This window comes from Oncorhynchus kisutch, linkage group LG26 (genome assembly GCF_002021735.2).
Source record: "Oncorhynchus kisutch isolate 150728-3 linkage group LG26, Okis_V2, whole genome shotgun sequence".
Lineage (NCBI taxonomy): Eukaryota > Metazoa > Chordata > Actinopteri > Salmoniformes > Salmonidae > Oncorhynchus > Oncorhynchus kisutch.
Window position 1 is genome coordinate 49,464,635 of NC_034199.2, and position 72,089 is coordinate 49,536,723.

A 72,089-nucleotide genomic window follows, 5' to 3' on the forward strand; every position below is an offset into this window, starting at 1 on the left:
AGTCATCTAGTCATATAGACATTTAGTCATCTAGTCATCTAGTCATCTAGACATCTAGTCATCTAGTCATCTAGACATTTAGTAATCTAGTCATCTAGTCATCTAGACATTTAGTCATCTAGTCATTTAGTAATCTAGTCATCTAGTCATTTAGTCATCTAGTCATCTAGTCATCTAGACATTTAGTCATCTAGACATTGTCATTTAGTCATCTAGACATTTAGTCATCTAGACATCTAGACATTTAGTCATTTAGTCATTTAGTCATCTAGACATCTAGACATTTAGTCATTTAGTCATCTAGTAATTTAGTCATCTAGACATCTAGACATTTAGTCATCTAGTCATTTAGTAATCTAGTCATCTAGTCATTTAGTCATCTAGTCAGCTAGTCATCTAGACATTTAGTCATCTAGACATTGTCATTTAGTAATCTAGACATCTAGACATTTAGTAATCTAGTCATCTAGACATTTAGTCATCTAGACATCTAGACATTTAGTCATCTAGACATCTAGACATTTAGTCATTTAGTCATCTAGTCATCTAGTCATCTAGACATTTAGTCATCTAGACATTTAGTCATTTAGTAATTTAGTCATCTAGACATCCAGACATTTAGCCATCTAGTCATCTAGACATTTAGTCATCTAGACATCTAGACATTTAGTCATCTAGACATCTAGACATTTAGTCATTTAGTCATTTAGTCATCTAGACATCTAGACATTTAGTCATTTAGTCATCTAGTAATTTAGTCATCTAGACATCTAGACATTTAGTCATCTAGTCATCTAGTCACCTAGTCATCTAGTCATCTAGACATCTAGTCATCCAGTCATCTAGTCATCTAGTCATTTAGTAATCTAGTAATCTAGTCATCTAGTCATCTAGACATCTAGTCATCTAGTCATCTAGTCATCTAGACATCTAGTCATCTAGTCATATAGTCATCTAGTCATCTAGACATGTAGTCATCTAGACATCTAGTCATCTAGTCATCTAGACATCTAGTCATCTAGTCATCTAGTCATCTATTCATCTAGTAATCTAGTCATATAGTCATTTAGTCATCTAGTCATTTAGTCAATTAGTCATCTAGTCATCTAGTCATTTAGTCATCTAGTCATCTAGTCATCTAGTCATTTAGTCATCTAGTCATCTAGTCATCTAGTCATCTAGTCATCTAGACATCTAGTCATCTAGTCATATAGTCATCTAGACATTTAGTCATCTAGACATCTAGACATTTAGTCATCTAGTCATCTAGTCATCTAGTCATCTAGTCATCTAGACATCTAGTCATCTAGTCATCTAGACATCTAGTCATCTAGTTATATAGTCATCCAGTCATCTAGACATCAAGTCATCTAGACATCTAGTCATCCAGTCATCTAGTCATCTAGACATCTAGTCATCTAGACATTTAGTCATCTAGACATCTAGTCATTTAGTCATCTAGTCATCTAGACATTTAGTCATCTAGTCATCTAGTCATCTAGACATCTAGTCATCTATTCATCTAGACATTTAGTCATCTAGTCATCTAGTCATCTAGTCATCTAGTAATTTAGTAATCTAGTCATCCAGTCATCTAGTAATCTAGACATTTAGTCATCTAGTCATCTAGTCATCTAGACATCTAGTCATCTAGTCATGTAGACATTTAGTCATCTAGTCATCTAGTCATCTAGTCATCTAGACATTTAGTCATCTAGTCATTTAGTAATCTAGTCATCTAGTCATTTAGTCATCTAGTCAGCTAGTCATCTAGACATTTAGTCATCTAGACATTGTCATTTAGTCATCTAGACATCTAGACATTTAGTAATCTAGTCATCTAGACATTTAGTCATCTAGACATCTAGACATTTAGTCATCTAGACATCTAGACATTTAGTCATTTAGTCATCTAGTCATCTAGTCATTTAGTCATCTAGTCATCTAGTCATCTAGTCATTTAGTTATTTAGTCATCTAGTCATCTAGTCATCTAGTCATCTAGTCATTTAGTCATTTAGTCATCTAGTCATCTGGTCATTTGGTCATCTAGTCATCTAGTCATCTAGTCATCTAGACATCTAGTCATCTAGTCATCTAGACATATAGACATTTAGTCATTTAGTCATTTAGTCATTTAGTCATTTAGTCATTTAGTCATCTAGAAATCTAGACATTTAGTCATTTAGTCATCTAGTAATTTTGTAATCTAGTCATCTAGACATCTAGACATTTAGTCATCTAGTCATCTAGTCATCTAGTCATCTAGACATCTAGTCATCTAGTCATCGAGTCATTTAGTAATCTAGTCATCTAGTCATCTAGTCATCTAGACATCTAGTCATCTAGTCATCTAGTCATCTAGACATCTAGTCATATAGTCATCTAGTCATCTAGTCATCTAGACATTTAGTCATCTAGACATCTAGTCATCTAGTCATATAGTCATTTAGTCATCTAGTCATCTAGTCATTTAGTCAATTAGTCATCTAGTCATCTAGTCATTTAGTCATCTAGTCATCTAGTCATCTAGTCATCTAGACATCTAGTCATCTAGTCATATAGTCATCCAGTCATCTAGACATCAAGTCATCTAGACATCTAGTCATCCAGACATCTAGTCATCTAGACATCTAGTCATCTAGACATTTAGTCATCTAGACATCTAGTCATCTAGTCATCTAGTCATCTAGTCATTTAGTCATCTAGACATCTAGTCATCTAGACATTAGTCATCTAGACATCTAGTCATCTAGTCATCTAGTCATCTAGACATCTAGTCATCTAGTCATCTAGACATTTAGTAATCTAGTCATCTAGTCATCTAGACATTTAGTCATCTAGTCATTTAGTAATCTAGTCATCTAGTCATTTAGTCATCTAGTCATCTAGTCATCTAGACATTTAGTCATCTAGACATTGTCATTTAGTCATCTAGACATTTAGTCATCTAGACATCTAGACATTTAGTCATTTAGTCATTTAGTCATTTAGTCATCTAGACATCTAGACATTTAGTCATTTAGTCATCTAGTAATTTAGTCATCTAGACATCTAGACATTTAGTCATCTAGTCATTTAGTCATCTAGTCATCTAGTCATTTAGTCATCTAGTCAGCTAGTCATCTAGACATTTAGTCATCTAGACATTGTCATTTAGTCATCTAGACATCTAGACATTTAGTAATCTAGTCATCTAGACATTTAGTCATCTAGACATCTAGACATTTAGTCATCTAGACATCTAGACATTTAGTCATTTAGTCATCTAGTCATCTAGTCATCTAGACATTTAGTCATCTAGACATCTAGACATTTAGTCATCTAGACATCTAGACATTTAGTCATTTAGTCATTTAGTCATCTAGACATCTAGACATTTAGTCATTTAGTCATCTAGTAATTTAGTCATCTAGACATCTAGACATTTAGTCATCTAGTCATCTAGTCATCTAGTCATCTAGTCATCTAGACATCTAGTCATCTAGTCATCTAGTCATTTAGTAATCTAGTAATCTAGTCATCTAGTCATCTAGACATCTAGTCATCTAGTCATCTAGTCATCTAGACATCTAGTCATCTAGTCATATAGTCATCTAGTCATCTAGACATTTAGTCATCTAGACATCTAGTCATCTAGTCATCTAGACATCTAGTCATCTAGTCATCTAGTCATCTATTCATCTAGTAATCTAGTCATATAGTCATTTAGTCATCTAGTCATTTAGTCAATTAGTCATCTAGTCATCTAGTCATTTAGTCATCTAGTCATCTAGTCATCTAGTCATTTAGTAATCTAGTCATCTAGTCATCTAGTCATCTAGTCATCTAGACATCTAGTCATCTAGTCATATAGTCATCTAGTCATCTAGACATTTAGTCATCTAGACATCTAGACATTTAGTCATCTAGTCATCTAGTCATCTAGTCATCTAGTCATCTAGACATCTAGTCATCTAGTCATCTAGACATCTAGTCATCTAGTCATATAGTCATCCAGTGATCTAGACATCAAGTCATCTAGACATCTAGTCATCCAGTCATCTAGTCATCTAGACATCTAGTCATCTAGACATTTAGTCATCTAGACATCTAGTCATCTAGTCATCTAGACATTTAGTCATCTAGACATCTAGTCATCTAGTCATCTAGTCATTTAGTCATCTAGACATCTAGTCATCTAGACATTTAGTCATCTAGACATCTAGTCATCTAGACATTTAGTCATCCAGTCATCTAGTCATCCATCATCTAGTAATCTAGTCATCTAGTCATGTAGTCATCTAACCATCTAGTCATCTAGTCATCTAGACATCTAGTCATCTAGACATTTAGTCATGTAGTCATTTAGTCATCTAATCATCTAGTCATCTAGACATCTAGTCATTTAGTCATCTAGTCATCTAGACATTTAGTCATCTAGTCATCTAGTCATCTAGACATCTAGTCATCTATTCATCTAGACATTTAGTCATCTAGTCATCTATTCATCTAGTCATCTAGTAATTTAGTAATCTAGTCATCCAGTCATCTAGTCATATAGACATTTAGTCATCTAGTCATCTAGTCATCTAGACATCTAGTCATCTAGTCATCTAGACATTTAGTAATCTAGTCATCTAGTCATCTAGACATTTAGTCATCTAGTCATTTAGTAATCTAGTCATCTAGTCATTTAGTCATCTAGTCATCTAGTCATCTAGACATTTAGTCATCTAGACATTGTCATTTAGTCATCTAGACATTTAGTCATCTAGACATCTAGACATTTAGTCATTTAGTCATTTAGTCATCTAGACATCTAGACATTTAGTCATTTAGTCATCTAGTAATTTAGTCATCTAGACATCTAGACATTTAGTCATCTAGTCATTTAGTAATCTAGTCATCTAGTCATTTAGTCATCTAGTCAGCTAGTCATCTAGACATTTAGTCATCTAGACATTGTCATTTAGTAATCTAGACATCTAGACATTTAGTAATCTAGTCATCTAGACATTTAGTCATCTAGACATCTAGACATTTAGTCATCTAGACATCTAGACATTTAGTCATTTAGTCATCTAGTCATCTAGTCATCTAGACATTTAGTCATCTAGACATTTAGTCATTTAGTAATTTAGTCATCTAGACATCCAGACATTTAGCCATCTAGTCATCTAGACATTTAGTCATCTAGACATCTAGACATTTAGTCATCTAGACATCTAGACATTTAGTCATTTAGTCATTTAGTCATCTAGACATCTAGACATTTAGTCATTTAGTCATCTAGTAATTTAGTCATCTAGACATCTAGACATTTAGTCATCTAGTCATCTAGTCACCTAGTCATCTAGTCATCTAGACATCTAGTCATCCAGTCATCTAGTCATCTAGTCATTTAGTAATCTAGTAATCTAGTCATCTAGTCATCTAGACATCTAGTCATCTAGTCATCTAGTCATCTAGACATCTAGTCATCTAGTCATATAGTCATCTAGTCATCTAGACATTTAGTCATCTAGACATCTAGTCATCTAGTCATCTAGACATCTAGTCATCTAGTCATCTAGTCATCTATTCATCTAGTAATCTAGTCATATAGTCATTTAGTCATCTAGTCATTTAGTCAATTAGTCATCTAGTCATCTAGTCATTTAGTCATCTAGTCATCTAGTCATCTAGTCATTTAGTCATCTAGTCATCTAGTCATCTAGTCATCTAGTCATCTAGTCATCTAGACATCTAGTCATCTAGTCATATAGTCATCTAGTCATCTAGACATTTAGTCATCTAGACATCTAGACATTTAGTCATCTAGACATCTAGACATTTAGTCATCTAGTCATCTAGTCATCTAGTCATCTAGACATCTAGTCATCTAGTCATCTAGACATCTAGTCATCTAGTTATATAGTCATCCAGTCATCTAGACATCAAGTCATCTAGACATCTAGTCATCCAGTCATCTAGTCATCTAGACATCTAGTCATCTAGACATTTAGTCATCTAGACATCTAGTCATTTAGTCATCTAGTCATCTAGACATTTAGTCATCTAGTCATCTAGTCATCTAGACATCTAGTCATCTATTCATCTAGACATTTAGTCATCTAGTCATCTAGTCATCTAGTCATCTAGTAATTTAGTAATCTAGTCATCCAGTCATCTAGTAATCTAGACATTTAGTCATCTAGTCATCTAGTCATCTAGACATCTAGTCATCTAGTCATCTAGACATTTAGTCATCTAGTCATCTAGTCATCTAGTCATCTAGACATTTAGTCATCTAGTCATTTAGTAATCTAGTCATCTAGTCATTTAGTCATCTAGTCAGCTAGTCATCTAGACATTTAGTCATCTAGACATTGTCATTTAGTCATCTAGACATCTAGACATTTAGTAATCTAGTCATCTAGACATTTAGTCATCTAGACATCTAGACATTTAGTCATCTAGACATCTAGACATTTAGTCATTTAGTCATCTAGTCATCTAGTCATCTAGTCATTTAGTCATCTAGTCATCTAGTCATCTAGTCATTTAGTTATTTAGTCATCTAGTCATCTAGTCATTTAGTCATCTAGTCATCTAGTCATTTAGTCATTTAGTCATCTAGTCATCTGGCCATTTGGTCATCTAGTCATCTAGTCATCTAGTCATCTAGACATCTAGTCATCTAGTCATCCAGACATATAGACATTTAGTCATTTAGTCATTTAGTCATTTAGTCATTTAGTCATTTAGTCATCTAGAAATCTAGACATTTAGTCATTTAGTCATCTAGTAATTTTGTAATCTAGTCATCTAGACATCTAGACATTTAGTCATCTAGTCATCTAGTCATCTAGTCATCTAGACATCTAGTCATCTAGTCATCGAGTCATTTAGTAATCTAGTCATCTAGTCGTCTAGTCATCTAGACATCTAGTCATCTAGTCATCTAGTCATCTAGACATCTAGTCATATAGTCATCTAGTCATCTAGTCATCTAGACATTTAGTCATCTAGACATCTAGTCATCTAGTCATATAGTCATTTAGTCATCTAGTCATCTAGTCATTTAGTCAATTAGTCATCTAGTCATCTAGTCATTTAGTCATCTAGTCATCTAGTCATCTAGTCATCTAGACATCTAGTCATCTAGTCATATAGTCATCCAGTCATCTAGACATCAAGTCATCTAGACATCTAGTCATCCAGACATCTAGTCATCTAGACATCTAGTCATCTAGACATTTAGTCATCTAGACATCTAGTCATCTAGTCATCTAGTCATCTAGACATTTAGTCATCTAACATCTAGTCATCTAGACATTTAGTCATCCAGTCATCTAGTCATCCATCATCTAGTAATCTAGTCATCTAGTCATGTAGTCATCTAACCATCTAGTAATCTAGTCATCTAGACATTTAGTCATCTAGTCATTTAGTCATCTAATCATCTAGTCATCTAGACATCTAGTCATTTAGTCATCTAGTCATCTAGACATTTAGTCATCTAGTCATCTAGTCATCTAGACATCTAGTCATCTATTCATCTAGACATTTAGTCATCTAGTCATCTAGTCATCTAGTAATTTAGTAATCTAGTCATCCAGTCATGTAGTAATCTAGACATTTAGTCATCTAGTCATCTAGTCATCTAGACATCTAGTCATCTAGTCATCTAGACATTTAGTCATCTAGTCATCTAGACATCTACTCATCTAGACATTTAGTCATCTAGTCATTTAGTAATCTAGTCATCTAGTCATTTAGTCATCTAGTCAGCTAGTCATCTAGACATTTAGTCATCTAGACATTGTCATTTAGTCATCTAGACATCTAGACATTTAGTAATCTAGTCATCCTAGACATTTAGTCATCTAGACATCTAGACATTTAGTCATCTAGACATCTAGACATTTAGTCATTTAGTCATCTAGTCATCTAGTCATCTAGACATTTAGTCATCTAGACATTTAGTCATTTAGTAATTTAGTCATCTAGACATCCAGACATTTAGCCATCTAGTCATCTAGACATTTAGTCATCTAGACATCTAGACATTTAGTCATCTAGACATCTAGACATTTAGTCATTTAGTCATTTAGTCATCTAGACATCTAGACATTTAGTCATTTAGTCATCTAGTAATTTAGTCATCTAGACATCTAGACATTTAGTCATCTAGTCATCTAGTCATCTAGTCATCTAGTCATCTAGACATCTAGTCATCTAGTCATCTAGTCATCTAGTCATCTAGTCATTTAGTAATCTAGTAATCTAGTCATCTAGTCATCTAGACATCTAGTCATCTAGTCATCTAGTCATCTAGACATCTAGTCATCTAGTCATATAGTCATCTAGTCATCTAGACATTTAGTCATCTAGACATCTAGTCATCTAGTCATCTAGACATCTAGTCATCTAGTCATCTAGTCATCTAGTCATCTAGTAATCTAGTCATCTAGTCATTTAGTCATCTAGTCATTTAGTCAATTAGTCATCTAGTCATCTAGTCATTTAGTCATCTAGTCATCTAGTCATCTAGTCATTAGTCATCTAGTCATCTAGTCATCTAGTCATCTAGTCATCTAGACATCTAGTCATCTAGTCATATAGTCATCTAGTCATCTAGACATTTAGTCATCTAGACATCTAGACATTTAGTCATCTAGTCATCTAGTCATCTAGTCATCTAGTCATCTAGACATCTAGTCATCTAGTCATCTAGACATCTAGTCATCTAGTCATATAGTCATCTAGTCATCTAGACATCTAGTCATCTAGACATCTAGTCATCTAGTCATCTAGTCATCTAGACATCTAGTCATCTAGACATTTAGTCATCTAGACATCTAGTCATCTAGTCATCTAGTCATCTAGACATTTAGTCATCTAGACATCTAGTCATCTAGTCATCTAGTCATTTAGTCATCTAGACATCTAGTCATCTAGACATTTAGTCATCTAGACATCTAGTCATCTAGACATTTAGTCATCTAGTCATCTAGTCATCTAGTCATCTAGTAATCTAGTCATCTAGTCATCTAGTCATCTAATCATCTAGTCATCTAGTCATCTAGACATCTAGTCATCTAGACATTTAGTCATCTAGTCATTTAGTCATCTAATCATCTATTCATCTAGACATTTAGTCATCTAGTCATCTAGTCATCTAGTCATCTAGTAATTTAGTCATCTAGTCATCTAGTCATCTAGTCATATAGACATTTAGTCATCTAGTCATCTAGTCATCTAGACATCTAGTAATCTAGTCATCTAGTCATCTAGACATTTAGTCATCTAGTCATTTAGTAATCTAGTCATCTAGTCATTTAGTCATCTAGTCATCTAGTCATCTAGACATTTAGTCATCTAGTCATCTAGTCATCTAGACATTTAGTCATCTAGTCATTTAGTAATCTAGTCATCTAGTCATCCAGTCATCTAGTCATATAGACATTTAGTCATCTAGTCATCTAGTCATCTAGACATCTAGTCATCTAGTCATCTAGACATTTAGTCATCTAGTCATCTAGTCATCTAGACATTTAGTCATCTAGTCATTTAGTAATCTAGTCATCTAGTCATTTAGTCATCTAGTCATCTAGTCATCTAGACATTTAGTCATCTAGACATTGTCATTTAGTCATCTAGACATTTAGTCATCTAGACATCTAGACATTTAGTCATTTAGTCATTTAGTCATTTAGTCATCTAGACATCTAGACATTTAGTCATTTAGTCATCTAGACATTTAGTCATCTAGTCATCTAGTCATCTAGACATCTAGTCATCTATTCATCTAGACATTTAGTCATCTAGTCATCTAGTCATCTAGTCATCTAGTAATTTAGTAATCTAGTCATCCAGTCATCTAGTAATCTAGACATTTAGTCATCTAGTCATCTAGTCATCTAGACATCTAGTCATCTAGTCATCTAGACATTTAGTCATCTAGTCATCTAGACATCTAGTCATCTAGACATTTAGTCATCTAGTCATTAGTCATCTAGTCATCTAGTCATTTAGTCATCTAGTCATCTAGTCATCTAGACATTTAGTCATCTAGACATTGTCATTTAGTCATCTAGACATCTCGACATTTAGTCATCTAGACATCTAGACATTTAGTCATTTAGTCATCTAGTCATCTAGTCATCTAGACATTTAGTCACTAACATTAGTCTTTAGTAATTTAGTCATCTAGTCATCCAGACAGTTAGTCATCTAGTCATCTAGACATTTAGTCATCTAGACATCTAACATGTTAGTCATCTAGACATCTAGACATTTAGTCATTAGTCATTTAGTCATCTAGACATCTAGACATTTAGTCATTTAGTCATCTAGTAATTTAGTCATTAGACATCTAGACATTTAGTCATCTAGTCATCTAGTCATCTAGTCATCTAGTCATCTAGACATCTAGTCATCTAGTCATCTAGTCATCTAGTCATTTAGTATCTAGTAATCTAGTCATCTAGTCATCTAGACATCTAGTCATCTAGTCATCTAGTCATCTAGACATCTAGTCATCTAGTCATATAGTCATCTAGTCATCTAGACATTTAGTCATCTAGACATCTAGTCATCTAGTCATCTAGACATCTAGTCATCTAGTCATCTCTTCATCTAGTAATCTAGTCATATAGTCATTTAGTCATCTAGTCATTTAGTCACTTAGTCATCTAGTCATCTTTAGTCATCTAGTCATCTAGTCATCTAGTCATTTAGTCATCTAGTCATCTAGTCATCTAGTCATCTAGTCATCTAGACATCTAGTCATCTAGTCATATAGTCATCTAGTCATCTAGACTTTAGTCATCTAGACATCTAGACATTAGTCATCTAGTCATCTAGTCATCTAGTCATCTAGTCATCTAGACATCTAGTCATCTAGTCATCTAGACATCTAGTCATCTAGTCATATAGTCATCTAGTCATCTAGACATCAAGTCATCTAGACATCTAGTCATCAGTCATCTAGTCATCTAGACATCTAGTCATCTAGACATTTAGTCATCTAGACATCTAGTCATCTAGTCATCTAGTCATCTAGACATTTAGTCATCTAGTCATCTAGTCATCTAGACATCTAGTCATCTATCATCTAGACATTTAGTCATCTAGTCATCTAGTCATCTAGTCATCTGTATTTAGTCATCTAGTCATCTAGTCATCTATCATCTAGACATTTAGTCATCTAGTCATCTAGTCATCTAGACATCTAGTCATCTAGTCATCTAGACATCTAGTCATCTAGTCATCTAGTCATCTAGACATTTAGTCATCTAGTCATCTATCATCTAGTCATCTAGTCATCTAGTCATCTAGTCATCTAGTCATCTAGACATTTAGTCATCTAGACATTTCATCTAGTCATCTAGTCATCTAGTCATTAGTCATCTAGTCATCTAGACATTTAGTCATCTAGACATCTAGACATCTAGTCATCTAGTCATCTAGACATTTAGTCATTTAGTCATCTAGTCATCTAGTCATCTAGTCATTTAGTCATCTAGTCATCTAGTCATCTAGTCATCTAGTCATTTAGTCATCTAGTCATCTAGTCATTTAGTCATCTAGTCATCTAGTCATCTAGTCATTTAGTCATCTAGTCATCTAGTCATTTAGTCATCTAGTCATCTAGTCATCTAGTCATCTAGACATCTAGTCATCTAGTCATCTAGACATCTAGACATTATCATCTAGTCATTTAGTCATTTAGTCATCTAGTCATCTATCATTTAGTCATCTAGTCATCTAGTCATTTAGTCATCTAGTCATCTAGTCATCTAGACTTTAGTCATCTAGTCATCTAGTCATCTAGTCATCTAGACATCTAGTCATCTAGTCATCTAGTCATTTAGTCATCTATCATCTAGTCATCTAGTCATCTAGACATCTAGTCATCTAGTCATCTAGTCATCTAGACATCTAGTCATCTAGTCATCTAGTCATCTAGTCATCTAGACATTTAGTCATCTAGACATCTAGTCATCTAGTCATCTAGTCATTAGTCATCTAGTCATCTAGTCATTTAGTCATTAGTCATCTAGTCATCTAGTCATTTAGTCATCTAGTCATCTAGTCATCTAGTCATCTAGACATCTAGTCATCTAGTCATATAGTCATCTAGTCATCTAGACATCTAGTCATCTAGTCATCTAGTCATCTAGTCATCTAGTCATCTAGTCATCTAGTCATCTAGTCATTTAGTCATCTAGTCATCTAGTCATCTAGTCATCTAGCATTTAGTCATCTAACATCTAGTCATCTAACATCTAGTCATCTAGTCATCTAGTCATCTATCATCTAGTCATCTAGTCATCTAGTCATTAGTCATCTAGTCATATAATCTAGTCATCTAGACATTTAGTCATCTAGTCATCTATCATCAATCATCTAGTCATCTAGACATCTAGTCATTTAGTCATCTAGTCATCTAGACATTTAGTCATCTAGTCATCTAGTCATCTAGACATCTAGTCATCTAGTCATCTAGACATTTAGTCATCTAGTCATCTAGTCATCTAGTATTTAGTCATCTAGTCATCCAGTCATCTAGAATCTAGACATTAGTCATCTAGTCATCTAGTCATCTAGACATCTAGTCATCTAGTCATCTAGACATTAGTCATCTAGTCATCTAGTCATCTAGTCATCTACATTTAGTCATCTAGTCATTAGTATCTAGTCATCTAGTCATTTAGTCATCTAGTCATCTAGTCATCTAGACATAGTCATCTAGACATTGTCATTTAGTCATCTACATCTAGACATTTAGTAATCTAGTCATCTAGACATTAGTCATCTAGACATCTAGACATTTAGTCATCTAGACATCTAGACATTTAGTCATTTAGTCATCTAGTCATCTAGACATTTAGTCATCTAGACATTTAGTCATTTAGTAATTTAGTCATCTAGACATCCAGACATTTAGCCATCTAGTCATCTAGACATTAGTCATCTAGACATCTAGACATTTAGTCATCTACATCTAGACATTTAGTCATTAGTCATTTAGTCATCTAGACATCTAGACATTAGTCATTTAGTCATCTAGTAATTAGTCATCTAGACATCTAGACATTTAGTCATCTAGTCATCTAGTCATCTAGTCATCTAGACATCTAGTCATCTAGTCATCTAGTCATCTAGTCATTAGTAATCTAGTAATCTAGTCATCTAGTCATCTAGACATCTAGTCATCTAGTCATCTAGTCATCTAGACATCTAGTCATCTAGTCATATAGTCATCTAGTCATCTAGACATTTAGTCATCTAGACATCTAGTCATCTAGTCATCTAGACATCTAGTCATCTAGTCATCTAGTCATCTAGTCATCTAGTAATCTAGTCATATAGTCATTTAGTCATCTAGTCATTTAGTCATTAGTCATCTAGTCATCTAGTCATTTAGTCATCTAGTCATCTAGTCATCTAGTCATTTAGTCATCTAGTCATCTAGTCATCTAGTCATCTAGTCATCTAGACATCTAGTCATCTAGTCATATAGTCATCTAGTCATCTAGACATTTAGTCATCTAGACATCTAGACATTTAGTCATCTAGTCATCTAGTCATCTAGTCATCTAGTCATCTAGACATCTAGTCATCTAGTCATCTAGACATCTAGTCATCTAGTCATATAGTCATCCAGTCATCTAGACATCAGTCATCTAGACATCTAGTCATCCAGTCATCTAGTCATCTAGACATCTAGTCATCTAGACATTAGTCATCTAGACATCTAGTCATCTAGTCATCTAGTCATCTAGACATTTAGTCATCTAGACATCTAGTCATCTAGTCATCTAGTCATTTAGTCATCTAGACATCTAGTCATCTAGACATTAGTCATCTAGTCATCTAGTCATCTAGACATTAGTCATCTAGTCATCTAGTCATCTATCATCTAGTAATCTAGTCATCTAGTCATGTAGTCATCTAGTCATCTAGTCATCTAGTCATCTAGACATCTAGTCATCTAGACATTTAGTCATCTAGTCATTAGTCATCTAGTCATCTAGTCATCTAGACATCTAGTCATTTAGTCATCTAGTCATCTAGACATTTAGTCATCTAGTCATCTAGTCATCTAGACATCTAGTCATCTAGTCATCTAGACATTAGTCATCTAGTCATCTAGTCATCTAGTCATCTAGTCATTTAGTAATCTAGTCATCTAGTCATCTAGTCATCTAGACATTTAGTCATCTAGTCATCTAGTCATCTAGACATTAGTCATCTAGTCATCTAGTCATCTAGACATTTAGTCATCTAGTCATTTAGTCATCTAGTCATCTAGTCATTTAGTCATCTAGTCATCTAGTCATCTAGACATTTAGTCATCTAGTCATCTAGTCATCTAGACATTTAGTCATCTAGTCATTAGTAATCTAGTCATCTAGTCATCTAGTCATCTAGTCATCTAGACATTTAGTCATCTAGTCATCTAGTCATCTAGACATCTAGTCATCTAGTCATCTAGACATTAGTCATCTATCATCTAGTCATCTAGACATTTAGTCATCTAGTCATTTAGAATCTAGTCATCTAGTCATTTAGTCATCTAGTCATCTAGTCATCTAGACATTTAGTCATCTAGACCTAGTCATTTAGTCATCTAGACATTAGTCATCTAGTCATCTAGACATTTAGTCATTTAGTCATTTAGTCATTAGTCATCTAGACATCTAGACATTAGTCATTTAGTCATCTAGTCATCTAGTCATCTAGACATCTAGACATTTAGTCATCTAGTCATTAGTCATCTAGTCATCTAGTCATTATCTCAGTCATCTAGTCATCTAGTCATTTAGTCATCTAGACATTAGTCATTTAGTCATCTAGACATTGTCATTTAGTCATCTAGACATCTAGACATTAGTAATCTAGTCATCTAGACATTTAGTCATCTAGACATCTAGACATTTAGTCATCTAGTCATCTAGTCATTTAGTCATTTAGTCATCTAGTCATCTAGACATTTAGTCATCTAGACATTTAGTCATTTAGTAATTTAGTCATCTAGACATCAGACATTTAGCATCTAGTCATCTAGACATTTAGTCATCTAGTCATCTAGTCATTTAGTCATCTAGACATCTAGACATTTAGTCATTTAGTCATTTAGTCATCTAGACATCTAGACTTTAGTCATTTAGTCATCTAGTAATTTAGTCATCTAGACATCTAGACATTTAGTCATCTAGTCATCTAGTCATCTAGTCATCTAGTCATCTAGACATCTAGTCATCTAGTCATCTAGTCATCTAGTCATTTAGTCATCTAGTCATCTAGTCATCTAGTCATCTAGACATCTAGTCATCTAGTCATCTAGTCATCTAGACATCTAGTCATCTAGTCATCTAGTCATCTAGTCATCTAGACATTTAGTCATCTAGACATCTAGTCATCTAGTCATCTAGTCATCTAGACATTTAGTCATCTAGTCATCTAGTCATCTAGTCATCTAGTCATCTAGTCATCTAGTCATCTAGTCATTTAGTCATCTAGTCATCTAGTCATTTAGTCATCTAGTCATCTAGTCATCTAGTCATCTAGACATCTAGTCATCTAGTCATCTAGTCATCTAGTCATCTAGTCATATAGTCATCTAGTCATCTAGACATCTAGTCATCTAGTCATCTAGTCATTTAGTCATCTAGTCATCTAGTCATTTAGTCATCTAGTCATCTAGTCATCTAGACATTTAGTCATCTAGACATTGTCATTTAGTCATCTAGACATCTAGACATTTAGTCAATCTAGTCATCTAGACATTTAGTCATCTAGACATCTAGACATTTAGTCATCTAGACATCTAGACTTTAGTCATTTAGTCATCTAGTCATCTAGTCATCTAGTCATTTAGTCATCTAGTCATCTAGTCATCTAGTCATTTAGTTATTTAGTCATCTAGTCATCTAGTCATTTAGTCATCTAGTCATCTAGTCATTTAGTCATTTAGTCATCTAGTCATCTAGTCATTTGTCATCTAGTCATCTAGTCATCTAGTCATCTAGACATCTAGTCATCTAGTCATCTAGACATATAGACATTTAGTCATTTAGTCATTAGTCATCTAGAATCTAGACATTTAGTCATTAGTCATCTAGTAATTTTGTAATCTAGTCATCTAGACATCTAGACATTTAGTCATCTAGTCATCTAGTCATCTAGTCATCTAGACATCTAGTCATCTAGTCATCGAGTCATTTAGTAATCTAGTCATCTAGTCATCTAGTCATCTAGACATCTAGTCATCTAGTCATCTAGTCATCTAGACATCTAGTCATATAGTCATCTAGTCATCTAGTCATCTAGACATTTAGTCATCTAGACATCTAGTCATCTAGTCATATAGTCATTTAGTCATCTAGTCATCTAGTCATTTAGTCAATTAGTCATCTAGTCATCTAGTCATTTAGTCATCTAGTCATCTAGTCATCTAGTCATCTAGACATCTAGTCATCTAGTCATATAGTCATCCAGTCATCTAGACATCAAGTCATCTAGACATCTAGTCATCTAGACATCTAGTCATCTAGACATCTAGTCATCTAGACATTTAGTCATCTAGACATCTAGTCATCTAGTCATCTAGTCATCTAGACATTTAGTCATCTAACATCTAGTCATCTAGACATTTAGTCATCAGTCATCTAGTCATCCATCATCTAGTAATCTAGTCATCTAGTCATGTAGTCATCTAACCATCTAGTAATCTAGTCATCTAGACATTTAGTCATCTAGTCATTTAGTCATCTAATCATCTAGTCATCTAGACATCTAGTCATTTAGTCATCTAGTCATCTAGACATTAGTCATCTAGTCATCTAGTCATCTAGACATCTAGTCATCTATTCATCTAGACATTTAGTCATCTAGTCATCTAGTCATCTAGTCATCTAGTAATTAGTATCTAGTCATCCAGTCATCTAGTATCTAGACTTTAGTCATCTAGTCATCTAGTCATCTAGACATCTAGTCATCTAGTCATCTAGACATTTAGTCATCTAGTCATCTAGACATCTAGTCATCTAGACATTTAGTCATCTAGTCATTTAGTAATCTAGTCATCTAGTCATTTAGTCATCTAGTCAGCTAGTCATCTAGACATTTAGTCATCTAGACATTGTCATTTAGTCATCTAGACATCTAGACATTTAGTAATCTAGTCATCTAGACATTTAGTCATCTAGACATCTAGACATTTAGTCATCTAGACATCTAGACATTTAGTCATTTAGTCATCTAGTCATCTAGTCATCTAGACATTTAGTCATCTAGACATTTAGTCATTTAGTCATCTAGACATCCAGACATTTAGCCATCTAGTCATCTAGACATTTAGTCATCTAGACATCTAGACATTTAGTCATCTAGACATCTAGACATTTAGTCATTTAGTCATTTAGTCATCTAGACATCTAGACATTTAGTCATTTAGTCATCTAGTAATTTAGTCATCTAGACATCTAGACATTTAGTCATCTAGTCATCTAGTCATCTAGTCATCTAGTCATCTAGACATCTAGTCATCTAGTCATCTAGTCATCTAGTCATTTAGTAATCTTATCTAGTCATCTAGTCATCTAGACATCTAGTCATCTAGTCATCTAGTCATCTAGTCATCTAGTCATCTAGTCATCTAGTCATCTAGTCATCTAGACATTTAGTCATCTAGACATCTAGTCATCTAGTCATCTAGACATCTAGTCATCTAGTCATCTAGTCATCTATTCATCTAGTCATCTAGTCATCTAGTCATTTAGTCATCTAGTCATTTAGTCATTAGTCATCTAGTCATCTAGTCATTTAGTCATCTAGTCATCTAGTATTCATCTAGTCATCTAGTCATCTAGTCATCTAGTCATCTAGTCATCTAGTCATCTAGACATCTAGTCATCTAGTCATCTAGACATCTAGTCATCTAGTCATGTATATAGTCATCTAGTCATCTAGACATCTAGTCATCTAGACATCTAGTCATCTAGTCATCTAGTCATCTAGACATCTAGTCATCTAGACATTTAGTCATCTAGACATCTAGTCATCTAGTCATCTAGTCATCTAGACATTTAGTCATCTAGACATCTAGTCATCTAGTCATCTAGTCATTTAGTCATCTAGACATCTAGTCATCTAGACATTTAGTCATCTAGACATCTAGTCATCTAGACATTAGTCATCTAGTCATCTAGTCATCTATCATCTAGTAATCTAGTCATCTAGTCATGTAGTCATCTACCATCTAGTCATCTAGTCATCTAGACATCTAGTCATCTAGACATTTAGTCATCTAGTCATTTAGTCATCTAGTCATCTAGTCATCTAGACATCTAGTCATTTAGTCATCTAGTCATCTAGACATTTAGTCATCTAGTCATCTAGTCATCTAGACATCTAGTCATCTATTCATCTAGACATTTAGTCATCTAGTCATCTAGTCATCTAGTCATCTAGAATTTAGTAATCTAGTCATCTAGTCATCTAGTCATCTAGACATTTAGTCATCTAGTTCTAGTCATCTAGACATCTAGTCATCTAGTCATCTAGTCATCTAGACATTTAGTCATCTAGTCATTTAGTAATCTAGTCATCTAGTCATTTAGTCATCTAGTCATCTAGTCATCTAGACATTTAGTCATCTAGACATTGTCATTTAGTCATCTAGACATTTAGTCATCTAGACATCTAGACATTTAGTCATTTAGTCATTTAGTCATTTAGTCATCTAGACATCTAGACATTTAGTCATTTAGTCATCTAGTAATTTAGTCATCTAGTCATCTAGACATCTAGTCATCTAGTCATTTAGTCATCTAGTCATCTAGTCATTTAGTCATCTAGTCAGCTAGTCATCTAGACATTTAGTCATCTAGACATTGTCATTTAGTCATCTAGACATCTAGACATTTAGTATCTAGTCATCTAGACATTTAGTCATCTAGACATCTAGACATTTAGTCATCTAGACATCTAGACATTTAGTCATTTAGTCATCTAGTCATCTAGTCATCTAGACATTAGTCATCTAGACATTTAGTCATTTAGTAATTTAGTCATCTAGACATCCAGACATTTAGCATCTAGTCATCTAGACATTTAGTCATCTAGACATCTAGACATTTAGTCATCTAGACATCTAGACATTTAGTCATTTAGTCATTAGTCATCTAGACATCTAGACATTTAGTCATTTAGTCATCTAGTATTTAGTCATCTAGACATCTAGACATTTAGTCATCTAGTCATCTAGTCATCTAGTCATCTAGTCATCTAGACATCTAGTCATCTAGTCATCTAGTCATTAGTAATCTAGTATCTAGTCATCTAGTCATCTAGACATCTAGTCATCTAGTCATCTAGTCATCTAGACATCTAGTCATCTAGTCATATAGTCATCTAGTCATCTAGACATTTAGTCATCTAGACATCTAGTCATCATCTAGTCATCTAGTCATCTAGTCATCTAGTCATCTATTCATCTAGTAATCTAGTCATCTAGTCATTTAGTCATCTAGTCATTTAGTCAATTAGTCATCTAGTCATCTAGTCATTTAGTCATCTAGTCATCTAGTCATCTAGTCATTTAGTCATCTAGTCATCTAGTCATCTAGTCATCTAGTCATCTAGACATCTAGTCATCTAGTCATATAGTCATCTAGTCATCTAGACATTTAGTCATCTAGACATCTAGACATTTAGTCATCTAGTCATCTAGTCATCTAGTCATCTAGTCATCTAGACATCTAGTCATCTAGTCATCTAGACATCTAGTCATCTAGTCATATAGTCATCTAGTCATCTAGACATCAAGTCATCTAGACATCTAGTCATCTAGTCATCTAGTCATCTAGACATCTAGTCATCTAGACATTTAGTCATCTACATCTAGTCATCTAGTCATCTAGTCATCTAGACATTTAGTCATCTAGACATCTAGTCATCTAGTCATCTAGTCATTTAGTCATCTAGACATCTAGTCATCTAGACATTTAGTCATCTAGTCATCTAGTCATCTAGACATTTAGTCATCTAGTCATCTAGTCATCTATCATCTAGTAATCTAGTCATCTAGTCATTAGTCATCTAACATCTAGTCATCTAGTCATCTAGACATCTAGTCATCTAGACATTTAGTCATCTAGTCATTTAGTCATCTAGTCATCTAGTCATCTAGACATTAGTCATCTAGTCATTTAGTCATCTAGTCATCTAGACATTTAGTCATCTAGTCATCTAGTCATCTAGACATCTAGTCATCTAGTCATCTAGACATTAGTCATCTAGTCATCTAGTCATCTAGTCATCTAGTATTAGTAATCTAGTCATCTAGTCATCTAGTCATCTAGACATTAGTCATCTAGTCATCTAGTCATCTAGACATCTAGTCATCTAGTCATCTAGTCATTTAGTCATCTAGTCATCTAGTCATCTAGACATTTAGTCATCTAGTCATCTAGTCATCTAGTCATCTAGTCATTAGTCATCTAGTCATCTAGACTAGTCATCTAGACATTGTCATTAGTCATCTAGACATTTAGTCATCTAGACATCTAGACATTTAGTCATTTAGTCATTTAGTCATTTAGTCATCTAGACATCTAGACATTTAGTCATTTAGTCATCTAGTAATTTAGTCATCTAGACATCTAGACATTAGTCATCTAGTCATTAGTAATCTAGTCATCTAGTCATTTAGTCATCTAGTCATCTAGTCATCTAGTCATTTAGTCATCTAGACATTGTCATTTAGTCATCTAGACATCTAGACATTTAGTCATCTAGTCATCTAGACATTTAGTCATCTAGTCATAAGACATTTAGTCATCTAGACATCTAGACATTTAGTCATTTAGTCATCTAGTCATCTAGTCATCTAGACATTTAGTCATCTAGACATTTAGTCATCTAGTAATTTAGTCATCTAACATCTAGACATTTAGTCATCTAGTCATCTAGACATTTAGTCATCTAGACATCTAGACATTTAGTCATCTAGTCATCTAGACATTTAGTCATCTAGTCATTTAGTCATCTAGACATCTAGACATTTAGTCATTAGTCATCTAGTAATCTAGTCATCTAGACATCTAGACATTTAGTCATCTAGTCATCTAGTCATCTAGTCATCTAGTCATCTAGACATCTAGTCATCTAGTCATCTAGTCATTTAGTATCTAGTATCTAGTCATCTAGTCATCTAGACATCTAGTCATCTAGTCATTAGTCATCTAGACATCTAGTCATCTAGTCATATAGTCATCTAGTCATCTAGACATTTAGTCATCTAGACATCTAGTCATTTAGTCATCTAGTCATCTAGTCATCTAGTCATCTAGACATCTAGTCATCTAGTCTAGTCATCTAGTCATCTAGTCATTTAGTCATCTAGACATCTAGACATTTAGTCATCTAGTCATCTAGTCATCTAGTCATCTAGTCATCTAGACATCTAGTCATCTAGTCATCTAGACATCTAGTCATCTAGTCATCTAGTCATCTAGTCATCTAGACATCAGTTCATCTAGACATCTAGTCATCTAGTCATCTAGTCATCTAGACATCTAGTCATCTAGACATTTAGTCATCTAGACATCTAGTCATCTAGTCATCTAGTCATCTAGACATAGTCATCTAGACATCTAGTCATCTAGTCATCTAGTCATTAGTCATCTAGACATCTAGTCATCTAGACATTTAGTCATCTAGACATCTAGTCATCTAGACATTTAGTCATCTAGTCATCTAGTCATCCATCATCTAGTAATCTAGTCATCTAGTCATTTAGTCATCTAACCATCTAGTCATCTAGTCATCTAGACATCTAGTCATCTAGACATTTAGTCATCTAGTCATTAGTCATCTAATCATCTAGTCATCTAGACATCTAGTCATCTAGTCATCTAGTCATCTAGACATTTAGTCATCTAGTCATCTAGTCATCTAGACATCTAGTCATCTAGTCATCTAGACATTTAGTCATCTAGTCATCTAGTCATCTAGTCATTTAGTCATCTAGTCATCTAGTCATCTAGTCATATAGACATTTAGTCATCTAGTCATCTAGTCATCTAGACATCTAGTCATCTAGTCATCTAGTCATTTAGTCATCTAGTCATCTAGTCATCTTCTTTATCATCTAGTCATCTAGTCATCTAGACATTTAGTCATCTAGACATTAGTCATTTAGTCATCTAGACATCTAGACATTTAGTCATCTAGTCATCTAGTCATCTAGTCATCTAGTCATCTAGACATTTAGTCATCTAGACATCTAGTCATTTAGTCATCTAGTCATCTAGTCATCTAGTCATTTAGTCATCTAGACATTAGTCATTAAGTCATTTAGTCATCTAGACATCTAGTCATTTAGTCATCTAGTCATCTAGACATTTAGTCATCTAGACATCTAGACATTTAGTCATCTAGTCATCTAGACATTTAGTCATTTAGTCATTAGTCATCTAGTCATCTAGTCATCTAGACATTCTCATTAGTCATCTAGTAATTTAGTCATCTAGTCATCTAGACATTTAGTCATCTAGTCATCTAGTCATCTAGTCATCTAGACATCTAGATCTAGTCATCTAGTCATCTAGTCATCTAGTCATCTAGACATTTAGTCATCTAGACATCTAGTCATCTAGTCATCTAGACATCTAGTCATCTAGTCATCTAGTCATCTAGTCATCTAGTAATCTAGTCATATAGTCATTTAGTCATCTAGTCATCTAGTCATTTAGTCATCTTAGTCATCTAGTCATCTAGTCATTTAGTCATTTAGTCATCTAGTCATCTAGTCATTTAGTCATCTAGTCATCTAGTCATCTAGTCATCTAGTCATCTAGTCATCTAGTCATCTAGTCATCTAGACATCTAGTCATCTAGTCATCTAGTCATCTAGTCATCTAGACATTTAGTCATCTAGTCATCTAGACATTTAGTCATCTAGTCATCTAGTCATCTAGTCATCTAGTCATCTAGTCATTAGTCATCTAGACATCTAGTCATCTAGTCATCTAGACATTTAGTCATCTAGTCATCTAGACATTTAGTCATCTAGTCATCTAGTCATCTAGTCTTTAGTCATCTAGTCATCTAGTCATTTAGTCATTTAGTCATCTAGTCATCTAGTCATTTAGTCATCTAGTCATTTAGTCATCTAGTCATCTAGTCATTTAGTCATTTAGTCATCTAGTCATCTAGTCATTTAGTCATCTAGTCATCTAGTCATCTAGTCATCTAGACATCTAGTCATCTAGTCATCTAGACATCTAGTCATCTAGTCATCTAGTCATTTAGTCATCTAGTCATCTAGACATCTAGACATTAGTCATTAGTCATCTAGTCATTTAGTCATCTAGTCATCTAGACATCTAGTCATTTAGTCATCTAGTCATCTAGTCATCTAGTCATCTAGACATCTAGTCATCTAGTCATCTAGTCATCTAGTCATTTAGTCATCTAGTTCTAGTCATCTAGTCATCTAGACATCTAGTCATCTAGTCATCTAGTCATCTAGACATCTAGTCATATAGTCATCTAGTCATCTAGTCATCTAGACATTTAGTCATCTAGACATCTAGTCATCTAGTCATCTAGTCATCTAGTCATCTAGTCATCTAGTCATTTAGTCATCTAGTCATCTAGTCATTTAGTCATTAGTCATCTAGTCATCTAGTCATTTAGTCATCTAGTCATCTAGTCATCTAGTCATCTAGTCATCTAGTCATCTAGTCATCTAGTCATCTAGTCATCTAGTCATCTAGTCATCTAGTCATCTAGTCATCTAGTCATATAGTCATCTATCATCTAGACATCTAGTCATCTAGACATCTAGTCATCTAGTCATCTAGTCATCTAGACATCTAGTCATCTAGACATTTAGTCATCTAGTCATCTAGTCATCTAGTCATCTAGTCATCTAGACATTTAGTCATCTAGACATTTCTAGTCATCTAGTCATCTAGTCATTTAGTCATCTAGACATCTAGTCATCTAGTCATTTAGTCATCTAGTCATCTAGTCATCTAGACATTTAGTCATCTAGTCATCTAGTCATCTAGTCATCTAGTCATCTAGTCATCTAGTCATCTAGTCATCTAGTCATTAGTCATCTAGTCATCTAGACATCTAGTCATCTAGACATTTAGTCATCTAGTCATTAGTCATCTAGTCATCTAGTCATCTAGACATCTAGTCATTTAGTCATCTAGTCATCTAGACATTTAGTCATCTAGTCATCTAGTCATCTAGACATCTAGTCATCTAGTCATCTAGACATTAGTCATCTAGTCATCTAGTCATCTAGTCATTTAGTCATCTAGTCATCTAGTCATCTAGTCATCTAGACATTTAGTCATCTAGTCATCTAGTCATCTAGACATCTAGTCATCTAGTCATCTAGACATTTAGTCATCTAGTCATCTAGTCATCTAGTCATCTAGACATTTAGTCATCTAGTCATCTAGTCATCTAGTCATCTAGTCATTTAGTCATCTAGTCATCTAGTCATCTAGTCATCTAGACATCTAGTCATCTAGTCATCTAGTCATCTAGTCATCTAGTCATCTAGTCATCTAGTCATCTAGTCATCTAGACATTAGTCATCTAGACATCTAGTCATCTAGTCATCTAGACATCTAGTCATCTAGTCATCTAGTCATCTAGTCATCTAGTCATCTAGTCATCTAGTCATTTAGTCATCTAGTCATCTAGTCATTAGTCATCTAGTCATCTAGTCATTTAGTCATCTAGTCATCTAGTCATCTAGTCATTTAGTCATCTAGTCATCTAGTCATCTAGTCATCTAGTCATCTAGACATCTAGTCATCTAGTCATCTAGTCATCTAGTCATCTAGACATTTAGTCATCTAGACAAGACATTAGTCATCTAGTCATCTAGTCATCTAGTCATCTAGTCATCTAACATCTAGTCATCTAGTCATCTAGTCATCTAGTCATCTAGTCATATAGTCATCTAGTCATCTAGACATCAAGTCATCTAGACATCTAGTCATCCAGTCATCTAATCTAGTCATCTAGACATCTAGTCATCTAGACATTTAGTCATCTAGACATCTAGTCATCTAGTCATCTAGTCATCTAGACATTTAGTCATCTAGACATCTAGTCATCTAGTCATTTAGTCATCTAGTCATCTAGTCATCTCACATTTAGTCATCTAGACATCTAGTCATCTAGACATTAGTCATCTAGTCATCTAGTCATCTATCATCTAGTCATCTAGTCATCTAGTCATTAGTCATCTACCATCTAGTCATCTAGTCATCTAGACATCTAGTCATCTAGACATTTAGTCATCTAGTCATTTAGTCATCTAGTCATCTAGTCATCTAGTCATCTAGTCATTAGTCATCTAGTCATCTAGACATTAGTCATCTAGTCATCTAGTCATCTAGACATCTAGTCATCTAGTCATCTAGACATTTAGTCATCTAGTCATCTAGTCATCTAGTCATCTAGTATTTAGTAATCTAGTCATCTAGTCATCTAGTCATCTAACATTTAGTCATCTAGTCATCTAGACATCTAGTCATCTAGTCATCTAGACATTTAGTCATCTAGTCATCTAGTCATCTAGTCATCTAGACATTTAGTCATCTAGTCATCTAGTCATCTAGTCATCTAGTCATTTAGTCATCTAGTCATCTAGTCATCTAGACATTTAGTCATCTAGACATTAGTCATTAGTCATCTAGTCATCTAGTCATTTAGTCATCTAGTCATCTAGACATTTAGTCATCTAGTCATTAGTCATTTAGTCATCTAGTCATCTAGTCATCTAGACATTTAGTCATCTAGACATTTAGTCATCTAGTCTTTAGTCATCTAGACATCTACATTTAGCCATCTAGTCATCTAGACATTTAGTCATCTAGACATCTAGTCATTAGTCATTAGTCATTTAGTCATCTAGTCATCTAGACATTTAGTCATCTAGTCATCTAGTCATTTAGTCATCTAGACATCTAGACATTTAGTCATCTAGTCATCTAGTCATCTAGTCATCTAGTCATCTAGACATCTAGTCATCTAGTCATCTAGTCATCTAGTCATTTAGTAATCTAGTCATCTAGTCATCTAGTCATCTAGTCATCTAGACATCTAGTCATCTAGTCATCTAGTCATCTAGTCATCTAGTCATCTAGTCATCTATCATCTAGTCATCTAGTCATCTAGTCATTTAGTCATCTAGTCATCTAGTCATTTAGTCATCTAGTCATCTAGTCATCTAGTCATTTAGTCATCTAGTCATCTAGTCATCTAGTCATCTAGACATCTAGTCATCTAGTCATCTAGTCATCTAGTCATCTAGACATTTAGTCATCTAGACATCTAGTCATTTAGTCATCTAGTCATCTAGTCATCTAGTCATCTAGTCATTAGTCATCTAGACATCTAGTGATCTAGTCATCTAGACATTTAGTCATCTAATCATCTAGACATTTAGTCATCTAGTCATCTAGTCATCTAGTCATTTAGTCATCTAGTCATCTAGTCATCTAGTCATTTAGTCATTTAGTCATCTAGTCATCTAGTCATTTAGTCATCTAGTCATTTAGTCATCTAGTCATCTAGTCATTTAGTCATTTAGTCATTTAGTCATCTAGTCATCTAGTCATTTGGTCATCTAGTCATCTAGTCATCTAGTCATCTAGACATCTAGTCATCTAGTCATCTAGACATTAGACATTTAGTCATTTAGTCATTTAGTCATTTAGTCATTAGTCATCTAGACATCTAGACATTTAGTCATTTAGTCATCTAGTAATTTAGTAATCTAGTCATCTAGACATCTAGACATTTAGTCATCTAGTCATCTAGTCATCTAGTCATCTAGACATCTAGTCATCTAGTCATCTAGTCATCGAGTCATTTAGTAATCTAGTCATCTAGTCATCTAGTCATAGACATCTAGTCATCTAGTCATCTAGTCATCTAGACATCTAGTCATATAGTCATCTAGTCATCTAGTCATCTAGACATTTAGTCATCTAGACATCTAGTCATCTAGTCATCTAGTCATCTAGTAATCTAGTCATATAGTCATTAGTCATCTAGTCATTTAGTCATTAGTCATCTAGTCATCTAGTCATTAGTCATCTAGTCATCTAGTCATCTAGTCATCTAGTCATCTAGTCATCTAGTCATCTAGACATCTAGTCATCTAGTCATCTAGACATCTAGTCATCTAGTCATATAGTCATCCAGTCATAGACATCAAGTCATCTAGACATCTAGTCATCTTCATCTAGTCATCTAGACATCTAGTCATCTAGACATTTAGTCATCCAGTCATCTAGTCATCCATCATCTAGTAATCTAGTCATCTAGTCATTAGTCATCTAACCATCTAGTCATCTAGTCATCTAGACATCTAGTCATCTAGACATTTAGTCATCTAGTCATTTAGTCATCTAATCATCTAGTCATCTAGACATCTAGTCATTTAGTCATCTAGTCATCTAGACATTTAGTCATCTAGTCATCTAGTCATCTAGACATCTAGTCATCTTTCATCTAGACATTTAGTCATCTAGTCATCTAGTCATCTAGTCATCTAGTCATCTAGTATTTAGTATCTAGTCATCCAGTCATCTAGTAATCTAGACATTTAGTCATCTAGTCATCTAGTCATCTAGACATCTAGTCATCTAGTCATCTAGACATTTAGTCATCTAGTCATCTAGTCATCTAGTCATCTAGACATTTAGTCATCTAGTCATTTAGTCATCTAGTCATCTAGTCATCTAGACATTTAGTCATCTAGACATTGTCATTTAGTCATCTAGACATCTAGACATTTAGTAATCTAGTCATCTAGACATTTAGTCAATCTAGACATCTAGACATTTAGTCATCTAGACATCTAGACATTAGTCATTTAGTCATCTAGTCATCTAGACATTTAGTCGTCTAGACATTTAGTCATTTAGTAATTTAGTCATCTAGACATCCAGACATTTAGCCATCTAGTCATCTAGACATTTAGTCATCTAGACATCTAGACATTTAAATCAAATTCAAATCAAATCAAATTTATTTATATAGCCCTTCGTACATCAGCTGATATCTCAAAGTGCTGTACAGAAACCCAGCCCTAAAACCCCAAACAGCAAGCAATGCAGGTGGGAGAAGCACGGTGGCTAGGAAAAACTCCCTAGAAAGGCCAATACCTAGGAAGAAACCTAGAGAGGAACCAGGCTATGTGGGGTGGCCAGTCCTCTTCTGGCTGTGCCGGGTGGAGATTTATAACAGAAACATGGTCAAGATGTTCAATGTTCATAAATGACCAGCATGGTCGAATAATAATAAGGCAGAACAGTTGAAACTAGAGCAGCAGCACAGTCAGGTGGAAGTTGAAACTGGAGCAGCAGCATGGCCAGGTTAGACTGGGGACAGCAAGGAGTCATCATGTCAGGTAGTCCTGGGGCATGGTCCTAGGCGCTCAGGTCAGTTGAAACTGGAACAGCAGCATGGCCAGGTGGACTGGGGACAGCAAGGAGTCATCATGTCAGGTAGTCCTGGGGCATGGTCCTAGGGCTCAGGTCCTCCGAGAGAGAGAAAGAAAGAGAGAAGGAGAGAATTAGAGAACGCACCACTAGATTCACACAGGACACCGAATAGGACAGGAGAAGTACTCCAGATATAACAAACTGACCCCAGCCCCCCGACACATAAACTACTGCCAGCATAAATACTGGAGGCTGAGACAGGAGGGGTCAGGAGACACTGTGGCCCCATCCGAGGGCCATTTAGTCATCTAGACATCTAGACATTAGTCATTTAGTCATTTAGTCATCTAGACATCTAGACATTTAGTCATTTAGTCATTCTAGTAATTTAGTCATCTAGACATCTAGACATTTAGTCATCTAGTCATCTAGTCATCTAGTCATCTAGACATCTAGTCATCTAGTCATCTAGTCATCTAGTCATTTAGTAATCTAGTAATCTAGTCATCTAGTCATCTAGACATCTAGTCATCTAGTCATCTAGTCATCTAGACATCTAGTCATCTAGTCATATAGTCATCTAGTCATCTAGACATTTAGTCATCTAGACATCTAGTCATCTAGACATCTAGTCATCTAGTCATCTAGTCATCTATTCATCTAGTAATCTAGTCATATAGTCATTTAGTCATCTAGTCATTTAGTCAATTAGTCATCTAGTCATCTAGTCATTTAGTCATCTAGTCATCTAGTCATCTAGTCATTAGTCATCTAGTCATCTAGTCATCTAGTCATCTAGTCATCTAGACATCTAGTCATCTAGTCATATAGTCATCTAGTCATCTAGACATTTAGTCATCTAGACATCTAGACATTTAGTCTCTAGTCATCTAGTCATCTAGTCATCTAGTCATCTAGTCATCTAGTCATTTAGTCATCTAGACATCTAGTGATCTAGTCATCTAGACATTTAGTCATCTAGTCATCTAGACATTTAGTCATCTAGTCATCTAGTCATCTAGTCATTTAGTCATCTAGTAATCTAGTCATCTAGTCATGTAGTCATCTAACCATCTAGTCATTAGTCATCTAGACATCTAGTCATCTAGACATTTAGTCATCTAGTCATTTAGTCATCTAATCATCTAGTCATCTAGACATCTAGTCATTTAGTCATCTAGTCATCTAGACATTTAGTCATCTAGTCATCTAGTCATCTAGTCATCTAGACATCTAGTCATCTATCATCTAGACATTTAGTCATCTAGTCATCTAGTCATCTAGTAATTTAGTAATCTAGTCATCCAGTCATCTAGTAATCTAGACATTTAGTCATCTAGTCATCTAGTCATCTAGACATCTAGTCATCTAGTCATCTAGACATGTAGTCATCTAGTCATCTAGTCATCTAGTCATCTAGACATTTAGTCATCTAGTCATTTAGTAATCTAGTCATCTAGTCATTTACTCATCTAGTCATCTAGTCATCTAGACATTTAGTCATCTAGACATTGTCATTTAGTCATCTAGACATCTAGACATTTAGTAATCTAGTCATCTAGACATTTAGTCATCTAGACATCTAGACATTTAGTCATCTAGACATCTAGACATTTAGTCATTTAGTCATCTAGTCATCTAGTCATCTAGACATTTAGTCGTCTAGACATTTAGTCATTTAGTCATTTAGTCATCTAGACATCCAGACATTTAGCCATCTAGTCATCTAGACATTTAGTCATCTAGACATCTAGACATTTAGTCATCTAGACATCTAGACATTTAGTCATTTAGTCATTTAGTCATTTAGTCATCTAGACATCTAGACATTTAGTCATTTAGTCATCTAGTAATTTAGTCATCTAGACATCTAGACATTTAGTAATCTAGTCATCTAGTCATCTAGTCATCTAGACATCTAGTCATCTAGTCATCTAGTTCATCTAGTCATCTAGACATCTAGTCATCTAGACATTTAGTTCATCTAGACATCTAGTCATCTAGTCATCTAGACATCTAGTCATCTAGTCATCTAGGTCATCTATTCATCTAGTAATCTAGTCATATAGTCATTTAGTCATCTAGTCATTTAGTCAATTAGTCATTCTAGTCATCTAGTCATTTAGTCATCTAGTCATCTAGTCATCTAGTCATTTAGTCATCTAGTCATCTAGTCATCTAGTCATCTAGTCATCTAGACATCTAGGCATCTAGTCATATAGGTCATCTAGTCATCTAGACATTTAGTCATCTAGACATCTAGACATTTAGTCATCTAGTCATCTAGTCATCTAGTCATCTAGTCATTCTAGTCATTTAGTCATCTAGACATCTAGTGATCTAGTCATCTAGACATTTAGTCATCTAGTCATCTAGACATTTAGTCATCTAGTCATCTAGTCATCTAGTCATTTAGTCATCTAGTCATCTAGTCATTTAGTTATTTAGTCATCTAGTCATCTAGTCATTTAGTCATCTAGTCATTTAGTCATCTAGTCATCTAGTCATTTAGTCATTTAGTCATCTAGTCATCTGGTCATTTGGTCATCTAGTCATCTAGTCATCTAGTCATCTAGACATCTAGTCATCTAGTCATCTAGTCATTTAGTCATCTAGTCATCTAGTCATCTAGACATCTAGTCATATAGTCATCTAGACATCTAATCATCTAGTCATCTAGACATCTAGTCATCTAGTCATCTAGTCATCTAGTCATCTAGACATCTAGTCATATAGTCATTTAGTCATCTAGTCATATAGTCATCTAGTCATCTAGACATCTAGACATTTAGTCATCTAGACATCTAGTCATCTAGTCATCTAGTCATCTAGTCATCTAGACATCTAGTCATATAGTCATTTAGTCATCTAGTCATTTAGTCATCTAGTCATCTAGTCATTTAGTCATCTAGTCATCTAGTCATTTAGTCATTTAGTCATCTAGTCATCTGGTCATCTAGTCATCTAGACATCTAGTCATCTAGTCATCTAGACATTTAGTCATCTAGTCATCTAGACATGTAGTCATCTAGTCATCTAGTCATTTAGTCATATAGTCATCTAGTCATTTAGTCATTTAGTCATCTAGTCATCTAGTCATTTAGTCGTCTAGTCATCTAGTCATTTAGTCATTTAGTCATCTAGTCATCTAGTAATTTAGTCATCTAGTCATCTAGTCTTCTAGTCATCTAGTCATCTAGTCATCTAGACATCTGTTTCATCTAGTCATCTAGTCATCTAGTCATTTAGTCATCTAGTCATCTAGAGATCAAGTCATCTAGACATTTAGTCATCCAGTCATCTAGTCATCTAGACATCTAGTCATCTAGACATTTAGTCATCTAGACATCTAGTCATCTAGTCATCTAGTCATTTAGTCATATAGACATCTAGTCATCTAGACATTTAGTAATCTAGTCATTTAGTCATCCAGTCATCTAGTCATCTAGTCATTTAGTCATCTAGACATCTAGTCATCTAGTCATCTAGACATTTAGTCATCTATTCATCTAGTCATCTAGTAATCTAGTCATCTAGTCATCTAGTCATCTAGTCATTTAGTCATCTAGTCATCTAGTCTCTAGTCATCTAGTCATTTAGTTATTTAGTCATCTAGTCATCTAGTCATTTAGTCTCTAGTCATTTAGTCATCTAGTCATCTAGTCATTTAGTCATCTAGTCATCTAGACATTTAGTCATCTAGTCATCTAGACATCTAGTCATCTAGTCATCTAGACATTTAGGTCATCTAGTCATCTAGACATTTATGCATCTAGTCATCTAGTCATTTAGTCATATAGTCATCTAGTCATTTATTCATTTAGTCATCTAGTCATCTAGTCATTTAGTCATCTAGTCATCTAGTCATTAGTCATTTAGTCATCTATCATCTAGTAATTTAGTCATCTAGTCATCTAGTCTTCGAGTCATCTAGTCATCTATTCATCTAGACATCTGTTCATCTAGTCATCTAGTCATCTAGTCATTTAGTCATCTAGTCATCTAGAGATCAAGTCATCTAGACATTTAGTCATCCAGTCATCTAGTCATCTAGACATCTAGTCATCTAGACATTTAGTCATCTAGACATCTAGTCATCTAGTCATCTAGTCATTAGTCATCTAGACATCTAGTCATCTAGACATCTAGTCATCTAGTCATCTAGTCATTTAGTCATATAGACATCTAGTCATCTAGACATTTAGTAATCTAGTCATTTAGTCATCCAGTCATCTAGTCATTTAGTCATCTAGACATCTAGTCATCTAGTCATCTAGACATTTAGTCATCTATTCATCTAGTCATCTAGTAATCTAGTCATCTAGTCATCTAGTCATCTAGTCATTTAGTCATCTAGTCATCTAGTCATCTAGTCATCTAGTCATTTAGTCATCTAGTCATCTAGTCATTTAGTCATCTAGTCATCTAGTCATCTAGTCATCTAGACATCTAGTCATATAGTCATTTAGTCATCTAGTCATATAGTCATCTAGTCATCTAGACATCTAGACATTTAGTCATCTAGACATCTAGTCATCTAGTCATCTAGTCATCTAGTAATCTAGTCATATAGTCATTTAGTCATCTAGTCATCTAGTCAATTAGTCATCTAGTCGTCTAGTCATCTAGACATCTAGTCATCTAGTCATATAGTCATCTAGTCATCTAGTCATCTAGACATTTAGTCATCTAGACATCTAGTCATCTAGTCATCTAGACATTTAGTCATCTAGTCATCTAGACATTTAGTCATCTAGTCATCTAGACATCTAGTCATCTAGTCATCTAGACATTTAGTCATCTAGTCATCTAGACATTTAGTCATCTAGTCATCTAGTCATTTAGTCATCTAGTCATCTAGTCATTAGTCATTTAGTCATCTAGTCATCTAGTCATTTAGTCATTTAGTCATCTAGTCATCTAGTCATTTAGTCATCTAGTCATCTAGTAATTTAGTCATCTAGTCATCTAGTCATCTAGACATCTGTTCATCTAGTCATCTAGTCATCTAGTCATTTAGTCATCTAGTCATCTAGAGATCAAGTCATCTAGACATTTAGTCATCCAGTCATCTAGTCATCTAGACATCTAGTCATCTAGACATTTAGTCATCTAGACATCTAGTCATCTAGTCATCTAGTCATTTAGTCATCTAGACATCTAGTCATCTAGTCATCTAGTCATCTAGTCATCTAGTCATTAGTCATCTAGACATCTAGTCATCTAGACATTTAGTACATCTAGTCATTTAGTCATCCAGTCATCTAGTCATCTAGTCATTTAGTCATCTAGACATCTAGTCATCTAGTCATCTAGACATTTAGTCATCTATTCATCTAGTCATCTAGTAATCTAGTCATCTAGTCATCTAGTCATCTAGACATTTAGTCATCTAGTCATCTAGTCATCTAGTCATCTAGACATCTAGTCATCTAGTCATCTAGACATCTAGTCATCTAGTCATCTAGACATTTAGTCATCTAGTCATCTAGTCATCTAGACATCTAGTCATCTAGACATCTAGTCATCTAGACATCTAGTAATCTAGTCATCTAGACATCTAGTCATCTAGTCATCTAGACATTTAGTCATCTAGTCATCTAGTCATCTAGTCATCTAGTAATTTAGTCATCTAGACATCTAGTCATCTAGTCATCTAGACATTAGTCATCTAGACATCTAGTCATCTAGTCATCTAGTCATCTAGTCATCTAGACATCTAGTCATCTAGTCATCTAGTCATCTAGTCATTTAGTCATCTAGTCATCTAGAGATCTAGTCATCTAGACATTTAGTCATCTAGTCATCTAGTCATCTAGACATCTAGTCATCTAGACATTTAGTCATCTAGTCATCTAGTCATCTAGTCATCTAGTCATTTAGTCATCTAGACATCTAGTCATCTAGTCATTAGTCATTTAGTCATCTAGTCATCTAGTCATCTAGTCATCTAGTCATCTAGTCATCTAGTCATCTAGTCATATAGTCATCTAGTCATCTAGTCATCTAGTCATCTAGACATCTAGTCATCTAGTCATCTAGACATCTAGTCATCTAGTCATCTAGTCATCTAGTCATCTAGTCATCTAGTCATCTAGTCATCTAGTCATCTAGTCATCTAGTCATTAGTCATTAGTCATCTAGTCATCTAGTCATTTAGTCATCTAGTCATCTAGTCATCTAGTCATCTAGTCATCTAGTCATCTAGTCATCTAGTCATCTAGTCATCTAGACATTTAGTCATCTAGTCATCTAGACATCTAGTCATCTAGTCATCTAGTCATCTAGTCATCTAGTCATCTAGTCATCTAGACATCTAGTCATCTAGTCATCTAGACATTTAGTCATCTAGTCATCTAGTCATCTAGTCATCTAGTCATCTAGTCATCTAGACATCTAGTCATCTAGTCATCTAGTCATCTAGTCATCTAGTCATCTAGTCATCTAGACATCTAGTCATCTAGTCATCTAGTCATCTAGTCATCTAGACATCTAGTCATCTAGTCATCTAGTCATCTAGTCATCTAGTCATCTAGTCATCTAGTCATCTAGTCATCTAGTCATTTAGTCATCTAGTCATCTAGAGATCTAGTCATCTAGACATTTAGTCATCTAGTCATCTAGTCATCTAGACATCTAGTCATCTAGACATTTAGTCATCTAGACATCTAGTCATCTAGTCATCTAGTCATTAGTCATCTAGACATCTAGTCATCTAGACATCTAGTCATCTAGTCATCTAGTCATTTAGTCATCTAGTCATCTAGTCATCTAGACATCTAGTCATCTAGTCATCTAGTCATCTAGTCATCTAGTCATTTAGTCATCTAGACATCTAGTCATCTAGTCATCTAGACATCTAGTCATCTAGTCATCTAGTCATCTAGTCATCTAGTCATCTAGTCATCTAGTCATCTAGTCATCTAGTCATCTAGTCATTAGTCATCTAGTCATCTAGTCATCTAGTCATTTAGTCATCTAGTCATCTAGTCATCTAGTCATTTAGTCATCTAGTCATCTAGTCATCTAGTCATCTAGTCATCTAGTCATCTAGTCATCTAGACATCTAGTCATCTAGTCATCTAGTCATCTAGTCATCTAGTCATTTAGTCATCTAGACATCTAGTCATCTAGTCATCTAGACATCTAGTCATCTAGTCATCTAGTCATCTAGTCATCTAGTCATCTAGTCATCTAGTCATCTAGTCATCTAGTCATCTAGTCATCTAGTCATCTAGTCATCTAGTCATCTAGTCATCTAGTCATCTAGTCATCTAGTCATCTAGTCATCTAGTCATCTAGTCATCTAGTCATCTAGACATCTAGTCATCTAGTCATCTAGTCATCTAGTCATCTAGTCATCTAGTCATCTAGTCATCTAGTCATCTAGTCATCTAGTCATCTAGTCATCTAGTCATCTAGTCATCTAGTCATCTAGTCATCTAGACATCTAGTCATCTAGACATCTAGTCATCTAGTCATCTAGTCATCTAGTCATCTAGTCATCTAGTCATTAGTCATCTAGTCATCTAGTCATCTAGTCATCTAGTCATCTAGTCATCTAGACATCTAGTCATCTAGTCATCTAGTCATCTAGTCATCTAGTCATCTAGACATCTAGTCATCTAGACATCTAGTCATCTAGTCATCTAGTCATCTAGTCATCTAGTCATCTAGTCATCTAGTCATCTAGTCATCTAGTCATCTAGTCATCTAGTCATCTAGTCATCTAGTCATCTAGTCATCTAGTCATCTAGTCATCTAGTCATCTAGTCATCTAGTCATCTAGTCATCTAGTCATCTAGTCATCTAGTCATCTAGTCATCTAGTCATCTAGTCATCTAGTCATCTAGTCATCTAGTCATCTAGTCATCTAGTCATCTAGTCATCTAGTCATCTAGTCATCTAGTCATCTAGTCATCTAGTCATCTAGTCATCTAGTCATCTAGTCATCTAGTCATCTAGTCATCTAGTCATCTAGTCATCTAGTCATCTAGTCATCTAGACATTTAGTCATCTATTCATCTAGTCATCTAGTCATCTAGTCATCTAGTCATCTAGTCATCTAGTCATCTAGTCATCTAGTCATTTAGTCATCTAGTCATCTAGTCATCTAGTCATCTAGTCATCTAGTCATCTAGTCATCTAGTCATCTAGTCATCTAGTCATCTAGACATCTAGTCATCTAGTCATCTAGACATTAGTCATCTAGTCATCTAGTCATCTAGTCATCTAGTCATCTAGTCATCTAGTCATCTAGTCATCTAGTCATCTAGTCATCTAGTCATCTAGTCATCTAGTCATCTAGTCATCTAGTCATCTAGTCATCTAGTCATCTAGTCATCTAGTCATCTAGTCATCTAGTCATCTAGTCATCTAGTCATCTAGTCATCTAGTCATCTAGTCATCTAGTCATCTAGTCATCTAGTCATCTAGTCATCTAGTCATCTAGTCATCTAGTCATCTAGTCATCTAGTCATCTAGTCATCTAGTCATCTAGTCATCTAGTCATCTAGTCATCTAGTCATCTAGTCATCTAGTCATCTAGTCATTTAGTCATCTAGTCATCTAGTCATCTAGTCATCTAGTCATCTAGTCATCTAGTCATCTAGTCATCTAGTCATCTAGTCATCTAGTCATCTAGACATCTAGTCATCTAGTCATCTAGTCATCTAGTCATCTAGTCATCTAGTCATCTAGTCATCTAGTCATCTAGTCATCTAGACATCTAGTCATCTAGTCATCTAGTCATCTAGTCATCTAGTCATCTAGTCATCTAGTCATCTAGTCATCTAGTCATCTAGTCATCTAGTCATCTAGTCATCTAGTCATCTAGTCATCTAGTCATCTAGACATCCAGTCATCTAGTCATTTAGTCATTTAGTCATCTAGTCATCTAGTCTTCTAGTCATCTAGTCATCTATTCATCTAGTCATCTAGTCATCTAGTCATCTAGTCATCTAGACATCTAGTCATCTAGTCATCTAGTCATCTAGTCATCTAGTCATCTAGTCATCTAGTCATCTAGTCATCTAGTCATCTAGTCATCTAGTCATCTAGACATCTAGTCATCTAGTCATCTAGTCATCTAGTCATCTAGTCATTTAGTCATCTAGTCATCTAGTCATCTAGTCATCTAGACATCTAGTCATATAGTCATTTAGTCATCTAGTCATATAGTCATCTAGTCATCTAGACATCTAGACATTTAGTCATCTAGACATCTAGTCATCTAGTCATCTAGTCATCTAGTAATCTAGTCATATAGTCATTTAGTCATCTAGTCATCTAGTCAATTAGTCATCTAGTCGTCTAGTCATCTAGTCATCTAGTCATCTAGACATCTAGTCATCTAGACATCTAGTCATCTAGTCATATAGTCATCTAGTCATCTAGTCATCTAGACATTTAGTCATCTAGACATCTAGTCATCTAGTCATCTAGACATTTAGTCATCTAGTCATCTAGACATTTAGTCATCTAGTCATCTAGACATCTAGTCATCTAGTCATCTAGACATTTAGTCATCTAGTCATCTAGACATTTAGTCATTTAGTCATCTAGTCATTTAGTCATATAGTCATCTAGTCATTTAGTCATTTAGTCATCTAGTCATCTAGTCATTTAGTCATTTAGTCATCTAGTCATCTAGTCATTTAGTCATTTAGTCATCTAGTCATCTAGTAATTTAGTCATCTAGTCATCTAGTCATCTAGACATCTGTCATCTAGTCATCTAGTCATCTAGTCATTTAGTCATCTAGTCATCTAGAGATCAAGTCATCTAGACATTTAGTCATCCAGTCATCTAGTCATCTAGACATCTAGTCATCTAGACATTTAGTCATCTAGACATCTAGTCATCTAGTCATCTAGTCATTTAGTCATCTAGACATCTAGTCATCTAGACATCTAGTCATCTAGTCATCTAGTCATTTAGACATCTAGACATCTAGTCATCTAGACATTTAGTAATCTAGTCATTTAGTCATCCAGTCATCTAGTCATCTAGTCATTTAGTCATCTAGACATCTAGTCATCTAGTCATCTAGACATTTAGTCATCTAGTCATCTAGTCATCTAGTCATCTAGTCATCTAGTCATCTAGTCATCTAGACATTTAGTCATCTAGTCATCTAGTCATCTAGTCATCTAGACATCTAGTGATCTACTCATCTAGACATCTAGTCATCTAGTCATCTAGACATTTAGTCATCTAGTCATCTAGTCATCTAGACATCTAGTCATCTAGACATCTAGTCATCTAGACATCTAGTAATCTAGTCATCTAGACATCTAGTCATCTAGTCATCTAGACATTTAGTCATCTAGTCATCTAGTCATCTAGTCATCTAGTAATTTAGTAATCTAGACATCTAGTCATCTAGTCATCTAGACATTTAGTCATCTAGTCATCTAGTCATCTAGTCATCTAGTCATCTAGTCATCTAGACATCTAGTCATCTAGTCATCTAGACATTTAGTCATCTAGACATCTAGTCATCTAGTCATCTAGTCATCTAGTCATCTAGTCATCTAGACATCTGGTCATCTAGTCTTCTAGTCATCTAGTCATTTAGTCATCTAGTCATCTAGACATCTAGTCATCTAGACATTTAGTCATCTAGTCATCTAGTCATCTAGACATCTAGTCATCTAGACATTTAGTCATCTAGTCATCTAGTCATCTAGTCATTTAGTCATCTAGTCATCTAGTCATCTAGTCATCTAGACATCTAGACATCTAGTCATCTAGTCATATAGTCATCTAGTCATCTAGACATTTAGTCATCTAGACATCTAGTCATCTAGTCATCTAGACATCTAGTCATCTAGTCATCTAGTCATCTAGTCATCTAGTATCTAGTCATATAGTCATTTAGTCATCTAGTCATCTAGTCATTTAGTCATTAGTCATCTAGTCATCTAGTCATTTAGTCATCTAGTCATCTAGTCATCTAGTCATTTAGTCATCTAGTCATCTAGTCATCTAGTCATCTAGTCATCTAGACATCTAGTCATCTAGTCATATAGTCATCTAGTCATCTAGACATTTAGTCATCTAGACATCTAGACATTTAGTCATCTAGTCATCTAGTCATCTAGTCATCTAGTCATTTAGTCATCTAGACATCTAGTGATCTAGTCATCTAGACATTTAGTCATCTAGTCATCTAGTCATTTAGTTATTTAGTCATCTAGTCATTTAGTCATCTACTCATCTAGACATCTAGTCATCTAGTCATCTAGTCATCTAGTCATTTAGTCATTTAGTCATCTATTCATCTAGTCATCTAGACATCTAGTCATCTAGTCATCTAGACATCTAGACATCTAGTCATCTAGTCATCTAGTCATCTAGACATCTAGTCATCTAGTCATCTAGACATTTAGTCATCTAGTCATCTAGTCATCTAGTCATCTAGTAATTTAGTCATCTAGACATCTAGTCATCTAGTCATCTAGACATTTAGTCATCTAGACATCTAGTCATCTAGTCATCTAGACATCCAGTCATCTAGTCATTTAGTCATTTAGTCATCTATTCATCTAGTCATCTAGACATCTAGACATTTAGTCATCTAGACATCTAGTCATCTAGTCATCTAGTCATCTAGACATCTAGACATCTAGTCATCTAGTCATCTAGACATTTAGTCATCTATTCATCTAGTCATCTAGTCATCTAGTCATCTAGTCATTTAGTCATCTAGTCATCTAGTCATTTAGTTATTTAGTCATCTAGTCATCTAGTCATTTAGTCATCTAGTCATTTAGTCATCTAGTCATCTAGTCATTTAGTCATCTAGTCATCTAGACATTTAGGCATCTAGTCATCTAGACATCTAGTCATCTAGTCATCTAGACATTTAGTCATCTAGTCATCTAGACATTTAGTCATCTAGTCATCTAGTCATTTAGTCATATAGTCATCTAGTCATTTAGTCATTTAGTCATCTAGTCATCTAGTCATTTAGTCATCTAGTCATCTAGTCATTTAGTCATTTAGTCATCTAGTCATCTAGTCATTTAGTCATCTAGACATCTAGTCATCTAGTCATCTAGACATTTAGTCATCTATTCATCTAGTCATCTAGTAATCTAGTCATCTAGTCATCTAGTCATCTAGTCATTTAGTCATCTAGTCATCTAGTCATCTAGTCATTTAGTTATTTAGTCATCTAGTCATCTAGTCATTTAGTCATCTAGTCATTTAGTCATCTAGTCATCTAGTCATTTAGTCATCTAGTCATCTGGTCATTTGGTCATCTAGTCATCTAGTCATCTAGTCATCTAGACATCTAGTCATCTAGTCATCTAGTCATTTAGTCATCTAGTCATCTAGTCATCTAGTCATCTAGACATCTAGTCATATAGTCATCTAGACATCTAATCATCTAGTCATCTAGACATCTAGTCATCTAGTCATCTAGTCATCTAGTCATTTAGTCATCTAGTCATCTAGTCATCTAGTCATCTAGTCATCTAGTAATCTAGTCATATAGTCATTTAGTCATCTAGTCATCTAGTCAATTAGTCATCTAGTCGTCTAGTCATCTAGTCATCTAGTCATCTAGACATCTAGTCATCTAGACATCTAGTCATCTAGTCATATAGTCATCTAGTCATCTAGTCATCTAGACATTTAGTCATATAGACATCTAGTCATCTAGTCATCTAGACATTTAGTCATCTAGTCATCTAGACATTTAGTCATCTAGTCATCTAGACATCTAGTCATCTAGTCATCTAGACATTTAGTCATCTAGTCATCTAGACATTTAGTCATTTAGTCATCTAGTCATTTAGTCATATAGTCATCTAGTCATTTAGTCATTTAGTCATCTAGTCATCTAGTCATTTAGTCATTTAGTCATCTAGTCATCTAGTCATTTAGTCATTTAGTCATCTAGTCATCTAGTAATTTAGTCATCTAGTCATCTAGTCATCTAGACATCTGTTCATCTAGTCATCTAGTCATCTAGTCATTTAGTCATCTAGTCATCTAGAGATCAAGTCATCTAGACATTTAGTCATCCAGTCATCTAGTCATCTAGACATCTAGTCATCTAGACATTTAGTCATCTAGACATCTAGTCATCTAGTCATCTAGTCATTTAGTCATCTAGACATCTAGTCATCTAGACATCTAGTCATCTAGTCATCTAGTCATTTAGTCATATAGACATCTAGTCATCTAGACATTTAGTAATCTAGTCATTTAGTCATCCAGTCATCTAGTCATCTAGTCATTTAGTCATCTAGACATCTAGTCATCTAGTCATCTAGACATTTAGTCATCTATTCATCTAGTCATCTAGTAATCTAGTCATCTAGTCATCTAGTCATCTAGACATTTAGTCATCTAGTCAACTAGTCATCTGGTCATCTAGACATCTAGTGATCTACTCATCTAGACATCTAGTCATCTAGTCATCTAGTCATCTAGACATCTAGTCATCTAGACATCTAGTCATCTAGACATCTAGTAATCTAGTCATCTAGACATCTAGTCATCTAGTCATCTAGACATTTAGTCATCTAGTCATCTAGTCATCTAGTCATCTAGTAATTTAGTAATCTAGACATCTAGTCATCTAGTCATCTAGACATTTAGTCATCTAGACATCTAGTCATCTAGTCATCTAGTCATCTAGTCATCTAGACATCTGGTCATCTAGTCTTCTAGTCATCTAGTCATTTAGTCATGTAGTCATCTAGAGATCAAGTCATCTAGACATTTAGTCATCCAGTCATCTAGTCATCTAGACATCTAGTCATCTAGACATTTAGTCATCTAGACATCTAGTCATCTAGTCATCTAGTCATTTAGTCATCTAGACATCTAGTCATCTAGTCATCTAGTCATTTAGTAATCTAGTAATCTAGTCATCTAGTCATCTAGACATCTAGACATCTAGTCATCTAGTCATATAGTCATCTAGTCATCTAGACATTTAGTCATCTAGACATCTAGTCATCTAGTCATCTAGTCATCTATTCATCTAGTAATCTAGTCATATAGTCATTTAGTCATCTAGTCATCTAGTCATTTAGTCAATTAGTCATCTAGTCATCTAGTCATTTAGTCATCTAGTCATCTAGTCATCTAGTCATTTAGTCATCTAGTCATCTAGTCATCTAGTCATCTAGACATCTAGTCATCTAGTCATATAGTCATCTAGTCATCTAGACATTTAGTCATCTAGACATCTAGACATTTAGTCATCTAGTCATCTAGTCATCTAGTCATCTAGTCATTTAGTCATCTAGACATCTAGTGATCTAGTCATCTAGACATTTAGTCATCTAGTCATCTAGTCATTTAGTTATTTAGTCATCTAGTCATTTAGTCATCTACTCATCTAGACATCTAGTCATCTAGTCATCTAGTCATCTAGTCATTTAGTCATTTAGTCATCTATTCATCTAGTCATCTAGACATCTAGTCATCTAGTCATCTAGACATCTAGACATCTAGTCATCTAGTCATCTAGTCATCTAGACATCTAGTCATCTAGTCATCTAGACATTTAGTTATCTAGTCATCTAGTCATCTAGTCATCTAGTAATTTAGTCATCTAGACATCTAGTCATCTAGTCATCTAGACATTTAGTCATCTAGACATCTAGTCATCTAGTCATCTAGACATCCAGTCATCTAGTCATTTAGTCATTTAGTCATCTATTCATCTAGTCATCTAGACATCTAGACATTTAGTCATCTAGACATCTAGTCATCTAGTCATCTAGTCATCTAGACATCTAGACATCTAGTCATCTAGTCATCTAGACATTTAGTCATCTATTCATCTAGTCATCTAGTCATCTAGTCATCTAGTCATTTAGTCATCTAGTCATCTAGTCATTTAGTTATTTAGTCATCTAGTCATCTAGTCATTTAGTCATCTAGTCATTTAGTCATCTAGTCATCTAGTCATTTAGTCATCTAGTCATCTAGACATTTAGTCATCTAGTCATCTAGACATCTAGTCATCTAGTCATCTAGACATTTAGTCATCTAGTCATCTAGACATTTAGTCATCTAGTCATCTAGTCATTTAGTCATATAGTCATCTAGTCATTTAGTCATTTAGTCATCTAGTCATCTAGTCATTTAGTCATCTAGTCATCTAGTCATTTAGTCATTTAGTCATCTAGTCATCTAGTCATTTAGTCATCTAGACATCTAGTCATCTAGTCATCTAGACATTTAGTCATCTATTCATCTAGTCATCTAGTAATCTAGTCATCTAGTCATCTAGTCATCTAGTCATTTAGTCATCTAGTCATCTAGTCATCTAGTCATCTAGTCATTTAGTTATTTAGTCATCTAGTCATCTAGTCATTTAGTCATCTAGTCATTTAGTCATCTAGTCATCTAGTCATTTAGTCATTTAGTCATCTAGTCATCTGGTCATTTGGTCATCTAGTCATCTAGTCATCTAGTCATCTAGACATCTAGTCATCTAGTCATCTAGTCAATTAGTCATCTAGTCATCTAGTCATCTAGTCATCTAGACATCTAGTCATATAGTCATCTAGACATCTAATCATCTATTCATCTAGACATCTAGTCATCTAGTCATCTAGTCATCTAGTCATTTAGTCATCTAGTCATCTAGTCATCTAGACATCTAGTCATATAGTCATTTAGTCATCTAGTCATATAGTCATCTAGTCATCTAGACATCTAGACATTTAGTCATCTAGACATCTAGTCATCTAGTCATCTAGTAATCTAGTCATATAGTCATTTAGTCATCTAGTCATCTAGTCAATTAGTCATCTAGTCGTCTAGTCATCTAGTCATCTAGTCATCTAGACATCTAGTCATCTAGACATCTAGTCATCTAGTCATATAGTCATCTAGTCATCTAGTCATCTAGACATTTAGTCATCTAGACATCTAGTCATCTAGTCATCTAGACATTTAGTCATCTAGTCATCTAGACATTTAGTCATCTAGTCATCTAGACATCTAGTCATCTAGTCATCTAGACATTTAGTCATCTAGTCATCTAGACATTTAGTCATCTATTCATCTAGTCATCTAGTAATCTAGTCATCTAGTCATCTAGTCATTTAGTCATCTAGTCATCTAGTCATCTAGTCATTTAGTTATTTAGTCATCTAGTCATCTAGTCATTTAGTCATCTAGTCATTTAGTCATCTAGTCATCTAGTCATTTAGTCATCTAGTCATCTGGTCATTTGGTCATCTAGTCATCTAGTCATCTAGACATCTAGTCATCTAGTCATCTAGTCATTTAGTCATCTAGTCATCTAGTCATCTAGTCATCTAGACATCTAGTCATATAGTCATCTAGACATCTAATCATCTAGTCATCTAGACATCTAGTCATCTAGTCATCTAGTCATCTAGTCATTTAGTCATCTAGTCATATAGTCATCTAGTCATCTAGACATCTAGACATTTAGTCATCTAGACATCTAGTCATCTAGTCATCTAGTCATCTAGTAATCTAGTCATATAGTCATTTAGTCATCTAGTCATCTAGTCAATTAGTCATCTAGTCGTCTAGTCATCTAGTCATCTAGTCATCTAGACATCTAGTCATCTAGTCATCTAGTCATCTAGACATTTAGTCATCTAGACATCTAGTCATCTAGTCATCTAGACATTTAGTCATCTAGTCATCTAGACATTTAGTCATCTAGTCATCTAGACATCTAGTCATCTAGTCATCTAGACATTTAGTCATCTAGTCATCTAGACATTTAGTCATTTAGTCATCTAGTCATTTAGTCATATAGTCATCTAGTCATTTAGTCATTTAGTCATCTAGTCATCTAGTCATTTAGTCATTTAGTCATCTAGTCATCTAGTCATTTAGTCATTTAGTCATCTAGTCATCTACTAATTTAGTCATCTAGTCATCTAGTCATCTAGACATCTGTTCATCTAGTCATCTAGTCATCTAGTCATTTAGTCATCTAGTCATCTAGAGATCAAGTCATCTAGACATTTAGTCATCCAGTCATCTAGTCATCTAGACATCTAGTCATCTAGACATTTAGTCATCTAGACATCTAGTCATCTAGTCATCTAGTCATTTAGTCATCTAGACATCTAGTCATCTAGACATCTAGTCATCTAGTCATCTAGTCATTTAGTCATATAGACATCTAGTCATCTAGACATTTAGTAATCTAGTCATTTAGTCATCCAGTCATCTAGTCATCTAGTCATTTAGTCATCTAGACATCTAGTCATCTAGTCATCTAGACATTTAGTCATCTATTCATCTAGTCATCTAGTAATCTAGTCATCTAGTCATCTAGTCATCTAGACATTTAGTCATCTAGTCAACTAGTCATCTGGTCATCTAGACATCTAGTGATCTACTCATCTAGACATCTAGTCATCTAGTCATCTAGACATTTAGTCATCTAGTCATCTAGTCATCTAGACATCTAGTCATCTAGACATCTAGTCATCTAGACATCTAGTAATCTAGTCATCTAGACATCTAGTCATCTAGTCATCTAGACATTTAGTCATCTAGTCATCTAGTCATCTAGTCATCTAGTAATTTAGTAATCTAGACATCTAGTCATCTAGTCATCTAGACATTTAGTCATCTAGACATCTAGTCATCTAGTCATCTAGTCATCTAGTCATCTAGACATCTGGTCATCTAGTCTTCTAGTCATCTAGTCATTTAGTCATGTAGTCATCTAGAGATCAAGTCATCTAGACATTTAGTCATCCAGTCATCTAGTCATCTAGACATCTAGTCATCTAGACATTTAGTCATCTAGACATCTAGTCATCTAGTCATCTAGTCATTTAGTCATCTAGACATCTAGTCATCTAGTCATCTAGTCATTTAGTAATCTAGTAATCTAGTCATCTAGTCATCTAGACATCTAGACATCTAGTATTCTAGTCATATAGTCATCTAGTCATCTAGACATTTAGTCATCTAGACATCTAGTCATCTAGTCATCTAGACATCTAGTCATCTAGTCATCTAGTCATCTATTCATCTAGTAATCTAGTCATATAGTCATTTAGTCATCTAGTCATCTAGTCATTTAGTCAATTAGTCATCTAGTCATCTAGTCATTTAGTCATCTAGTCATCTAGTCATCTAGTCATTTAGTCATCTAGTCATCTAGTCATCTAGTCATCTAGTCATCTAGACATCTAGTCATCTAGTCATATAGTCATCTAGTCATCTAGACATTTAGTCATCTAGACATCTAGACATTTAGTCATCTAGTCATCTAGTCATCTAGTCATCTAGTCATTTAGTTATTTAGTCATCTAGTCATTTAGTCATCTACTCATCTAGACATCTAGTCATCTAGTCATCTAGTCATTTAGTCATTTAGTCATCTATTCATCTAGTCATCTAGACATCTAGTCATCTAGTCATCTAGACATCTAGACATCTAGTCATCTAGTCATCTAGTCATCTAGACATCTAGTCATCTAGTCATCTAGACATTTAGTCATCTAGTCATCTAGTCATCTAGTCATCTAGTAATTTAGTCATCTAGACATCTAGTCATCTAGACATTTAGTCATCTAGACATCTAGTCATCTAGTCATCTAGACATCCAGTCATCTAGTCATTTAGTCATTTAGTCATCTATTCATCTAGTCATCTAGACATCTAGACATTTAGTCATCTAGACATCTAGTCATCTAGTCATCTAGTCATCTAGACATCTAGACATCTAGTCATCTAGTCATCTAGACATTTAGTCATCTATTCATCTAGTCATCTAGTCATCTAGTCATCTAGTCATTTAGTCATCTAGTCATCTAGTCATTTAGTTATTTAGTCATCTAGTCATCTAGTCATTTAGTCATCTAGTCATTTAGTCATCTAGTCATCTAGTCATTTAGTCATCTAGTCATCTAGACATTTAGTCATCTAGTCATCTAGACATCTAGTCATCTAGACATTTAGTCATCTAGTCATCTAGACATTTAGTCATCTAGTCATCTAGTCATTTAGTCATATAGTCATCTAGTCATTTAGTCATTTAGTCATCTAGTCATCTAGTCATTTAGTCATCTAGTCATCTAGTCATTTAGTCATTTAGTCATCTAGTCATCTAGTCATTTACTCATCTAGACATCTAGTCATCTAGTCATCTAGACATTTAGTCATCTATTCATCTAGTCATCTAGTAATCTAGTCATCTAGTCATCTAGTCATCTAGTCATTTAGTCATCTAGTCATCTAGTCATCTAGTCATTTAGTCATTTAGTCATTTAGTCATCTAGTCATCTAGTCATTAGTCATTAGTCATTTAGTCATCTAGTCATCTAGTCATTTAGTCATCTAGTCATCTGGTCATTTGGTCATCTAGTCATCTAGTCATCTAGTCATCTAGACATCTAGTCATCTAGTCATCTAGTCATTTAGTCATCTAGTCATCTAGTCATCTAGTCATCTAGACATCTAGTCATATAGTCATCTAGACATCTAATCATCTAGTCATCTAGACATCTAGTCATCTAGTCATCTAGTCATTTAGTCATCTAGTCATCTAGTCATCTAGTCATCTAGACATCTAGTCATATAGTCATTTAGTCATCTAGTCATATAGTCATCTAGTCATCTAGACATCTAGACATTTAGTCATCTAGACATCTAGTCATCTAGTCATCTAGTCATCTAGTAATCTAGTCATATAGTCATTTAGTCATCTAGTCATCTAGTCAATTAGTCATCTAGTCGTCTAGTCATCTAGTCATCTAGTCATCTAGACATCTAGTCATCTAGACATCTAGTCATCTAGTCATATAGTCATCTAGTCATCTAGTCATCTAGACATTTAGTCATCTAGACATCTAGTCATCTAGTCATCTAGACATTTAGTCATCTAGTCATCTAGACATTTAGTCATCTAGTCATCTAGACATCTAGTCATCTAGTCATCTAGACATTCAGTCATCTAGTCATCTAGACATTTAGTCATTTAGTCATCTAGTCATTTAGTCATATAGTCATCTAGTCATTTAGTCATTTAGTCATCTAGTCATCTAGTCATTTAGTCATTTAGTCATCTAGTCATCTAGTCATTTAGTCATTTAGTCATCTAGTCATCTAGTAATTTAGTCATCTAGTCATCTAGTCATCTAGACATCTGTTCATCTAGTCATCTAGTCATCTAGTCATTTAGTCATCTAGTCATCTAGAGATCAAGTCATCTAGACATTTAGTCATCCAGTCATCTAGTCATCTAGACATCTAGTCATCTAGACATTTAGTCATCTAGACATCTAGTCATCTAGTCATCTAGTCATTTAGTCATCTAGACATCTAGTCATCTAGACATCTAGTCATCTAGTCATCTAGTCATTTAGTCATATAGACATCTAGTCATCTAGACATTTAGTAATCTAGTCATTTAGTCATCCAGTCATCTAGTCATCTAGTCATTTAGTCATCTAGACATCTAGTCATCTAGTCATCTAGACATTTAGTCATCTATTCATCTAGTCATCTAGTAATCTAGTCATCTAGTCATCTAGTCATCTAGACATTTAGTCATCTAGTCAACTAGTCATCTGGTCATCTAGACATCTAGTGATCTACTCATCTAGACATCTAGTCATCTAGTCATCTAGACATTTAGTCATCTAGTCATCTAGTCATCTAGACATCTAGTCATCTAGACATCTAGTCATCTAGACATCTAGTAATCTAGTCATCTAGACATCTAGTCATCTAGTCATCTAGACATTTAGTCATCTAGTCATCTAGTCATCTAGTCATCTAGTAATTTAGTAATCTAGACATCTAGTCATCTAGTCATCTAGACATTTAGTCATCTAGACATCTAGTCATCTAGTCATCTAGTCATCTAGTCATCTAGACATCTGGTCATCTAGTCTTCTAGTCATCTAGTCATTTAGTCATGTAGTCATCTAGAGATCAAGTCATCTAGACATTTAGTCATCCAGTCATCTAGTCATCTAGACATCTAGTCATCTAGACATTTAGTCATCTAGACATCTAGTCATCTAGTCATCTAGTCATTTAGTCATCTAGACATCTAGTCATCTAGTCATCTAGTCATTTAGTAATCTAGTAATCTAGTCATCTAGTCATCTAGACATCTAGACATCTAGTCATCTAGTCATATAGTCATCTAGTCATCTAGACATTTAGTCATCTAGACATCTAGTCATCTAGTCATCTAGACATCTAGTCATCTAGTCATCTAGTCATCTATTCATCTAGTAATCTAGTCATATAGTCATTTAGTCATCTAGTCATCTAGTCATTTAGTCAATTAGTCATCTAGTCATCTAGTCATTAGTCATCTAGTCATCTAGTCATCTAGTCATTTAGTCATCTAGTCATCTAGTCATCTAGTCATCTAGTCATCTAGACATCTAGTCATCTAGTCATATAGTCATCTAGTCATCTAGACATTTAGTCATCTAGACATCTAGACATTTAGTCATCTAGTCATCTAGTCATCTAGTCATCTAGTCATTTAGTCATCTAGACATCTAGTGATCTAGTCATCTAGACATTTAGTCATCTAGTCATCTAGTCATTTAGTTATTTAGTCATCTAGTCATTTAGTCATCTACTCATCTAGACATCTAGTCATCTAGTCATCTAGTCATCTAGTCATTTAGTCATTTAGTCATCTATTCATCTAGTCATCTAGACATCTAGTCATCTAGTCATCTAGACATCTAGACATCTAGTCATCTAGTCATCTAGTCATCTAGACATCTAGTCATCTAGTCATCTAGACATTTAGTCATCTAGTCATCTAGTCATCTAGTCATCTAGTAATTTAGTCATCTAGACATCTAGTCATCTAGTCATCTAGACATTTAGTCATCTAGACATCTAGTCATCTAGTCATCTAGACATCCAGTCATCTAGTCATTTAGTCATTTAGTCATCTATTCATCTAGTCATCTAGACATCTAGACATTTAGTCATCTAGACATCTAGTCATCTAGTCATCTAGTCATCTAGACATCTAGACATCTAGTCATCTAGTCATCTAGACATTTAGTCATCTATTCATCTAGTCATCTAGTCATCTAGTCATCTAGTCATTTAGTCATCTAGTCATCTAGTCATCTAGTCATTTAGTTATTTAGTCATCTAGTCATCTAGTCATTTAGTCATCTAGTCATTTAGTCATCTAGTCATCTAGTCATTTAGTCATCTAGTCATCTAGACATTTAGTCATCTAGTCATCTAGACATCTAGTCATCTAGACATTTAGTCATCTAGTCATCTAGACATTTAGTCATCTAGTCATCTAGTCATTTAGTCATATAGTCATCTAGTCATTTAGTCATTTAGTCATCTAGTCATCTAGTCATTTAGTCATCTAGTCATCTAGTCATTTAGTCATTTAGTCATCTAGTCATCTAGTCATTTAGTCATCTAGACATCTAGTCATCTAGTCATCTAGACATTTAGTCATCTATTCATCTAGTCATCTAGTAATCTAGTCATCTAGTCATCTAGTCATCTAGTCATTTAGTCATCTAGTCATCTAGTCATCTAGTCATTTAGTTATTTAGTCATCTAGTAATCTAGTCATTTAGTCATCTAGTCATTCAGTCATCTAGTCATCTAGTCATTTAGTCATCTGGTCATTTGGTCATCTAGTCATCTAGTCATCTAGTCATCTAGACATCTAGTCATCTAGTCATCTAGTCATTTAGTCATCTAGTCATCTAGTCATCTAGTCATCTAGACATCTAGTCATATAGTCATCTAGACATCTAATCATCTAGTCATCTAGACATCTAGTCATCTAGTCATCTAGTCATCTAGTCATTTAGTCATCTAGTCATCTAGTCATCTAGTCATCTAGACATCTAGTCATATAGTCATTTAGTCATCTAGTCATATAGTCATCTAGTCATCTAGACATCTAGACATTTAGTCATCTAGACATCTAGTCATCTAGTCATCTAGTAATCTAGTCATATAGTCATTTAGTCATCTAGTCATCTAGTCAATTAGTCATCTAGTCGTCTAGTCATCTAGTCATCTAGTCATCTAGACATCTAGTCATCTAGACATCTAGTCATCTAGTCATATAGTCATCTAGTCATCTAGTCATCTAGACATTTAGTCATCTAGACATCTAGTCATCTAGTCATCTAGACATTTAGTCATCTAGTCATCTACACATTTAGTCATCTAGTTATCTAGACATCTAGTCATCTAGTCATCTAGACATTTAGTCATCTAGTCATCTAGACATTTAGTCATCTAGTCATCTAGTCATTTAGTCATATGGTCATCTAGTCATTTAGTCATTTAGTCATCTAGTCATCTAGTCATTTAGTCATTTAGTCATCTAGTCATCTAGTCATTTAGTCATTTAGTCATCTAGTCATCTAGTAATTTAGTCATCTAGTCATCTAGTCATCTAGACATCTGTTCATCTAGTCATCTAGTCATCTAGTCATTTAGTCATCTAGTCATCTAGAGATCAAGTCATCTAGACATTTAGTCATCCAGTCATCTAGTCATCTAGACATCTAGTCATCTAGACATTTAGTCATCTAGACATCTAGTCATCTAGTCATCTAGTCATTTAGTCATCTAGACATCTAGTCATCTAGACATCTAGTCATCTAGTCATCTAGTCATTTAGTCATATAGACATCTAGTCATCTAGACATTTAGTAATCTAGTCATGTAGTCATCCAGTCATCTAGTCATCTAGTCATTTAGTCATCTAGACATCTAGTCATCTAGTCATCTAGACATTTAGTCATCTATTCATCTAGTCATCTAGTAATCTAGTCATCTAGTCATCTAGTCATCTAGACATTTAGTCATCTAGTCAACTAGTCATCTGGTCATCTAGACATCTAGTGATCTACTCATCTAGACATCTAGTCATCTAGTCATCTAGACATTTAGTCATCTAGTCATCTAGTCATCTAGACATCTAGTCATCTAGACATCTAGTCATCTAGACATCTAGTAATCTAGTCATCTAGACATCTAGTCATCTAGTCATCTAGACATTTAGTCATCTAGTCATCTAGTCATCTAGTCATCTAGTAATTTAGTAATCTAGACATCTAGTCATCTAGTCATCTAGACATTTAGTCATCTAGACATCTAGTCATCTAGTCATCTAGTCATCTAGTCATCTAGACATCTGGTCATCTAGTCTTCTAGTCATCTAGTCATTTAGTCATGTAGTCATCTAGAGATCAAGTCATCTAGACATTTAGTCATCCAGTCATCTAGTCATCTAGACATCTAGTCATCTAGACATTTAGTCATCTAGACATCTAGTCATCTAGTCATCTAGTCATTTAGTCATCTAGACATCTAGTCATCTAGTCATCTAGTCATTTAGTAATCTAGTAATCTAGTCATCTAGTCATCTAGACATCTAGACATCTAGTCATCTAGTCATATAGTCATCTAGTCATCTAGACATTTAGTCATCTAGACATCTAGTCATCTAGTCATCTAGACATCTAGTCATCTAGTCATCTAGTCATCTATTCATCTAGTAATCTAGTCATATAGTCATTTAGTCATCTAGTCATCTAGTCATTTAGTCAATTAGTCATCTAGTCATCTAGTCATTTAGTCATCTAGTCATCTAGTCATCTAGTCATTTAGTCATCTAGTCATCTAGTCATCTAGTCATCTAGTCATCTAGACATCTAGTCATCTAGTCATATAGTCATCTAGTCATCTAGACATTTAGTCATCTAGACATCTAGACATTTAGTCATCTAGTCATCTAGTCATCTAGTCATCTAGTCATTTAGTCATCTAGACATCTAGTGATCTAGTCATCTAGACATTTAGTCATCTAGTCATCTAGTCATCTAGTCATCTAGACATCTAGTGATCTAGTCATCTAGTCATCTAGTCATCTAGTCATCTAGTCATTTAGTCATTTAGTCATCTATTCATCTAGTCATCTAGACATCTAGTCATCTAGTCATCTAGACATCTAGACATCTAGTCATCTAGTCATCTAGTCATCTAGACATCTAGTCATCTAGTCATCTAGACATTTAGTCATCTAGTCATCTAGTCATCTAGTCATCTAGTAATTTCTTCATCTAGACATCTAGTCATCTAGTCATCTAGACATTTAGTCATCTAGACATCTAGTCATCTAGTCATCTAGACATCCAGTCATCTAGTCATCTAGACATCTAGTCATCTAGACATTTAGTCATCTAGACATCTAGACATTTAGTCATCTAGTCATCTAGTAATTTAGTAATCTAGACATCTAGTCATCTAGTCATCTAGACATTTAGTCATCTAGACATCTAGTCATCTAGTCATCTAGTCATCTAGTCATCTAGACATCTAGTCATCTAGTCATCTAGTCATTTAGTCATCTAGACATCTAGTGATCTAGTCATCTAGACATTTAGTCATCTTGTCATCTAGTCATCTAGTCATCTAGACATCTAGTGATCTAGTCATCTAGTCATCTAGTCATCTAGTCATTTAGTCATTTAGTCATCTATTCATCTAGTCATCTAGACATCTAGTCATCTAGTCATCTAGACATCTAGACATCTAGTCATCTAGACATCTAGACATCTAGTCATCTAGTCATCTAGTCATCTAGTCGTTTAGTCATTTAGTCATCTATTCATCTAGTCATCTAGACATCTAGTCATCTAGTCATCTAGTCATCTAGACATCTAGACATCTAGTCATCTAGTCATCTAGTCATCTAGTCATATAGTCATCTAGTCATCTAGTCATCTAGACATCTAGACATCTAGTCATCTAGACATTTAGTCATCTAGTCATCTAGTCATTTAGTCATTTAGTCATTTAGTCATCTAGTCATCTAATCATCTAGACATCTAGACATTTAGTCATCTAGACATCTTGTCATTTAGTCATTTAGTCATCTAGACATCTAGTCATCTAGACATCTAGTCATCCAGTCATCTAGTAATTTAGTAATCTAGTCATCCAGTCATCTAGTCATTTAGTCATCTAGTCATCTAGACATTTAGTCATCTAGTCATCTAGTCATCTAGTCATCCAGTCATCTAGTCATTTAGTAATCTAGTCATCCAGTCATCTAGTCATTTAGTCATCTAGTCATCTAGTCATTTAGTCATCTAGACATTTAGTCATCTAGTCATCTAGTCATCTAGTAATTTAGTCATCTAGACATCTAGTCATCTAGTCATCTAGACATTTAGTCATCTAGACATCTAGTCATCTAGTAATTTAGTCATCTAGAAATCTAGTCATCTTGTCATCTAGTCATTTAGTCATTTAGTCATTTAGTCATCTATTCATCTAGTCATCTAGTCATCTAGTCATCTAGACATCTAGACATCTAGTCATCTAGACATTTAGTCATCTAGACATCTTGTCATTTAGTCATTTAGTCATCTAGACATCTAGTCATCTAGACATCTAGTCATCTAGTCATCTAGACATCTAGTCATCTAGACATCTAGTCATCTAGACATTTAGTCATCTAGTCATTTAGTCATCTAATCATCTAGTCATCTAGACATCTAGTCATTTAGTCATCTAGTCATCTAGGCATCTAGACATTTAGTCATCTAGTCATCTAGTCATCTAGACATCTAGTCATCTAGACATTTAGTCATCTAGTCATCTAGTCATCCAGTCATCTAGTAATTTAGTAATCTAGTCATCCAGTCATCTAGTCATTTAGTCATCTGGTCATCTAGTCATCTAGACATCTAGTCATCTAGTCATCTAGACATTTAGTCATCTAGTCATCTAGTCATCTAGTCATCCAGTCATCTAGTCATCTAGACATCTAGTCATCTAGTCATCCAGTCATCTAGTAATTTAGTAATCTAGTCATCCAGTCATCTAGTCATTTAGTCATCTAGTCATCTAGTCATCTAGACATTTAGTCATATAGTCATCTAGTCATCTAGACATCTAGTCATCTAGACATTTAGTCATCTAGTCATCTAGTCATCTAGTCATCCAGTCATCTAGTCATCTAGTCATCTAGACATCTAGACATTTAGTCATCTAGTCATCTAGTCATCTAGACATTTAGTCATCTAGTCAACTAGTCATCTAGTCATCTAGTCATCTAGACATTTAGTCATCTAGTCATCTAGTCATCTAGTCATCTAGACATCTAGTCATCTAGTAATTTAGTCATCTAGACATCTAGTCATCTAGTCATCTAGACATTTAGTCATCTAGACATCTAGTCATCTAGTCATCTAGACATCTAGTCATCTAGTCATCTAGTCATTTAGTCATTTAGTCATTTAGTCATCTATTCATCTAGTCATCTAGACATCTAGACATTTAGTCATCTAGACATCTAGTCATCTAGTCATCTAGTAATTTAGTCATCTAGACATCTAGTCATCTAGACATCTAGTCATCTATTCATCTAGACATTTAGTCATCTAGTCATCTAGACATTTAGTCAGCTAGTCATCCGGTCATCTAGACATTTAGTCATCTACTCATCTAGTCATCTAGTCATCTAGTCATCTAGTCATTTAGTCATTTAGTCATCTATTCATCTAGTCATCTAGACATCTAGTCATTTAGTCATCTATTCATCTAGTCATCTAGACATCTAGTCATCTAGTCATCTAGACATCTAGACATCTAGTCATCTAGTCATCTAGTCATATAGTCATCTAGTCATCTAGTCATCTAGACATCTAGACATCTAGTCATCTAGACATTTAGTCATCTAGTCATCTAGTCATCTAGTCATTTAGTCATTTAGTCATTTAGTCATCTAGTCATCTAGTCATCTAGACATCTAGTCATCTAGACATTTAGTCATCTAGACATCTTGTCATTTAGTCATTTAGTCATCTAGACATCTAGTCATCTAGTCATCTAGACATTTAGTCATCTAGACATCTAGTCATCTAGTCATCTAGACATCTAGTCATCTAGTCATCTAGTCATTTAGTCATTTAGTCATCTATTCATCTAGTCATCTAGACATCTAGTCATCTAGTCATCTAGACATCTAGACATTTAGTCATCTAGACATCTAGTCATCTAGTCATCTAGTCATCTAGTCATCTAGACATTTAGTCATCTAGTCATCTAGTCATCTAGTCATCTAGTAATTTAGTCATCTAGACATCTAGTCATCTAGACATCTAGACATTTAGTCATCTAGACATCTAGTCGTTTAGTCATTTAGTCATCTAGTCATCTAGTAATTTAGTCATCTAGAAATCTAGTCATCTAGTCATCTAGTCATTTAGTCATTTAGTCATCTATTCATCTAGTCATCTAGTAATTTAGTCATCTAGACATCTAGTCATCTAGTCATCTAGACATTTAGTCATCTAGACATCTAGTCATCTAGTCATCTAGTCATCTAGTCATCTAGACATTTAGTCATCTAGACATCTAGTCATCTAGTCATCTAGACATCTAGTCATCTAGACATTTAGTCATCTAGTCATCTAGTCATCTAGACATCTAGTCATCTAGTCATCTAGACATTTAGTCATCTAGTCATCTAGTCATCTAGTCATCCAGTCATCTAGTAATTTAGTCATCTAGTCATCCAGTCATCTAGTCATTTAGTCATCTAGTTATCTAGTCATCTAGACATTTAGTCATCTAGTCATCTAGTCATCTAGACATCTAGTCATCTAGTCATCTAGACATTTAGTCATCTAGTCATCTAGTCATCTAGTCATCCAGTCATCTAGTCATCTAGACATCTAGTCATCTAGTCATCCAGTCATCTAGTAATTTAGTAATCTAGTCATCCAGTCATCTAGTCATTTAGTCATCTAGTTATCTAGTCATCTAGACATCTAGTCATCCAATCATCTAGACATCAAGTCATCTAGACATCTAGTCATCCAGTCATCTGGTCATCTAGACATCTGGTCATCTAGACATTTAGTCATCTAGACATCTAGTCATCTAGGCATCTAGACATTTAGTCATCTAGTCATCTAGTCATCTAGACATCTAGTCATCTAGTCATCTAGACATTTAGTCATCTAGTCTTCTAGTCATCTAGTCATCTAGACATTTAGTCATCTAGTCAACTAGTCATCTAGTCATCTAGTCATCTAGACATCTAGTCATCTAGACATCTAGTCATCTAGTCATCTAGTCATCTAGTCATCTAGACATTTAGTCATCTAGTCATCTAGTCATCTAGTAATTTAGTCATCTAGACATCTAGTCATCTAGACATCTAGTCATCTAGTCATCTAGTCATCTAGACATTTAGTCATCTAGACATTTAGTCAGCTAGTCATCCGGTCATCTAGACATTTAGTCATCTACTCATCTAGACATCTAGTCATCTAGTCATCTAGTCATTTAGTCATTTAGTCATCTATTCATCTAGTCATCTAGACATCTAGTCATCTAGTCATCTAGACATTTAGTCATCTAGACATCTAGTCATCTAGACATCTAGTCATCTAGACATTTAGTCATCTAGTCATCTAGTCATCTAGTCATCTAGACATTTAGTCATCTAGTCAACTAGTCATCTAGTCATTTAGTCATCTAGACATCTAGTCATCCACTCATCTAGACATTTAGTCATCTATTCATCTAGGAATCTAGTCATCTAGACATCTAGTCATCTAGTCATCTAGACATTTAGTCATCTAGTCATCTAGTCATCTAGTCATCTAGACATCTAGTCATCTAGTCATCTAGTCATTTAGTCATCTAGACATCTAGTGATCTAGTCATCTAGACATTTAGTCATCTTGTCATCTAGTCATCTAGTCATCTAGACATCTAGTGATCTAGTCATCTAGTCATCTAGTCATCTAGTCATTTAGTCATTTAGTCATCTATTCATCTAGTCATCTAGACATCTAGTCATCTAGTCATCTAGACATCTAGACATCTAGTCATCTAGACATCTAGACATCTAGTCATCTAGTCATCTAGTCATCTAGTCGTTTAGTCATTTAGTCATCTATTCATCTAGTCATTTAGACATCTAGTCATCTAGTCATCTAGTCATCTAGACATCTAGACATCTAGTCATCTAGTCATCTAGTCATCTAGTCATATAGTCATCTAGTCATCTAGTCATCTAGACATCTAGACATCTAGTCATCTAGACATTTAGTCATCTAGTCATCTAGTCATTTAGTCATTTAGTCATTTAGTCATCTAGTCATCTAATCATCTAGACATCTAGACATTTAGTCATCTAGACATCTTGTCATTTAGTCATTTAGTCATCTAGACATCTAGTCATCTAGACATCTAGTCATCCAGTCATCTAGTAATTTAGTAATCTAGTCATCCAGTCATCTAGTCATTTAGTCATCTAGTCATCTAGACATTTAGTCATCTAGTCATCTAGTCATCTAGTCATCCAGTCATCTAGTCATTTAGTAATCTAGTCATCCAGTCATCTAGTCATTTAGTCATCTAGTCATCTAGTCATTTAGTCATCTAGACATTTAGTCATCTAGTCATCTAGTCATCTAGTAATTTAGTCATCTAGACATCTAGTCATCTAGTCATCTAGACATTTAGTCATCTAGACATCTAGTCATCTAGTAATTTAGTCATCTAGAAATCTAGTCATCTTGTCATCTAGTCATTTAGTCATTTAGTCATTTAGTCATCTATTCATCTAGTCATCTAGTCATCTAGTCATCTAGACATCTAGACATCTAGTCATCTAGACATTTAGTCATCTAGACATCTTGTCATTTAGTCATTTAGTCATCTAGACATCTAGTCATCTAGACATCTAGTCATCTAGTCATCTAGACATCTAGTCATCTAGACATCTAGTCATCTAGACATTTAGTCATCTAGTCATTTAGTCATCTAATCATCTAGTCATCTAGACATCTAGTCATTTAGTCATCTAGTCATCTAGGCATCTAGACATTTAGTCATCTAGTCATCTAGTCATCTAGACATCTAGTCATCTAGACATTTAGTCATCTAGTCATCTAGTCATCCAGTCATCTAGTAATTTAGTAATCTAGTCATCCAGTCATCTAGTCATTTAGTCATCTGGTCATCTAGTCATCTAGACATCTAGTCATCTAGTCATCTAGACATTTAGTCATCTAGTCATCTAGTCATCTAGTCATCCAGTCATCTAGTCATCTAGACATCTAGTCATCTAGTCATCCAGTCATCTAGTAATTTAGTAATCTAGTCATCCAGTCATCTAGTCATTTAGTCATCTAGTCATCTAGTCATCTAGACATTTAGTCATATAGTCATCTAGTCATCTAGACATCTAGTCATCTAGACATTTAGTCATCTAGTCATCTAGTCATCTAGTCATCCAGTCATCTAGTCATCTAGTCATCTAGACATCTAGACATTTAGTCATCTAGTCATCTAGTCATCTAGACATTTAGTCATCTAGTCAACTAGTCATCTAGTCATCTAGTCATCTAGACATTTAGTCATCTAGTCATCTAGTCATCTAGTCATCTAGACATCTAGTCATCTAGTAATTTAGTCATCTAGACATCTAGTCATCTAGTCATCTAGACATTTAGTCATCTAGACATCTAGTCATCTAGTCATCTAGACATCTAGTCATCTAGTCATCTAGTCATTTAGTCATTTAGTCATTTAGTCATCTATTCATCTAGTCATCTAGACATCTAGACATTTAGTCATCTAGACATCTAGTCATCTAGTCATCTAGTAATTTAGTCATCTAGACATCTAGTCATCTAGACATCTAGTCATCTATTCATCTAGACATTTAGTCATCTAGTCATCTAGACATTTAGTCAGCTAGTCATCCGGTCATCTAGACATTTAGTCATCTACTCATCTAGTCATCTAGTCATCTAGTCATCTAGTCATTTAGTCATTTAGTCATCTATTCATCTAGTCATCTAGACATCTAGTCATTTAGTCATCTATTCATCTAGTCATCTAGACATCTAGTCATCTAGTCATCTAGACATCTAGACATCTAGTCATCTAGTCATCTAGTCATATAGTCATCTAGTCATCTAGTCATCTAGACATCTAGACATCTAGTCATCTAGACATTTAGTCATCTAGTCATCTAGTCATCTAGTCATTTAGTCATTTAGTCATTTAGTCATTTAGTAATTTAGTCATCTAGTCATCTAGTCATCTAGACATCTAGTCATCTAGACATTTAGTCATCTAGACATCTTGTCATTTAGTCATTTAGTCATCTAGACATCTAGTCATCTAGTCATCTAGACATTTAGTCATCTAGACATCTAGTCATCTAGTCATCTAGACATCTAGTCATCTAGTCATCTAGTCATTTAGTCATTTAGTCATCTATTCATCTAGTCATCTAGACATCTAGTCATCTAGTCATCTAGACATCTAGACATTTAGTCATCTAGACATCTAGTCATCTAGTCATCTAGTCATCTAGTCATCTAGACATTTAGTCATCTAGTCATCTAGTCATCTAGTCATCTAGTAATTTAGTCATCTAGACATCTAGTCATCTAGACATCTAGACATTTAGTCATCTAGACATCTAGTCGTTTAGTCATTTAGTCATCTAGTCATCTAGTAATTTAGTCATCTAGAAATCTAGTCATCTAGTCATCTAGTCATTTAGTCATTTAGTCATCTATTCATCTAGTCATCTAGTAATTTAGTCATCTAGACATCTAGTCATCTAGTCATCTAGACATTTAGTCATCTAGACATCTAGTCATCTAGTCATCTAGTCATCTAGTCATCTAGACATTTAGTCATCTAGACATCTAGTCATCTAGTCATCTAGACATCTAGTCATCTAGACATTTAGTCATCTAGTCATCTAGTCATCTAGACATCTAGTCATCTAGTCATCTAGACATTTAGTCATCTAGTCATCTAGTCATCTAGTCATCCAGTCATCTAGTAATTTAGTCATCTAGTCATCCAGTCATCTAGTCATTTAGTCATCTAGTTATCTAGTCATCTAGACATTTAGTCATCTAGTCATCTAGTCATCTAGACATCTAGTCATCTAGTCATCTAGACATTTAGTCATCTAGTCATCTAGTCATCTAGTCATCCAGTCATCTAGTCATCTAGACATCTAGTCATCTAGTCATCCAGTCATCTAGTAATTTAGTAATCTAGTCATCCAGTCATCTAGTCATTTAGTCATCTAGTTATCTAGTCATCTAGACATCTAGTCATCCAATCATCTAGACATCAAGTCATCTAGACATCTAGTCATCCAGTCATCTGGTCATCTAGACATCTGGTCATCTAGACATTTAGTCATCTAGACATCTAGTCATCTAGGCATCTAGACATTTAGTCATCTAGTCATCTAGTCATCTAGACATCTAGTCATCTAGTCATCTAGACATTTAGTCATCTAGTCTTCTAGTCATCTAGTCATCTAGACATTTAGTCATCTAGTCAACTAGTCATCTAGTCATCTAGTCATCTAGACATCTAGTCATCTAGACATCTAGTCATCTAGTCATCTAGTCATCTAGTCATCTAGACATTTAGTCATCTAGTCATCTAGTCATCTAGTAATTTAGTCATCTAGACATCTAGTCATCTAGACATCTAGTCATCTAGTCATCTAGACATTTAGTCATCTAGACATTTAGTCAGCTAGTCATCCGGTCATCTAGACATTTAGTCATCTACTCATCTAGACATCTAGTCATCTAGTCATCTAGTCATTTAGTCATTTAGTCATCTATTCATCTAGTCATCTAGACATCTAGTCATCTAGTCATCTAGACATTTAGTCATCTAGACATCTAGTCATCTAGACATCTAGTCATCTAGACATTTAGTCATCTAGTCATCTAGTCATCTAGTCATCTAGACATTTAGTCATCTAGTCAACTAGTCATCTAGTCATTTAGTCATCTAGACATCTAGTCATCCACTCATCTAGACATTTAGTCATCTATTCATCTAGGAATCTAGTCATCTAGACATCTAGTCATCTAGTCATCTAGACATTTAGTCATCTAGTCATCTAGTCATCTAGTCATCTAGACATCTAGTCATCTAGTCATCTAAACATTTAGTCATCTAGTCATCTAGACATCTAGACATTTAGTCATCTAGTCATCTAGTCATCTAGACATCTAGTCATCTAGACATCTAGTCATCTAGTCATCTAGACATTTAGTCATCTAGTCATCTAGTCATCTAGTAATTTAGTCATCTAGACATCTAGTCATCTAGTCATCTAGACATTTAGTCATCTAGTCATCTAGTCATCTAGACATTTAGTCATCTCGTCATCTAGACATGTAGTAATCTAGTCATCTAGTCATCCAGTCATCTAGTCATCCAGTCATCTAGTCATTTAGTCATCTATTCATCTAGTCATCTAGACATCTAGACATCTAGTCATCTAGACATCTAGTCATATAGTCATCTAGTCATCTAGTCATCTAGTCATCTAGACATCTAGTCATCGAGTCATATAAGTCATCTAGTCATCTAGTCATCTAGACATCTAGACATCCAGTCATCTAGACATTTAGTCATCTAGACATCTAGTCATTTAGTCATTTAGTCATTTAGTCATCTAGTCATCTAGTCATTTAGTCATCTAGTCATCTAGACATTTAGTCATCTAGACATCTAGTCATCTAGACATCTAGTCATCTAGACATTTAGTCATCTAGTCATTTAGTCATTTAGACATCTAGTCATCTAGTCATTTTCAACGACTTGCCAGTATAGGCCCTTTGGCAGTGGCTCCCATCAAAGCTTGTACTGCTGCTGACACAATACACTTCCAATTTCCTTCGGAAGCCATTCTTGGATAGTTATCATTCGTCTCTGTAATTGGATTTAAATTGTGTTTTGGTTTTTTATTCCGCTTCTTGAGTCACAAGGAACAGCATCTGGGAATGATTGACAGAGTTGAGAAACCACTGCCGCCAGTGTGTGTGTGTGTGTGTGTGTGTGTGTGTGTGTGTGTGTGTGTGTGTGTGTGTGTGTGTGTGTGTGTGTGTGTGTGTGTGTGTGTGTGTGTGTGTGTGTGTGTGTGTGTGTGTGTGTGTGAGAGAGAGTTTAAAGGAAGAAACAGTGTCTGGAGAGATCAAATGGGTTCATACACTTTAGCCAGGGCTTCAAAATAGGATTTCTTCTAAAATCCCCCAATGGGATCAATTTACTTCAGGTATGAGACAGATGTGACAAGCCAATCAAGATTAAGATTAAGATCAAAATCAGGATTAAGATCAAGATTAGGATTAAGATCAAGACCATTTGAAGTACCATGCTCACTTGATAATCCTTCAATTTAAACTACTAAATACAACAACAACTGATGTCTGGAGGCTGTAAATACTACATTCTGTTGACAATCAACTGAATCTGATGGTTCAACTGATGTCTGGAGTCTGGAAATACTACATACTACATGTATATATAAATATAGGACAAAACACACATCTCGACAAGAGAGACAACACTACATAAAGAGAGACCTAAGACAATAACACAGCATGGTAGCAACATAACATAACAACAACATGGTAGCAACACAACATGGTAGCAGCACAAAACATGGTACAAACATTATTGGGCCCAGACAACAGCACAAAGGGTAAGAAGGTAGAGACGACAATACATCACGCAAATCAGACACAACTGTCAGCAAGAGTGTCCATGATTGAGTCTTTGAATGAAGAGATGGAGAGAAAACTGTCCAGTTTGAGTGTTTGTTGCAGCTCGTTCCAGTCGCTATCTGTAGCGAACTGAAAAGACAAGCGACCCAGGGATGTTTGTGCTTTGGGGACCTTTAACAGAATGTGACTGGCAGAATGGGTGTTGTATGTAGAGGATGAGGGCTGCAATAGATATCTCAGATAGGGGGGAGTGAGGCCTAAGAGGGTTTTATAAATAAGCATCAACCAGTGGGTCTTGCGACAGGTATACAGAGATGACCAGTTTACAGAGGAGTATAGAGTGCAGTGATGTGTCCTATAAGGAGCATTGGTGGCAAATCTGATGGCTGAATGGTAAAGAACATCTAGCCACTTGAGAGTACCCTTACCTGCCGATCTATAAATGACGTATACGTAATCTAGCATGGGTAGGATGGTCTTCTGAATCAGGGTTAGTTTGGCATCTGGGGTGAAAGAGGAGAGATTACAATAGAGAAAACCAAGTCTATATTTAACTTTAGCCTGCAGCTTTGATATGTGCTGAGAGAAGGACAGTGTACCTTCTAGCCATACTCCCAAGTACTTGTATGAGGTGACTACCTCAAACTCTAAACCCTCAGAGGTAGTAATCACACCTGTGGGGAGAGGGACATTCTTCTTACCAAACCACATGACCTTTGTTTTGGAGGTGTTCAGAACAAGGTTAAGGGCAGAGAAAGCTTGTTGGACACTAAGAAAGCTTTGTTGTAGAGCATTTTTATTTACAAAATCCGGGGAGGTGCCAGCTGAGTATAAGACTGTATCATCTGCATATAAATGGATGAGAGAGCTTCCTACTGCCTGAGATATGTTGTTGATGTAAATTCAGAAGAGCGTGGGGCCTATGATCGTGCCTTGGGGTACTCCCTTGGTGACAGGCAGTGGCTGAGACACCAGATGTTCTGACTTTATACACTGTACTCTTTGAGAGAGGTAGGCCCTTCAGAGACACCAATACTCCTTATTCTAAGCAATGTTGTGCTGCTATTTTTTTTGACTTGGCCAAAGCTCACAAGGGAGGAGCATTGGGGATAGTCACATTAGAAGGGGAAAAGAGGAGCATTGGGGATAGTCACATTAGAAGGGTGGGAGATGAGGAAGTGTTGGACGGGCAAAGAGGCATGGCTGAGTCAAATAGGAATCCTGACTTAATGAAGTGGTGATTAAAGAGCTCAGCCATGTGCTTCTTGTCAGTAACAACCACATCATCAACATTAAGGGACATGAGCAGCTGTGAGGAGGAGGGTTTATTCTCCAGGTTTTTTAAAACGTTTTCCAGAACTTCTTGGGATCTGTTCAGTTAGTAAAGCATAACGCTTGCAACGGCATGACAGTGGGTTTGATTCCCGGGACCACCCGTACGGGAAAAAAAAATAAAACGCAGGACGACTGTCAGTCACTTTCAATTTAAAGTGTCTGCTAAATGACGCATTAAATGTAAAAACTATTTATTATTATATTTCATGGTTCAATAGTCATGTGAACTTTCCTTTTTCCTTCAACATGGTGTTTTTCACAGGTGGATTGACTGACTGGTGAAAACCCCTCAAAGAAACTAAGATATGAACAACACGAAATAATCAGAGCTAATAAGTCTGGTGAGAGCCATGCTTACGTCCCCAGACCCACATAGTTTCCCCTGGCGGGCCAGATGTGAGAGCAGAGAGGCTGCAACCGTTTAATCTCCAGGCACAGAATGGCTCCGCTACGGGAGACGAGGAGAGGAACAACCCATGTGTTAATAACATGGACCTGATATAGGACAAAACATCTTGTTTACACCAAACCTCCAGTCTGTTCTGTTTAACACTTCACACACCAAACCTCCACAGTCTGATTTGTTTAACATGCAGACAACGGTTAGGCTAAGGCTAAGGCTAACAAGCTAACATGCAACACCTCTAGGTTAAGGCTAACACGCAGGTTCAGGCTAACTCCCCATTAGGTGCCACCTCCTGCCGTTATTAACCCCTGGACTGCTCCAGCACTGCAGCTGACCCTTGTCCTCTGACCTCTGTGTGTGTTTCGAAAGGGTATGGCATAAAGGAAAAATACAAATATTTGTCTCTATGACAGTAAACCATAAAGACATCTTTATCACAGAATCAGGCAATACATTTGGCTAACTCAGAACACCAACCAGAAAGAGAAGACCCTGTCTCTCATTTCTGAGTTGAACATTAACGTGTAATGTTTTAAGGAACCAGAGCGCCGGCCTGGTGCTGTGGCTGAGGGCTGACTCTTTCTGACAGCCTGGTCCTGTGGCTGATGGCTGACTCTTTCTGACAGCCTGGTCCTGTGGCTGATGGCTGACTCTTTCTGACAGCCTGGTCCTGTGGCTGAGAGATGCCCCCACTCTGACAGCCTGGTCCTGTGGCTGAGAGATGCCCCCACTCTGACAGCCTGGTCCTGTGGCTGAGAGATGCCCCCACTCTGACAGCCTGGTCTTGTGGCTGAGAGATGCCCCACTCTGACAGCCTGGTCCTGTAGCTGATGGCTGATTCTTTCTGACAGCCTGGTCCTGTGGCTGAGGGCTGCCCCACTCTAACAGCCTGGTCCTGTGGCTGAGAGATGCCCCACTCTGACAGCCTGGTGCTGTGGCTGAGAGATGCCCCACTCTGACAGCCTGGTCCTGTGGCTGAGGGCTGCCCCACTCTGACAGCCTGGTCCTGTGGCTGAGAGATGCCCCACTCTGACAGTCTGGTCCTGTGGCTGAGGGCTGCCCCACTCTGACAGCCTGGTCCTGTGGCTGAGGGATACCCCACTCTGACAGCCTGGTCCTGTGGCTGAGGGCTACCCCTCTCTGACAGCCTGGGTTTAGAATGTCTTGATTAACCTTGATGTCATAACAGATGTAGAGCATGATTGTAAAACCACCAAAAGACTTGGTAATCAACGCCTCAAACTTAAACTTTAAGCCTCAAACTTGATCTGTGTAATGATCTGTGTGTTGATCTGTGTGTTGATCTGTGTGTTGAGCTGTGTGCTGAGCTGTGTGTTGATCTGTGTGTTGAGCTGTGTGTTGAGCTGTGTGTTGAGCTGTGTGTTGAGCTGTGTGTTGAGCTGTGTGTTGAGCTGTGTGCTGAGCTGTGTGCTGAGCTGTGTGTTGGGCTGTGTGTTGAGCTGTGTGTTGATCTGTGTGTTGAGCTGTGTGTTGAGCTGTGTGCTAAGCTGTGTGAGAGATGGTTTGTCTCAACTGTCCATCAGGGTTATTGGTGTTGAATGGTAGGGCCATGTGGGGCCTCAGTCAATGCTCCTGTCAGAGTGCAGGGATAGTTGTTTGACTACTGGGAACTTCTGAGTGACATGGGAAGAAGAGAGGAGGAGGGAGAGGAAGAGAGGAGAAGGGAGAGGAAGAGAGGAGGAGAGGAGGAGGGGGAGGGAGAGGAAGAGAGGAGGAGGGAGAAGAGAGGAAGAGGGAAGGAAGGAAGGAAGAGAGGAGGAGGGAGAGGACGAGAGGGGAGGGAGAGGAAGAGAGGAAGAGAGGAGGAGGGAGAGGAATAGAGGAGGAGGGGGGGAGGAAGAGAGGACGAGGGAAGGAAGAGAGGAGGAGGGAGAGGAAGAGAGGAGAAGGGAGAGGAAAAGAGGAGAGAGTGGAAGAGAGGAGGAGGGAGAAGAGAGGAAGAGGAAAGGAAGGAAGGAAGGAAGGAAGGAAGGAAGGAAGGAAGGAAGGAAGGAAGGAAGGAAGAGAGGATGAGGGAGAGGACGAGAGGGGAGGGAGAGGAAGAGAGGAGGAGGGAGAGGAAGAGAGGAGGAGGGGGGGGAAGAGGAGGAGGGAGAGGAAGAGAAGAGGGAAAGGAAGAGATGAGGAGGGAGAGGAAGAGAGGAGGAGGGAGAAGAGAGGATGAGGAAAGGAAGGAAGGAAGGAAGGAAGGAAGGAAGGAAGGAAGGAAGGAAGGAAGGAAGGAAGGAAGGAAGGAAGGAAGGAAGGAAGGAAGGAAGGAAGGAAGGAAGGAAGGAAGGAAGAGGGAGAGGACGAGAGGGGAGGGAGAGGAAGAGAGGAGGAGGGAGAGGAAGAGAGGAGGAGGGAAGGAAGAGAGGAGGAGGGAGAGGAAGAGAGGAGAAGGGAGAGGAAAAGAGGAGAGAGTGGAAGAGAGGAGGGGGAAGAGGAAGAGAGGAGGAGGGAAGGAAGAGAGGAGGGAAGGAGGAGAGGAGGGAGAGGAAGAGAGGAGGGAGAGGAAGAGAGGAGGAGGGGGAGGAAGAGAGGAGGGAGAGGAAGAGAGGAGGAGGGAAGGAAGAGAGGAGGGAGAAGAAGAGAGGAGGAGGGAGAGGAAGAGAGGAGGAGGGAGAGGAAGAAAGGAGAGAGAGGAAGAGAGGAGGAGGGAGAGGAAGAAAGAAGGGAGAGGAAGAGAGGAGGGAGATGAAGAGAGGAGGGAGAGGAAGAGAGGAGGAGGGAGAGGAAGAGAGGAGGAGGGAGAGGAAGAGAGGAGGGAGAGGAAGAGAGGAGGAGGGAAGGAAGAGAGGAGGGAGAGGAAGAGAGGAGGAGGGAGAGGAAGAGGGGAGGGAGAGGAAGAGAGGAGGAGGGAGAGGAAGAAAGGAGGGAGAGGAAGAGTGGAGGGAGAGGAAGAGGGAAGAAATGACAGAAACAATGAATTGTCAGAGACGCCAGCGTGTGAGTGGAGGATGAGGACATGACGCTTACTACCAACGGGCAGCTGCAAGTCAGTCATAGATGGTGAAATGGAGCCATCATCAGTGATTCACATTCACACTGCTGATCTATGCGACTGGCCAATTAGAATAATGGTGTTAGTCACTACTGAAGCTATTCTGGGTGTCTCCAACACCATCATTAAGTTTGCTGATGACACAACAGTGGTAGGCCTGATCACCGACAACGATGAGACAGCCAATAGGGAGGAGGTCAGAGACCTGGCCGGGTGGTGCCAGAACAACAACCTCTCCCTCAACGTGATCAAGACAAAGGAGATGATTGTGGACTACAGGAAAAGGAGGACCGAGCACGCCCCTATTCTCAACGACGGAGCAGGTTAAGAGCTTCAAGATCCTTGGTGTCCACATCACCAACAAACTAACGTCGTCCAAGCACACCAAGACAGTCGTGAAGAGGGTACGACAAAAACCAATTCCCCCTCAGGAGACTGAAAATATGTGGGATGGGTCCTCAGATCCTTAAAAAGTTATACAGCTGCACCATCGAGAGCATCCTGACCGGTTGCATCACTGCCTGGTATGGCAAATGCTCGGCCTCCGACCACAAGGCACTACAGAGGGTGGTGCGTACGGCCCAGTACATCACTGGGGCAAAGCTTCCTACCATCCAGGACCTCTATACCAGGCGGTGTCAGAGGAAGGCCCTAAAAATTGTCAAAGACACCCTAGTCATATGTTATTTTCTCTGCTAACGCACGGCAAGCGGTACCGGAGCGCCAAGTCTAGGTCCAAGAAGCTTCTAAACAGCTTCTACCCCCAAGCCATAAGAATCCTGAACAGCTAATCAAATGGCTACCTAAACTATTTGCATTGCCTCCCTCTTCTACGCTACTCTCTGTTAACTCTACCTACATGTACATATTACCTCAATTACCTCGACTAACCGGTGCCGCCGCACATTGACTCTGGTACCCCCTGTATATAGTCTCCACATTTACTCTGGTACCCCCTGTGTATAGCCTCCACATTGACTCTGGTACCCCCTGTATATAGCCTCCACATTGACTCTGGTACCCCCTGTATATAGCCTCCACATTGACTCTGGTACCCCCTGTATATAGCCTCCACATTGACTCTGGTACCCCCTGTATATAGCCTCCACATTGACTCTGGTACCCCCTGTATATAGCCTCCACATTGACTCTGGTACCCCCTGTATATAGCCTCCACATTGACTCTGGTACCCCCTGTATATAGCCTCCACATTGACTCTGGTACCCCCTGTATATAGCCTCCACATTGACTCTGGTACCCCCTGTATATAGCCTCCACATTGACTCTGGTACCCCCTGTATATAGCCTCCACATTGACTCTGGTACCCCCTGTATATAGCCTCCACATTTACTCTGGTACCCCCTGTGTATAGCCTCCACATTGACTCTGGTACCCCCTGTATATAGCCTCCACATTGACTCTGGTACCCCCTGTATATAGCCTCCACAATTGACTCTGGTACCCCCTGTATATAGCCTCCACATTGACTCTGGTACCCCCTGTATATAGCCTCCACATTGACTCTGGTACCCCCTGTATATAGCCTCCACATTGACTCTGGTACCCCCTGTATATAGCCTCCACATTGACTCTGGTACCCCCTGTATATAGCCTCCACATTGACTCTGGTACCCCCTGTATATAGCCTCCACATTGACTCTGGTACCCCCTGTATATAGCCTCCACATTGACTCTGGTACCCCCTGTATATAGCCTCCACATTGACTCTGGTACCCCCTGTATATAGCCTCCACATTGACTCTGGTACCCCCTGTATATAGCCTCCACATTGACTCTGGTACCCCCTGTATATAGCCTCCACATTGACTCTGGTACCCCCTGTATATAGCCTCCACATTGACTCTGGTACCCCCCTGTATATAGCCTCCACATTGACTCTGGTACCCCCTGTATATAGCCTCCACATTGACTCTGGTACCCCCTGTATATAGCCTCCACATTGACTCTGGTACCCCCTGTATATAGCCTCCACATTGACTCTATAGCTTCGCAATTGTTATTTTACTGTTGCTCTTTAATTATTTGTTATTTTTATCTCTTACTTTTTTAGGTATTTCCTTAAAACTACCTTATTGGTTAAGGTAGAGGAGGTATTCAGCATTAGAGAAGGTATTCAGCATTTCACTGTGAGGTCTACTACACCTGTTGTATTCTGCATTTCACTGTAAGGTCTACTACACCTGTTGTATTCAGCATTTCACTGTAAGGTCTACTACACCTGTTGTATTCAGCATTTCACTGTAAGGTCTACTACACCTGTTGTATTCAGCATTTCACTGTAAGGTCTACTACACCTGTTGTATTCAGCATTTCACTGTAAGGTCTACTACACCTGTTGTATTCAGCATTTCACTAAGGTCTACCTACACCTGTTGTATTCAGCATTTCACTGTAAGGTCTACTACACCTGTTGTATTCAGCATTTCACTGTAAGGTCTACCTACACCTGTTGTATTCAGCATTTCACTGTAAGGTCTACTACACCTGTTGTATTCAGCATTTCACTGTGAGGTCTACTACACCTGTTGTATTCAGCATTTCACTGTAAGGTCTACTACACCTGTTGTATTCAGCATTTCACTAAGGTCTACCTACACGTGTTGTATTCAGCATTTCACTGTAAGGTCTACTACACCTGTTGTATTCAGCATTTCACTGTGAGGTCTACTACACCTGTTGTATTCAGCATTTCACTGTAAGGTCTACACCTGTTGTATTTGGTGTATGTGACAAATAACATCTGATTTGAGTCTAAAGAAGCAGGGAAAGAGTTGGGAGAGGGGACTGGAGTCTGAAGTAGCAGGGAGAGGGGACTGGAGTCTGAAGTAGCAGGGAGAGGGGACTGGAGTCTGAAGTAGCAGGGAGAGGGGACTGGAGTCTGAAGTAGCAGGGAGAGGGGACTGGAGTCTGAAGTAGCAGAGAGAGGAGACTGGAGTCTGAAGTAGCAGAGAGAGGAGACTGGAGTCTGAATTAGCAGGGAGAGGGGACTGGAGTCTGAAGTAGCAGGGAGAGGAGACTGGAGTCTGAAGTAGCAGGGAGAGGAGACTGGAGTCTAAAGTAGGTGGAAGAGAGTTAGGGGAGGGGACTAGTGTCTGAAATAGCAGTGAGAGAGCTGGGACAAGGGACTAGAGTCTGAAGTAGCAGGGAGAGAGCTGGGAGAGGGGACTGGAGTCTGAAGTAGCAAGGAGAGGGCACTGGAGTCTGAAGTAGCAGGGAGAGGGTTAACCATAGCAGACTGTGAAGGTTTGGTGTGTGAAGTGTTAAACAGAGCAGACTGAAGGTTTGGTGTGTG